The sequence below is a fragment of the Dromiciops gliroides genome, chromosome 2 (assembly GCF_019393635.1).
Source record: "Dromiciops gliroides isolate mDroGli1 chromosome 2, mDroGli1.pri, whole genome shotgun sequence".
Classification (NCBI taxonomy): domain Eukaryota; kingdom Metazoa; phylum Chordata; class Mammalia; order Microbiotheria; family Microbiotheriidae; genus Dromiciops; species Dromiciops gliroides.
In genome coordinates, this window is record NC_057862.1 from 179,650,885 (window position 1) to 179,722,973 (window position 72,089).

Sequence of the window (72,089 nt, forward strand, 5' to 3'; positions counted from 1 at the left end):
ATCTATAATACCATGGAGGGGCTTCAGGTAAGTCAAGTCTGAAAATGACCAAAAAGTTACAAAGATTATGCAACTGCTGTTAACTCTCAAAACACTAAAGAGTTCACACAGGTCATCACAACCACAGTTAACTCTAAGAAGTAAAATAAAATAAATAAAAAGTCTAAGAATTAAATAATAGAATAAAAAATAAAAATTTTTAAATAGGGTCAACAGTGGTCATAATCAAAAAGCCTTCCTTCTTCCATTGGTAGAGGGAAACGACACATAAACTGGGGCCTCCGGTAGAAGAAGACCCATGTTAGTATGGACAAATCTCAATACACATACCAATGGTTTTGCAGCAAGCTGTAGCCCTGACAATGAGGAGAACAACAACAATGAGACAAGTTTGATTCAAAGCAGGACATCATGACCAGAATATGGTTTCTACAGGTACTTCTTCCAGCTTAGGGATGACCTGGTGCTGGTGTGAAGTAATTCTGGGATTTTGCTGTGGCTAAATTCATCCAGAGGGTTTATACAAAGGATTATTGTTATGCCAAGCTCAGGATACAGCTTGCTAGATAGCTGTGCCTAAACTCTGGAAACTAAATAGAGTGTCTTCTGTTCATATATATATATATATATATGCATATATATATATAATATATATGTATATAAATAAAACTGTCTCCTATGGAAAACAGAGAAATTCATAGAACAGATCAGAAAGCAGTTAGGAAAACACAGCATCAATTTATTGTTCCAAGAGTAAGCAGACATGTACATAGGAATACTTCTTCCAAAGAAAGAGCTCAAAATTTTTTTGTGAGTGAAAGTATTTAAACCTTTGCTCACTGGTTACAGATCTTGGTCCTTCAAGTTTAGGTCTCTATTGGTAAACCAATTATATCCAGATTGATTAATTTTTGGTTTTCCTGGCTTATTACTACAGGACATGATCAGTTTCATTAGCATGATGCAAATCAGTTTGACAGTTCAACTTAAAAACAACAAATATGAAAAGAGTATATGAAGTACAAATCAGTTTGACATTTCACACTTGAAAACAAACAAACAAACAATATGGCAAGCAGATATGATTCAAAAGGGGTTGTCACAGATAAGGATATTCAGATGTTTTTACAAGTGTTGGGGGAGGAAGATAGGATGGCTACAGCAGAACAAGGTGTTCATTAGAGAGCTCTAAAATCTACCAATTATCCTGGAGAAAGAAGTCAGTAGATGGGAGCTTATCTGCTACCTATAAACTCCCATATATATATATATATATATATATATATATATATATTTTGCAGGGCAATGGGGCTTAAGTGACTTGCCCAAGGTCACACAGCTAGTAAGGGTCAAGTGTCTGAGGCCGGATTTGAACTCAGGAACTCCTGAATCCAGGGCCAGTGCTTTATCCACTGCGCCACCCAGCCAGCCCTAAACTCCCATCTATTTTGAGAGTTCAGCAGCCTGTGCACTAAGATGGGAGAATGGAGAAGCTGTCCAGATAGTATCATAATCAATAACTACAGCAGCACCTGTATAGCAGATTCCCTCATGTATAAAAGAGGATCCATCAGTATAGAAAATAAAATCAGGGTTCTCTAAGGGTGTGTCAAAAAGATCATCATGAGGTTTCTCAGCTATGTCAACTGGGGAGGTGCAGTCATGCAAAGGCTCTCCTGAGAGTGGCAGGTCAGGAAGTAGTGTTTCTGGGTTAAGGACTGTACAACACTTTGAAGTGATTCTCTCATTTCCTAGCAGGGTTACTTCACTTACTAGTGAGCCTTTGATTGGAAAAAAGCTTGTGTCCTATGATGCAGTAAGAGAGTCTCAACTTCATAAGGGCACTGTATGATTAGAGGGTTACCTAAGACCAGATCAGAGGCTTTTTCTACCAAAAGAGCAGTAGCAGCCACTGCCCGAAGGCAAGGTGGCACTACAGAGTCAAGTTGAGTAGAATAATAAGCTACTGGGCACTGGCCAAGTCTTTTTTTTTTTAATTTTTATTTTTTTTGCAGGCAATGGGGGTTAAGTGACTTGCCCAGGGTCACACAGCTAGTAAGTGTCAAGTGTCTGAGGCTGGGTTTGAACTCAGGAACTCCTGAATTCAGGGCCGGTGCTTTATCCTCTGCACCACCTAGCTGCCCCGCACTGGCCAAGTCTTAACTTTTGAATCAGGACCCCAAAAACTACTCCTCTCTGTTCATGTACAAAGAGTAAAAGACTTACTGTAATCTGGGAGTCCTAGTGCAGGTGCTGATAACAAGGCCCATTTAAATTCTGATATAGCTGAAAGATGCTGAGAATCCAGCTGTAAAGGTTCTGGGACAGAATTTTTGGTTAGAGATATAAGAGGCTTAGTAATTTCACCAAAATAGGGTATCCATTGTCTGCAATACCCAGCTGCTCCCAGAATAGCCTTTAGCTGCTTCTTAGTAGAGGGAGCAGAAAGTTGTTGAATAGTCTGGACACACTTGGGAGAGATGGATCGTGTGCCAGTGGCCAAAACAAAATCCAAGTATTCCACCTGAGGTGTAAAGACCAATGGTATGCAACACCCCAAATAACCATAGGGTTTGCTTAACACTCACTTGTATATTGTCTGGGTTCAGTGGGAGTTCAGTTGGAGGGTATTTTGATCTTTTTAATCCAAAGTTTCATAAGATTCTTTTGGATAATAAGGCAGCTCCATCAAATCCATATGGTATACTCATTAACCATCTCGTTTCTGTCTAGATTATTAAATTCTTCATAACCCTCCTAATAGGAAAAAGAGAGAGGTGGTCTTGGCATGGAGAACCTGACAAGTACTGAAATCCTCATTTCTATACCTTGCCTTCCCCTTTGGGACTTTTCTGCACCTTCAAAGATTTTTCAGTTTGTGAAGAATTTACTTATAACTTTGTTTTAAAACATTTGATGTTCTATTTGAATGAGTTTTAAAATGTTTTGTTCTAATAAAAAGGCTATGGGCTCTATAAAAGCAGCTAATCCTTATAAAAAACAAAATTGTCTAACATGGCAGCAGCTGCTAAAGTACGTGTTTCATTAGTCAAATATGGTATTGGATAAACATTGGAATCACCTGCTCATGAACTTCAAAAGAGAGCAAAAAATTCAGAGAAAGAGAAGCTTTCAGAGGAGGCAAAGATGACTCTCTTTTGGAGAATGACCAATCAAAGAATTGTTATGCTGCAAATTTGAGGATATATATTTGTGTTTCAAACTGAGGAACAATAAACATTTCACAATGTAGGAACCCTGAGTGTTCAAAGAGTAAGTCATAATGCGGGAAAAGGACACCTAAGTGTTTCCTGAGATGGACAAAAAGCAATAATAGATCAGATTTCCCCCCTAAAACAGTAGATGATGTAGTAGAAAAGGGTTGTCGAGGATTGAATTGCTGGAAAATATCCAGAGTTTCAGAAAAGCCTTGGGTAAAATCTGAATCCAAAAAGGCAGGTTAGATGGCTCTCATATACATAGGTCTGACCATAAAAAAACATTAGACTAAAATAAGATGAAGCATTGAACCTTAGTGGGTAAGGTACCTAACTGATCTCGAATATTTGTACTATTTCTTTAAATCTTGTTTTGAATAGAATTATCATGTTAATATAATGTTATGTTAATATTCATCCACTTTAACATACATCTGTGAAATACCTAATAGATGGAAATTATGGTGCTAGGTTTTAATGAGGTAATAGAGGGATAGGTTATATAACTGGGTTTGTCATTCTAAGACCACCTAAAATGGCAACACACACACAGGAGACACTTGGAACTTGTTCCTGGGAGACAAAAGAACTAACATGTTCATGAACAGTCTGTGCTAAACTATTATGTATTTGGGAACAGCTTTGTTCTACTGGCTGCATAGCCAGAACAGGATGCATCTATAAAAACCAGCTGCCTGGACACAGTCATTCTTTTTTCTTAGGGTTGTTATAAAGTTGAAATGAGATAATGAATCTGAAAGTACTTTCTGACTATAAAACACTCTCTCTTGCTCTCTCCCTCTCCCATATACATATATATGTGTACATGTGTACACACACATATATTTGTGTGTATGTATATATATTAACCATTATTATTATATAGTGCTGAAATTATCTTTTAATACTTTTTTTTTCTGCCAGTACTGCTGCTTGGGGCATGGGGAGGGTAGTGGTGGTGTCAAGTAGCTTTATAAATTTATTCATCCCTTTGGAAAGTAGTGCTTCCTTTCATTTGTCTTAAATTTGCCTTGCTGATGTTTCAATGAGTGTTCCCTCATCCATCATTTTGGGATATGATAAATAAGTTCCTACTCACCTTTTTCACATTATTAATAAATTTTATAGGTTTCCATTATATCACTTCCAAACCTTTACCATTCAATACCAGAGAGTCCTAATCTTTTTAGTTTGTTCTCATATGATAAATCTCCCTTATCTCCAGTCTCTCTGATGACTTTAATTACATTTCTATGAATGTTATTTAGTTTTAGTATATCTTTCTTGAGATGTGGTAACCAAAATAAATGCATTATCAACAAGCATTTATTAAGCACCTACAATGTTCCAGGCACTATGCTAGGGGACGTGAAAGCTAAAAAAGCAAACAGTTCACATTCAAATGGAGAAAACAACACACACACAGAGCAGCACATAGTATTCCCATATGTGTTCCCCCATTACATATGCACATGAATACTTTAAATGTTTTCTATGTTGTTTTCAAGATATTGTGCCTAGAGTCTGGTTAGACTTTTAGGCTACAGTAATACATTAGGTTGATATTTTCAGCAACCAGCCTCCATTGTCTCTTTCCTAGATGGTGGTATATAGCACATAAAACTTCTTTTTATATATAAAACACTCTTCTGTCCAGAGATACATATTCCTTCCTTTAGTTCCTCCTCATTTGCTTGGTTTGTGTTACTCAGTGCAGTTTCAAGTCACCTGAAAACTTGCATTTTACATCACATACTCTACCCTCATCCCTTGACATCCATAAAGATGTCAAATAAGATTAGTTTTAACTCTGGACCCGTAGGAGTACCACTCAGAGAAATTGTTACTGTCAATGATAAAACAGTTTTTCAAATTTTCATGGTGACACTTACAAAAAGAATCCAAATGGAATTTGTTACTAAATGATCTAGGATAAATGACATACTGGTAATTATCTACATTTATTTTTCTAATTTGGCTTATAAAGAAGGTCTCCAGCATTTTTATGAGGAGCTACTTTTTTATTTCATTTCAATAAAGACTTGAGATCATCAAAGAAATGGGTGACAATGACTGGGGTAGGTGTCAGCAGTAAACATCCTGAGCAGAATAGAGGAGGGAACACCAATGATAGCAAACTAAGAAGGAAGACCATACCAAAATCTAAGTAGTCAACAAGTATATAACCTTAGGTTTTGACATCTAGTGTTTGATTTTGACAACAACCTTAGGACATCCAGAATATTGATGACTATTTCATCTAGTGTCTCTAACATGTCCCATTAAGGAAGTAATTTGTCTGTGGGAATCTCAACGAAACATTCATTCATCAAACTTATGCGTGCTAATATATGGGGTGAAGGGAAGCAAATGAGGGAAGGGGTAGGACTGATCAGTCTTTAAAGCATAAGCAAATTCAACCTTCCTGGGGGATTTTACCAAGCATATACAATATTCTATTCCTATTTCCAATCCAACAAGTAGATCTTTGGGGGATCAGGCTTTAGCCATGAATGAATGAAGAGCTAGTATTACCTGATGATGAAAGAGCTGGTTGGCTGAGGATCTAGAAGGACTGGTGACTCAAGAGAGGCTGAGCCACAATGGAGTGTGCATATAAAAATCTCAAATACCAATCCTTCTCCCCTCCTTAGTGGGGCAGGAGAGGGATAAGCTGCCCCAACTCTGACCTGGCCACCATGTGTCCATGAATGGCTCAGTTTATTTTGTCACTTTTATGTTTATTCTTTACTGTTCATAGGTGAATGAGTATACATATCTAGAGAAGGAATTGACCACATTATAATATTATGAGCTTTGAAAGGTCAGAAGAGCCATTAGAGGTCCCCTAAGTATCCAGAATCAGTAGCACAAATTGCCAAAGCCAGTAGCAACAGTAGCTGAGTCTGATATGGAACCAGCCTTCAGGAGTGATCTGCTTGATCCAGCCAAGGAGTAGCTCATACTTCAGTTAAAATACTGGGTCCTACAAGGAATGAGCCTGGCTGAGCAAGGGAGCATTTCATCTATTGGTGATATCATTCCCTGAAGTCAACCTGGTGAGGACTTCTCTCAAGGGGAGATGACTCAGTGTTAGGAGTTGTGAGGTAAGAACACATGTGAGCCCCATGTGTTCTCTATATGTATGCCTCCCTCTTTGCACTTTAAGTTTGATACTTCTTTCCCCAGGGCCTGTGTATGTGTGCAGAGAGGAGAGTATGTCCCCTACCCCAGTTTGGTATGTCCTTGCTATAATTTCTCAATAAATATTCTCTTATAAAAGCTAATTGATGTCAACTAGTAGATCAATATAAGGGGAGCACAATGAGTAGAGGCTTTTGACTAATTGTACTAGAAGACTAGCATCTTAGGTATACCTAACCAGAACCCTTAGGGAGACAGTAGTCAATTGCCTTCAGGGGACCTGGCCTGTCAAGGTGAATAGGAGTTGGAGAAATAGCTGAGAGGGAATGCTATGCTCATCTTGAAACTCCACATCTGTGATAAATATCCCAGATCTCAAAGTGGGAAGAGTGATGGATGGTTAGGGTTGAAATGGGCTTAACAGATCATCTGGTCCAAGACTATCATCTTATAAATGAGGAAACGGGTGCCTAGCTTAGTGGCTTAGTAATGGCTTAGTGACTCAGCAAAAGTCAAGCAGCTAGTAATTGACAGAGATGGGTCCTGAACCTGCGTTCTGACCACAATCCAATCTTTCTGAGGCAGCCTATGCACATTCACATTTGTTTGATCAGTGCAGTGGCCACTTAATGTGACAAATAGTAACTATACAACTCAGCATAGCAGTAGGAGAAAACATTCTCAGAGGAATTCCTTTCCCATGCCATACCTCCAGAGAATTAACAGAACCACATGTGAATTTCCTTAAAATACTCTTATAGGATTATTGAAGCATTAAAAAAAATTAATAGTATTTTCCCAGTTATATGTAAAGGCAAATTTTGGCATTCATTTTTTTTTTTTTTGGTGAGGCAATTGGGGTTAAGTGACTTGCCCAGGGTCAAACAGCTAGTAAGTGTCAAGTGTCTGAGGCCAGATTTGAACTCAGGGCCTCCTGAATCCAGGGCTGGTATTCTATCCACTGTACCACCTAGCTGCCCCTTGGCATTCATTTTTGTTTTTTGTTTATTTGTGTTTTGTTTTAGTTTTTGCAGGGCAATGAGGGTTAAGTGACTTGCCCAGGGTCACACAGCTAGTAAGTGTCAAGTGTCTGAGGCCAGATTTGAACTCAGGTCCTCCTGACTCCAGGGTCGGTGCTCTATCCACTGCACCACCTAGCTGCCCCCCTTGGCATTCATTTTTACAAGATTTTGAGTTCCAAATTGTTCTTCCTCCCTCCCTAACCTCCCCTCTTCCTAAAATGGTAAGCAAATTGATATATGTACAATCACATAAAATATATTTCTATACTAGTAAGAGTTGTGAAAGAAGCAGACCAAAAATAATAAACCCTGAAAAAAATTAAGTGAAAAAAGTATACTTCAATCTGCATTCAGAGACTATTGGTTCTTTATCTGGATGTGGATATCATTTTCCATAATGAGTCCTTTGTAATTATCTTGGATCATTGTGTTGCTGAGAAGCACTAAGTCATTCATAGTTGATCATCACACAATGCTGCTGTTATTGTTCACAATGTTTTCCTGGTTCTGCTCATTTCATTTTACATCAGTTCATACAAGTTTTTCCAGGTTTTTCTGAAATCTACCTGTTCATCATTTTGTTTTTTTGGGGGGGCAGAGCAATGAAGGTTAAGTGACTTGCCCAGGGTCACACAGCTAGTTAAGTGTCAAGTGTCTGAGGTTGGATTTTAACTCAGGTCCTCCTAAATCCAAGGCCAGTGCTTTATCTACTGCGCCACTGAGTTGCCCCGAAGTTGTTGTTTTTTTTTTTTTTTAAATGCAAAGACAAGTGAAGGATGTTAGAAAGGAAACAGACAAGCAAGACATCTTAAAAATAGCATAGCAAATTTATTTTATACTTCAAAAACACAACTTTATAATAGAGATTCATGGTTCCTCTGTTCCCTGTGCACACATTATACTTTCTTTTTTTCCTACATTATACTTTCAATCCACATATTTTTCAAAATGAACAGCTTTATTGTTCATATTGCAACCAAGCACCACATATGCTTTCTTTTCATCATGGTCATATTTGCATGATGATCTTGATCTTCTTTTCTTACATATAGTTAAGTTAAATTTAACATGACTTGTGAAACAACAGCTATAATTATAATCTTCAGTGCAATTTTTAAAAATCCCATTTCTACATACTTTATTGACTTCATATTTATTACTGTGAATAAAAGTATTGATTGGTTTACAATTGTCCTTCTTATTAACCACAGCCATCTTCTTAGTACAGTTTATAAAATTTTGACCAACAATGTGATTTTTTTCAAATTGTTTTTCTGCCTTTTTATCCCAAGAACTTTCCAGACCCACAGGCTGCTCTTCAGTAGATTCTATAAATACAATTGTTCCAGTTACAAATTGTATCATCAGAAGATACATCAGAGGGAAAGCTGTTATGAGAGCCATATATGCCATCTCTCCTGAGGATCCTGAGAAAAGGAAAAGAATCAGAAAAAAAGGAGACAATAGTGGAGGTTTGATCTTTTCCCTGAGAAGTTGGTGTCCCAATTGACTACCACCTTCAATCACTTCAGAAATAACTATAGCAAGCCACTCAATGAAATCCTCTTATGAGTACTCATAAAAAAATTCAGATGGAGAATGCTTTTACAGTTAGACCTTTTTATATTAATCAATCCACAAACATTTTTAAAATTACCTATATGATCCAGAAACCGCTAAGTTTAATAATACAAATAAAAAGTAAAATTAGCTCATGCCCTCCAGGAGGATACATTCTAATGGGTAAGACAGACAGACAGATAGACATACAGACACATATGTACATATACATATGTATGTCCACACACACATATATATCTGTATCTATAGAGCTATATCTATATCTTTATATATCTCAGAACATGTGAGATTAGAAGACAGGTAACCTGAGATGTTGGAACTACACTATTACAGCCATATTAGTAAGTCAGTGGGGTACACAGAAGAGTGACCTCTGTGCCTGGAGTCACAAACAACTCAGTTCAAATCTAGGCTCAGCTACTTATTAGCTTTGTGATCCCTGGGAAAGACACTTAACTTTTGTTTGCCTCAGTCTCCTCATCTGTAGAATGAGGTTAATGATAGCACCTTCCTCCCAGAGTTGTTGTGAGAAGCTATGAGATGGTAATTGTAAAGGGCTTAGCATAGCGCCTGATATATAGTAAGCACTATATAAATGTTGGATAATATTATTATTGTAATTGAAAAGGTTTGATTCAGTGGTCTCAACTCTCTGGTCTTTGAGTAAACTGGGAATCTGAGGAGAAGAGCTTATTATAAATGAAATTGTGAAGTTTGTCTTTAGTGCTCTAAATTCAGGGCTTAACCCAGAGCCTCGTTATCTGGAACAGGAATTTTTCTATCAAATGTTATAACTCCAAAGAGAGAAATGGCCACATGCAAATGAAAAGTGGCTTTATTTAATTTTTAAAAATTAAGATAATATAAAGTGGTCAACTCAATTGTTAAATTGAGTCCCCAAATCTTCCATAACTGAAACAAATATTTGAAAATGTATTTCATGTTAAAAATTTACATTCATTAAGGAGGGAGAACGCTAGGGAAGGCCAGGCAGAAGAAATGGGGAAAGAGAGAAATGAAAGAAAGAAACTGACAGAGAACAGAGATGGAGGGAAATAATATGAAAGAGGAAGAAAAGACTAAAAGACAGAAGACAAAGACCTGGAGAAAGAGCTACACATATAGAAGAAGAAAGAGAAGCAGAAAATCAAGAGGAAAAGACAGGCAGATTGAGAAATAGAGAGATGGAAGACATAAAGAGACTCAAATTTTAAGGCAAATTTTAGTCAAGGTAAAGCATTCTTGTTATAGGAATAAAAACACGAAACCCCCTTTCTCTCATTTTGAGGGCATCATAAAAGGTTATTTTGTCATTGTTCAGTCATGTCTGACTCTTTGTGACTGCATTTAGGGTTTTCCTGGCAAAGATACTAGAATAATTTGCCATTTTCTTCTCCAGATCGTGTTACAGATGAGAAAACAGAGGCATTCAGGGTTAAGCGACTTGCTGAGTGTCACACAACTAATAAGTGTCTGAGGTCAGAATTGAACTTAAAAGACGGAATCTTCCAGTCCTCAGGCCCAACATTCTATCCACTGTACCACCCACCTTCTGGTTGCCATCGCTTTTCAAAATATTAATCATCTGGTTAAACCTCTGATCATTGCTTTTTGGCTACTTGAATGCTTATACCTTGAGAGACTTTGCTCTAGTTGGAGAAGCACAACTCCATGAACAAAGTTGTTCTATGCTATGTAACTGCAGTGCCTAGAATGATATATTTGCAAGGCTTAGATTAAGAAAAGAGGCAAGTTAGGAGTTCTACATGCTGACCTCAGACCTGCTCTTTTTGGTCTGATGCCTTCCAATACCCTCCTCCTGTCAGTGTTGCCGGGATCTCTGCTACCCTACCTAGCATGGTCCTTTCCAAGTTGGATCCCTAACTGCCTTTCAGTCATACCAAAAGCTTTTTGGGTTTTTCTCCTGTCCTCCCCTAAATCTCTTCCCTCTCCTACATGTGCACACTTGAACATAAATATTAATATTTCATCATTGACATTGACCAGTCCTGAAAATGAAACATGTTATTCAACTCCTACCACAGAGGTGATGGACTTGAAATAGAAAGAGATATACTTTTTTTGGACATGGCCAATGGGAACATTTGCTTTTCTGGATTATGCATATATTTATGAGGGTCTTATTTTCTTAAAAAAAAAAACCTAACAATTCAATGGAGGTACATGGGGAAGGAGGGATAAGCAATGTTTATAAAAAATATTTTTAAGAAAAGAAACTTACCAGTAGTAGATCTCTCCTTGTTTCCTCACCTCAGAACCAGATACCCTGTAATTTCCAAGGCAACAATTAGTTTATCTGACAAACCAATCTCTGATTATGGGAGGTTAGGTGACTTACCCAGGGGTTTGTGATACCCTTCCAGGGAATGAAAATTTTAGTGGTGGCCTTCTGGAGACAATGCTATTTAATTTGCTGTTCAAATCAAAGAATTATCTCTAATGGTAGGAATTTCAGGCCAGGTAGGAAAGCATAGGAGCCTCAGGGAAAGGCAATGGGAAAGATAATTACACGCTGGGTGGTTTGGATTGGCCATGGGAGAGATTAAGTATAAGTAGGTAGTAGAAATAGAAGCATATAGCTGAGCACTAGCACATAAACAGAAATCTAGTGTGTTCCAAACCCAGTAGCTCATACTTCTATAGTACTTTAAACATTTTCCATATAACAACCTTGTAAATGAGAGAGTACCAGGATTATGTACTTAAAGTTACAGATGATAGACTGGTTTGGGAAAGAAAGGTCAAGTCCCTTGATCAAAGTCACCCAACTATGTTGTTGTCTGACTAGTGATTTGAACCTAGCCCTGTTAACTGAGCACAGTTACTTCTCCTCACCCATTAAACCCCTGTCCATATTCAGCCCATTTGCTATCCACCATGACCCCATTCATTTCCACATACTTTGTATAGCCGCTAGAGACTGTATTACATCATCTTTTTTTCATTCCTGATTGGATATGAAAAGTATGGCTTTAACAACTAGAGGAAAGAAGCCCCGACCTCCTATCATCTCTTTTAAAAAACGTTCATAGTTCAGATCACACTGAGTGGAGTCAAAAGATAATTAAGTTTGATGCCATGACAACTGGCTTCAAGTAGAGATTCCATCTGTGACTTGCTGCATTACCTCAAGCAAGTCACCTAAATTCAAGAGTCAGGAAAGTATGGGTTTAAATATTGCTCTCAATATCAGTCGTGTGATCCTGGGCTAGTGAATTAACCTCTCCATGCCATGGTTCCCTCAATTGTAAAAGGGGGAGGGTTTGGACTAGATGCTGTCTAACACTTCTTCCAGCTCTAAAGCTGTGATCTTAGGATTCTCTGGTCTTGTTTCCTTCACTGTAAAATAATGCGGTTCAACCTGATATAAGATCTTGAAGGTACCTTCTAGCTGGAGACCTTTAATAATCCTCTACTCACCTCAAGAATGGGTCCTGGGGCAGCTAGGTGGCTCAGTGGATAGAGCACTGGCCCTGGATTCAGGAGGACCTGAGTTCAAATCCGGCCTCAGACCCTTAACAATTACTAGTTGTGTGACCCTGGGCAAGTCACTTAACATCAATTGCCTCACCAAAAAAAAAGAAAAAAGAAAAAAAAAAAAAAGAATGGGTCCTGTAGAGAGCAGATCCAGCTGGTCAAGTGCCTGTGAGATTCTCTGAGGCTTTCTGCTAACAGGAAACATTTATAGGTTTTAATTAGATGGAGGTTTGATATGTTCTAGTCTGGTTGAAAGAGGTTAGTTAGGGGAAATGCCCCCAAACCACAAGGCTTAAACTGCCAGGAGTGGAAATATTAACTTATTTCTGACTGTCCTGCCTATTCTTCTCATAACATCAAGGCCTTTCTCAGGATTTAATGTCTTCGGGATAAGCCTGAGGATTTAAGTGAGAAATGAGGGAAAGAGACAAATTAAATTGGATCCAGAGAAGAATATGGAGGCAGAGGATTGGTGTTTTAAGCTGTGACTTCCTCCCACATGGTTCCCCAAGAATAAGTATTAATTTGACTCCAGGCTAGGCAAAAACCAAACTAGTGAAAACAACCCCATAAACTGACATGGTTTGAAAATATTCTGTTTGAAGCAGTAAATATTTAATCCCTAGCAAAATACACGGCAGAGAAATCAATCTTTCTACCAAAGGAAGAGACAAGAATAAATAGCCTGAGATTTTATCTTAGAAGCACAACTGAGTTTGTAGGTGAAAAGGGTAGAAGGCAGTAACCACAGGATTTTTGTTGTTGTTGTTGTTGTTTCTTTTCTTTCAGGGCAATGAGGATTAAGTGACTTGCCCAGGGTCACACAGCTAGTGTCAAATGTCTGAGGCCAGATTTGAACTCAGGTCCATCCTAAATTCAGGTCCAGTGCTTTATCCACTGCACCACCTAGCTGCTCCTAACCACAGGATTTTTAAAGGGAAGAACAAATTCCGTTTGAGATTGAGAATCACACACTGCCAAAGATATAATTGAGTTTTTCTCTTTATTTTATTTTTAATTTATGAAATAAAACAAGCATTTCTATAACATAGTACAATAAAAAGATGATTACATATGAAACTGCAAATCTACTATGCATAACTTGTGATTCCTTTCAAATATACCACAAAATTATCCGGTAAATTTCTCTTTTTTCCTTTCTTTCCCTCTCCCTCACCCTAGAGATGACTGCTACTGGCACAAATATAAAAATATATATACATAAAATTATTCTATATATACTTTATCAATTCTTTCTCTAGCTACAGATAGTGTCTTACTTCTTATGTCCTTTATAGTTAAGTGGGTATTTATAATAGAGGAAATAGCATATCCACTCAAAGTCATTCTTAAAACAATACTACTAGGGCAGCTAGGTGGCGCTGGCCCTGGATTCAGGAGGACCTAAGTTCAAATCTGGCCTCAGATACTTGACACTAGCTGTGTGACCCTGGGCAAGTCACTTACCCTCATTGCCCTGAAAAAATAAAACAATACTGCTGCTACTGTATACAATGTTTTCTTGGTTTTGCTAATTCCATTCTTCATTATTTTATGTGTCTTTCCATGTTTTTCCAAAATAATTGAGCTTATCATTTCTTATAGCACAGTAATATTCTATCACATAATCATATACCACAACTTGTTCAGCCCAATTGAAGGGCATTCCTGCACTTTCTAGTTCTTTGCCACCACAAAGATAGCTCCTATAAACATTTTAAAGCATATAGGCTCTTTTCCTTTTTCCCTAATCATCTTTGGAAATAGATCAAGTAGTGGTATTGCTGGGTCAATGGGTATAGATAGTTTAATAATTCTTTGGGTATAATTTCAAAAAAATTGGGGGTAATTTTTATATACAGTTTATCAGATAAAGGTCTCATATCTAAAATATATGGAGATCTTTGTCAAATCTATAAAAATATGAGTCATTCCCCAATTGGTATATGGTCAAAGGATATGAACAGGCAGTTTTCCAATGAAGAAATCAACCAAGTTATAGTCATATGAAAAAATGCTCTAAATCATTATTCATTAGATAAATGCAGATTAAGACAACCTTGAGATATCATTTTATGCCTGCCAGATTGTCTAAAATTATAGAAGGGAAAAGTGACAAATGTTGGAGAGGATGTGGAAAAATTGAGACACTAATTCATGGTTGTTGGAATTGTGAATTTATCCAAAGGTACCATATTTGTGAAACATATGGCCCAGAAATGAAGCTCTGAGTTTACATAAACTAGTTTCATTATTGGGATAGGGAGATTTCCTGTAAAAAATATATTTTGTGCTTATTCCCCTATTGAGAACTTCTCCAAGGAACATCAGAATTTGGCTTATACCTTAGTCTCTATAACAAAAAAGGAAAAAAGATCAAATATGCTGGGCAAGTATTCAGACTAAAATAACACTGAATAAAGGACAGGCCATATTTAACCCAATAGAAAATGCAAAGGACTCATATATGAGCCCATAAACAGTTCCTTCTTATTCCTTCTTGGGTTGTCCTTCATCTTTCCCAGGGATAGTTGTCTAGACTTATAGTACTACCATGGAATTGAGGTTTCACTACACGATTGGGAATTTTCCCAATTCTATCACAAAGTTCTAGCACCTCAAAATTTACTCCTACATAGTGGCTCAGGTTTCCTATGTTGACTAATTCAGAACTTTTGAGAAACACTTAATTGATGAGGTAAATGAGGTAAAGGATTCTGGAGAAGTATATATAAGCTTTGGTGGAAAGAAGTGGAGAGGATATTCCTCATGTAAGGAATGAAACGTGTAAAATCCTGGGAAATAGAGTCAAGCCAGCAATATGATAAGGAGAGTAGGCAGGCTAATTTGGGTGAAACTGGGGAAGGAAGAGAGGAAAACAATTAGGGAATAATGAGAGAAGGGGAGATTAGATAAATGGTGGATGATCAAAGAGTATAGAGAAATAAGGCCCACTGCAGGTACATTTAGGACAACAAGATCATCAAAATGCCTCCAAGATTACTATCTCTTAAATGCTAAATTAAATTGTCTTTTTTCAATCTTCATTCTTCACCTCTCTATAGTCTTTGATATTACCAATCACCCTCTTTTACTTGATATTCTGCCATCTTTAGGTTTTGGGGTTTTTTCTCTCTGTTCTTCTATCTATGACAACTCCTTGTCAGTCTACTTTGCTGGGTCTTCCTCCAGGTCACCATGGGTGTCCCATATGGCTGTTCTGGGCTCTCTTCTGTTTCTCTTGGTGATGACAACAGTTCCTATGGATTCATTTATCATCTACAGGCAGATTTTTATAAAAATATTCTTTTCAAAAAATAATAAACATTTTAATTTAAAGTGTTGAGTTCCAAATTTTTTCCCTCCTTCCCCTTATTGCTCCCCAAGGCGATAAGCAATTAGATATAGGTTATATCTGTGCAATTATGTAAAACATTACCATATTAGTCATTTTGTACAAGAAAATTTGGAGAAAAGGAGAAAAAATGAAAGTGTAAAAATAGCATGCTTCAGTCTGTGTTCAATCAATATCAGTTCTTTCTTTGGAGGTAGATAATATGCTTCATCATTAGTCCTTTGGGATTGTCTTGGATCATTGTATTGCTGAGAATAGCTAAGTCATTCACAGTTCTTCATCAAACAATATTACTGTCACTGTGCACAATGTTCTCCTGGTTCTGCTCACTTCACTATACATCAGTTCATACAAATCTTTCCAGGCCTTTCTGAAATCATCCTCAGGCAGATAATTCTGCCGTGTATTTATCCAACCCTAATTTATCTCCTGACCTCTAATCTCCATGTCCAACTGACAATTGACCATCTCAAACTGGATGTTTTGTAGACATCTCAAATTTAGCATTTCTGAAACTGAACTCACTATTTTTCTCAAAAAAACCCTTTCACCTCCCCCTAACATCTCTATTACTGTTAATGGTATTATTATGCTGCCACTTAGGCTCACAACCTAGTTGTTATCCTCAACTCTTCATTCTCATACCTCATATTCAATCTATTGCAAAGGTTCTTTTAACATTTCTCAAATAAACCCCCTTCTGTCCTCAGATATTGCCACCACCCTGGTGCAGGATTTCATAACCTCATGTTTGAAGTATTGTCATAGTCTGCTAATTGGTTTTCTTGCCACAAGTCTCTCTTTGCTCTAGTTCATCCTCCTTTGAGTCATCACAGTGATTTTCCTTATGCACAGCTTCAACCATGTCATCTCCCTACTCAACAAACTCCAGTGACTCTAACAAGATCAAAACCAAAATCTTCTGTTTAGCATTCAAAGCACTTCATAACCTGCTCCTCTGCACCCTCCTTATCTTCTTACACGCTGCACCCTATAATACATGTATTTTACAATCCAATGATACTGGCCTCCTTGATGTTCCTGAAACAAAACACTCAATTTACCAACTCCCAGCATTTTCTCTGGGTGTCCCTTATGCCTGGAATGCTCTCCCTCTTTGTCTCTACCTTCCTTGGCTTCCTTGGTTTTCTTCAAGTTCCACCTAAAATGCTACCTTTTACAGGAAGTTTTTCCTGAGCCTCCTTAATTCTGGTGCCTTCCCTCTATTGATTATTTCTAATTTGTGCTTTATATAGCTCCTTTGTACACAGTTGTTTGCATGTTCTTTCCCCTATTCACTTGTGAGCTTTTTAAGGGTAGGAATTGTCTTTTGCCTTTCTTTGTATCCCTAGCACTTAGCACATTGCCTGGCACATAGTAGGCACTTAGTATACTTAGTAAATGTTTGTTTACTAACTGATTGATGCTGTGTGTGTATGTAAACAGGAATGGAGTGAAAAAGGAAACATAATCTGACAGCCTAACCTTTTCCCAGACAACAAAATGGAATTTTGACTCTTTTTTTTTCCAGCCTGGATCAAAGGGGGAAAAAATAAACAGGTCAAGTTGAGTTATCCCTTTTGGGAAGTTTATCTAAATTATTAATAGTTAACATTATAAGATCCTCTCTTGATTTAGCTAAGCCCACAGGAAAGAGAAAGCCTGGCATTTTTAGATCAGGTCTTGACTCCTGGTCCTTTCTGGATCTATAGATGCCAATACTAAACACTGTTCCTCTTTCGTCTCCCACCATTCATGAATAAGAAACACACACCCAGTTCAGAAGCAATTATGACCAATCATTTCTAATAAAATTGGCTTGCCTTGGTACTAATTAAAACGGTCATTAAACAATTCAAAGAACAGAAAACTGGATTTAAGCATCTCTCTAATGGAAAGGGAGAGGGAAAAGGGGAAAAATTCCACTAGTTTGAAATTTTCTGCCAGGAGAAAGTTTATGACAAGAGGACAATCTCCCTACTTTGGTCACAGGTCTCTCATCTTCTCAGGGGACAAAAGAGCCAGCTCTCCTGGTGAAACCTGGACTTTCTCACCACCGATCTCTTCCATGATCAACGTAACTTTTCTGAATCTTTCTCCTCTATTGCACATTCTATTTCATTGATGTTGCTGTCTTTGCAGCTGTCACTGTTACTGCTATTCCAACCACTTCCAGCTGAATATTTAGTTCAAAATCTCTGACCTGTTCCCAAGTACCAGTTTTGTGAGTCCCAGAGTCTCTCAGGGTAAGAAGAAGACAACACAGTTTCCTTCAAACTACATTTTCTATGAACCTATACAGCCAGTCTCTGAATGCTTTTCCAAGAACACAGAGGACTGTCTTAAAGAGAGCTATAGAATTATATAATATTCAAGTTTTAAAAGACCCTTGAAGTAATTTAATCCAATGCCCTCTTTTTGCAGATGATAGATCTCATGTCTGGAGAGGTTAATTGGTATGCACAGATGATACAATTAATGACACAGCTGGAATTAGTACCACAGGATTAGAGCTGGAAGGTGCCCTAGAAAGCATATAGTCCAACTTCCTCATTTTACATATGATGAAACTGAGGCCCAGAAGGGTTAAGTGAGTTGCCCAGAAAAACATAGGTAGTCAATAGCAGAGAGGGGCTTCAAGTTCACATGCTTACCCCTAGACCAATATTCTTTCCATTATCACTTCCATTCTCTTTTTTTCCACAACAGAATATTGATCTACCTTTCCAATGCTGTGTCTTTTATGAAACCTTCTCATCATCTCAGCTGAGTATTTTATTAGAACATTTAGCACTTATTACATTCTATTTGGCACCCCACTTATTTAATCATGTTATATATTTTGCCCTAATGGGTTATAAACTTTTAAAAAAATCATAAAAGTATTTTATTATTTTTCTAGTTACATGTAAAGGTAGTTTTCAACATTTGTTTTGATAAGATTTCAAATTCTGGGACAGCAAGGTGGCACAGTGGATAAAGCACCGGCCCTGGATTCAGGAGGACCTGAGTTCAAATCTGGCCTCAAACACTTGACACTTACTAGCTGTCTGACCCTGGGCAAGTCACTCAAACCTCAATACCCTAAAATAAAAATTTCAAGTTTCAAAGTTTTCTCCTTCCTTCCCTTCCCTTCCCCCTCCCCAAGACAGAAAGCAATCTGATATAGGTTATATATGTACAATCACATGAAACATATTTCTGCATTAGTCATGTTGTGAAAGAAGAATCAGAACAAAAGGAAAAAAAAACCTCAAAAAAGAAAAAAACAACAACAAAAAAGTTGAAACAGTATGGTTCAATCTGCATTCAAATTCCACGGTTCTTTTTTCTGGATGTGGAGAGCATTTTCCATCCTGAATCCTTTGGATTCTTGGATCATTGTTTTTCTGAGAAGAGTTAATTCTATCACAGTTGATCATTGCACAATGTTTCTGTTACTGTGTACAATATTCTGGTTCTGCTCACTTCACTCAGCATCAGTTCACTTAAGTCTCTCTAGGTTTTTCTGAAATCTGCCGGCTCATCATTTTTTATAGCACAATAGTATTCCATTACATTCATATACCATAACTTGTTCAGTCATCCCCCCCCAATTGATTAGGATTCCCAATTCTTTGCCACTATAAAGAGAGCTGCTATAAATATTTTTGTACATGTGTGTCCTTTTCCTTTTTTTATGATCTCTTTGGGATACAGACCTAGTAGTGGTATTACTGGATTATAAACTTGTTCAGGTGAGGGATTGAATGACTTTTTTTATCTCTATAGTCTATTCAGCTCACACATAGTAGGTGCTTAGTGTCTCTTACATTGAACTGAATTTTCTCTCTTCCTTGTTTCCTTTAATTTTTTTTTTTTTGGTGAGGCAATTGGGGTTAAATGACTTGCCCAGGGTCACACAGCTAGTAAGTGTCAAGGGTCTGAGGTCAGATTTGAACCCAGGTCCACCTGAATCCAGGGCCGGTACTCTATCCACTGTGCCACCTAGCTGCCCCTCCTTTAATTTTAAAAAAAGTTTTCAGGAATCATAGTTCTTTTCCCTTACATTCCTTCCCCTTTTCCTTCCTTTATTACTTCCTTCCTTCCTTCCACCAATACTAAATTGCCCACTATGTACAAGTTATTAAGCTGACTACTATCCAGTTGCTTCCCTTGGAGGGCTCAGGGACCATGAAAAATTAGTATAATTCTCTTTATCCACTCCACTCATATATGTATATAGATAAAATCCAATTAAAATGTCAACATGCCAAAAGAAAAAAAAATGTCAAAATGAAAGGAAGATACCTAGTGCCTGAGAAAAATAATCTCAGAAACATACCCCTATTTTGTTTTGTAGGGAAAAGGTGCCATAAAAAGACAGCAAGGGTTAATGATCTGACTTTGGCATCCTGGAAAATGGTTTTTGCTCCTGAAATCTTTGCCCATGAAAGCAAAATTGTGACCCAGGAATAGGATTAGTTAAAATTAAGCATGGCAGGGGCAGCTAGGTGGTGCAGTGGATAGAGCACCGGCCCTGGATTCAGGACTACCTGAGTTCAAATCCGGCCTCAGACACTTAACACTTACTAACTGTGTGACCCTGGGCAAGTCACTTAACCCCAATTGCCTCACTAAAAAAACCAAAAAAACCCCCCAAAAAACAAAACAAAACAAAAAAAGATTAAGCATGGCAGTCAGAAGGGCCCTTTCTCCTTGCTAAGGACATCAATGTAGCATCTAACTTAGTACGCCAGAAGTCCTGGGAAGCAGAGATAAGCACATTTCAACCACAGAAGGGGTTCTTTGCTTAGATAGGTAGATAGATGGATGGATGGATAAATAGTACATTCCATGTCAGATGACTTCTTCATTCATTCAACAAATATTTACTAAGTACCTATCTATGATACATTGCAAGGCAGATATTATTCCCTGTAGACAAAGGGATGTTTAGTTAAAGGAAAATGGTGAAAAATCCTTTTGAAACATGAGTAGTCATCTTCTAATTGATTTGTTGTATAATTTTATCATGTAGGTTTTTTCTTTAGGTAAAAACATAGTCTTGTTCTCTGTCCTTGTTAGTGCATAACCTCTCAAGAGATTTAACCTCTTTATTCAGCAGAGGGCAGAAGAGTACAGGTATGTGCTGGGAAGCCCTTGCTGGTGCATTTCTTTTTGGTTTTTGTTTTTTGGGTTTTTTTTTTTTAGTGAGGCAATTGGGGTTAAGTGGCTTGCCCAGGGTCACACAGCTAGTAAGTGTTAAGTGTCTGAGGCCGGATTTGAACTCAGGTACTCCTGACTCCAGGTCCCGTGCTCTATCCACTGCGCCATCTAGCTGCCCCTGCTGGTGCATTTTTAACAGCGATGACTGCAGAGCAATTTAAGATTGTATTGAAGATTAGGTCCATTCTTACTCTCCCCATCCCCAAATAAAGAAAAGTAATCTCATTGATGAGCATTCTCATCTCCTGAAAACTAAGGCTTCAATCCAGCTCCTCACAAGTCTCACCAAATGGTTTTCTGGGTGTCTGCTCATGTCCAATGCTCTCTGTAGCTTGATCTATCTCATAGCTTTACTGCTTCTGTCCTGACCTTGGTACCATCTGCTTCATCTAGGGCTGGACACTGGGCAGGAAGGAGTGTTTTTCTATTCCTCTTACCTTTTTTTACCCCTGGGTATTTTAAGAGCCCATTTCTCTGATAACTTTTGTGAATCGCTGGAGTATTAAAGAAGTTATCATGGGTTTGTTTTTTTCCCTGAGTAGGATCCTTGTAATTTGATGTTGACACTTAGTGCTGATGTTTAACTTTTGTCACCTTGGGCTCAATATTTTTACAACATTGGCAAACCTCATTACAATGTTGCTAGTTATTAATACAGGCTTAGATAGTGGGGGTAAATCATATTCTTCAGAACATTCCATAAAATTCCAAGAAGAAGAAGTTAATGCAACTTCAGAGAATTGACAAGTATTTGTTCATGGACAAATTACTCAATATGTCAGACCCTCCATTTCATTATTTGTAAAATGGGAATGATAATATCTATACTACCTGTCTCCTAGGATTGTTGTGAGGAATGCTCTTTGTAAACTTTGCTATATAAATGTATTATTAATAATCTACATATGACATCTAGTCCTGTCATTCAATATCAATGTTTAAAAGGGGTTCTATTGAATTTTCCATGGCAGCCATTCACTCAGATGTCTCTTTAACCTTCCCTCATTACATAACCCAGGTATCTAAACTTGCTATGACTTTTCTCCTTCTCTGTTTAATAATGACCAAGTCATTACATACCTAGCTCCACCTTTCCTCTGACTGTAACTCTCCCTTCCCCTCCAATGATATCCTAACACATGCCTCATCCAGGTCCCTCCCTTTCTCTCTGTCCTTCCAAACCCAACAGGGCTCTCTGTCATCCATTCCTTGGAGAACTAAGAACCACAGGGAGCTTCTCAGACCCATGACCAGATGGACCTGCTGTCTCCTAGAACCACAGCAAGTAAAATAAGTGAGGAGAAATTACCCTGGTCTAAGGCATGACAGGACTCAGACAGAGGGGGAATGGCAGGGAGAGTGGGGGGGGGAGAGAAAGGAAGAGGGAGAGAGATAGGAAAAGGGGGGGGGGAGAGAGAGAGAGAGAGAGGCTTTGCAAAATAAGAGGGATGTATAATCTGTACAGGGAAGCAATTAATGATCAGAATAAATGGGATGGTAAAATAGTGCCCAAAAAAGATTTTTGTGGTTCAGAGGAAAGAGCAATTGAAAGTCTGGAGCCCTGGGTAATGGTCCTGACTCTGACTTTAACTTGCTGTGTGATTCTGAGCAAAGTGTTTGCCTTCTCTCTGCTTCACTTCTCTCATCTGCAAATATGAAGGAGATGTAGTTGACCTCTCACATTTTTCCAGCTTTATCATTCTGTGGGAAATTATGCCCAGAAAAAATGCTAGGTGCTGTGAGAAAGTATAAGAGCCAATTCCTGAAGTCAATCAAGGGTATTTCAGTCTAACTGAGCAGACAATACTGACCCACATGAGAGAATCATTGTTGTTGTCGTTCAGTCATTTTCAGTTGTGTCCAACTCTTCATGACCCCATATGGGGTTTTCTTGGCAAAGATACTGGAGTGGTTTGCCATTTCTTTCTCCAGCTCATTTTACAGATGAAGGACTGAGGCAAACAGGGTTAAGTGACTTGCCCAGGGTCACACAGCTAAGTGTCTGAGGCTGGATTTGAACTCAGACCTTCCTGACTCCAGGCCTGGTGCTTATGAGTCTGAGAACAGAAGGATTATAAAAAAGAAAAAGGCCAACATGGTCAGGAAAGATTCATGTATACTATGAAGATTGACCTAGACCTTGAAGGATGGAAAGAATTTAGATTAGAATTCAGGAGGGAAGGAAATGTTCTAGGTATTTAGAAGATCATGAGAAAGAGATGGAGTCAGAAAGTTTTTAGTTTTCCTCTGTCTTCTTCCACCTCTCCTTTTCCCACAGGAGAGAAAGCGAGAAGTGTGAATGGGATCTTCCCCCTGCTGCTGTTATTGGTGCTTGCTTTCCTTCTGATGCTGGGTCTGAGTAGAGGTCTGGATGATGACCCCCCAAATGAAAAGACTTTTGAGGAGGAGCATATAGACTATCCTAAGACTAACCGCTTGTTCAGGTACTGTAACTCCATGATGCTATTGAAAAGAATCCGGGGTCCCAATGACACCTGTAGACAGAGGCACATATTCATCCATGAGAAGCCAGACACCCTTGTGAGCATCTGCACAAATTTTTCTACTGTTGCTACATGCAAGTACCCCTCCAGGATGGACTGCCACCAGAGCCATATGAAGCTCCAGCTGACAGAATGTGTACTCAGTGAAGGCATAAAGTTTCCAGCATGCAAGTACCACACTCAGCCCACATTCAAGTCTATCCTCTTCTTTTGTGATGATTTAGGGCCTGTATACTTCTATAATACTGTGGATGATTCTTAGACCAGCTCCTTTACTTGGGACCTCCTATCTTCCATCTCTATCTGTGAATCATCCTCACTGATCCCTAGAATGAGTAAGGTGGGACCGAAAGGAGGAAGGGGCATGAAGGTAACCTCTTGAATGAAATGATTGTGGGCCAGTGGTGATAATATTGAATTCAAGAATGAAAAAGCATACACAACATAAATGTTAGTTGTATCAAGATAAGATGTGATTTTTCTGAAATGATTAACACAGGATCCAGGGGTTCCTGAATTCTCTCTTGGTTGGCCCTTTTCTCCCTATAGTAATATTGTTCCTTGTCTTTTTAATTTTTGGCCCTTGCCTTTCTAATTTTTGGTAAAGTTTGTTCTATCCAGGCTCAACCTTATGGTAGCAGCAACCCCTGCTTCCTCAATGTACTTGTTAAGTTTGTTTCATCCAGGATCAAAGCTTTCACTGAAGCCACAGTGATGCCCCTGCAACTCTTGGACTGCATCCACAAGACTTTTCATTCCCTCTCTCTCCTTAATCGATAGGGACATCTCTACACCCATTTTTCAGCCTTGAAGAAGTTATAGAAGATGGACCACTGCCCCTTTCTCCCCAGAAATAAGAGAGGGGGGAATGTGGTGGGACACAGACCCTAAGAAACTTAGACCTTAAAATTTAGCAGAAGTGAAAAACAATTCTTAAACTTTAGACACTGAAACCAAAGATTTCAGAAATAAAAACAATCTGTGTTTCACACCTCAGGAATGTAATGTTGCCAATACTAGGGTTTCATGCAGACCCTGGGATATTTAGAGACATTTCTATCTATGATATAAACACTGATAAGCATATCAAAGTCTGCAAGAATGATATGCAAGTTCCATACGTTTGAGATTTGGATTTTTTGTACACCAACAAGATGTGTGACAGCTCATCAGTCAACCCCAAAACATCCCCACCCCAATTATTTTGCAATCCCCTTATTTGGCACAGAGCCTTCTTTGTCTGAAGTGTGTACAAGGTCAACTTTCCTTCCATTCAGGGGGACAGTCTCTATCTTACTGTCTCCTGGCCATGTATTTCTTTCTCCTAATAAATCTCTCTATTTTACAAGATTTGCGGCGAGCCTGCCAATTCTCTGGATGAGTTAGCCCCTTGATCTAGGTCTCAAGCTCCACCCACAACAGTGGGACTGAAGGGAGGGAGGAGCATAAAGGTGATCTCTTGAGTGAAATGGTTGGGGCCAGTGGTGATCCTTACAGAGCAAAAAGCTCTGCAGTACTGCTCAGCTACACTCTTCTCTTTGGTTTTTTCCCTTCAATAAAATAACTGCATGATGACCTGTGGGTGTTTTAGGGATGCTGGAGGCAAGCGGGCTTTATCTATAGGTATACAAAGTATTCTTATATTATGCGTTGAGTGGGTTTAATGGATGATTACCTGTGTGTTATCAGGGATACCTGAGAAGGGCTCCAGCACTCTGCAGTATGCTATTTGAAATTCTACTATTAGGACTTTCTTCTTTTGGCTTTTCTTGTTAAATGAAAATACTAGTGGACAAAAGAAGCCTTAATTAAACCTTACTAATCAATTATTATAAGAGTATTTATCAGATCTAACTTTAGATTGAGATTGGGTTGTATCAAGTAAGTGGGAGTAGAATAGAGACAATGTGAGGATGCTGGGCACCAAGGCAGAAAGTTGGAGGTAGGGAGTACATTTAGGGGGATGAAAGAATGAAGAAAGGCTTCTTTTCCCTCCCAGCCTTGTTCCTGACTTTCTCGACTTCAAAAACTTGCCTTCTCTATTGCTGGCTCATCCTGGAACTTCCCTAAACATCTGGAATAGGCTACCACTGCCCACCCACTCACCTGAAAGATCCCACTGAAAGACATACTCCCCCTCCCTTCTCACACTGGTGAGTTTCTCCAGGAACCTACCTCCATTTTATGTGGGCCTGCTTTCATTCTGCTCCTGACTTTGTTTGCACTTCAAAACCATGCCCCACTTCACTTCCCCCTCTCCCCTATTCCTGGTACTTTCATTCCTCCCTTTTGTATCTCTTCTTCCATTAGAATGTAAGCTCCTTGAGCTCAGGGTCTTTCTTTTTTTCTTTTCTATGTATACCCAGTACTTAGCACAGTGCTTGGCATGTGGTAAACACTAAATAAATGCTTATTTCCTTCCTTCTTTAATATTATTCACCTTCATTGGCTTTCTTACAGTTTCACTACTTTTTTTCGTGAGGCAATTTGGGGTTAAGTGACTTGCCTAGGGTCACACAGCTAGTAAGTGTTAAGTGTCTGAGGCTGGATTTGAGCTCAGGTCCTCCTGACTTCAGTGCTCTATGCACTGCGCCACCTAGCTGCCCCAGTTTCACTACTTTTTGACATGATATCGTACGTGATGTTATATCTTTACCACCTCAACTTTATACAAGTAGCCTTCAATATTTAAAATGAACCCCTTCCTCACCTCTGCCTTGTAGACTCCCTAGCTTCCTTTAAAGCACAATTCATATGCCACTTCCTATATGAGGCCTTTCCTTATGCCCTTCTTCCCCCACACTCCCAGTTATTAGCACTATTCCTCTTGAAATCACTTTGTATATATTTTGCATTTACTTACTTGTGCATACATTGCCTCCCCACCTCCCCTTCTCCGTCCCCCACCAATGTACGCAAGCTTTTTGAGACTGTTAGGTGGCACAGTGCACAATTAACTCTTTTGTCTCATGTAGTTTCATTTATGATTGCTTGAAATTGAACTCTGGAAAACCAGGCTTTGATAAAACTCATCAGGATTCAAATGGAGCTCTTGACCCTGCCTTAAACCCAAATACCTCTGGCTCTCACTGATTGGCCAATAACAGGTCCCAGCCCAAGTATGAGTTGGTTATTGTTTAGGTTTTGATGCCTCAGAGTAAGTGTAAATTGCAACTGTTTCAGTTCTGGCCAGAAACTCTTAGGGTCTTCCCCTCCCAGTTTGAATTTTTTTGTTGTTGTTGTTGCTGTTCTTTGAGCAGACAAACTAGGCCATCTTTTGGCTCAGTTCTTACCTAGTCTTAAATCACTGAACAGTAGTACTAGTAGTATGTCCTTCATTCTTAAGGAGGACTATGACATTGAGGTGATGTCATGACCTGTAGTGAATTGGATTTAAGTTAGGAAAGGCTGTGCAAAGTCACCGACCTCACTCCTCTAGAGCTATCTGGGCACAGTGGCAAGATATGTCAGGACAACTAGAGATAGCCCCAGATGTTTAAAGCAATTGGGGTTAAGTGACTTGCCCAGGGTCACACAGCTAGTAAGTGTCTGAGGTGAGATTTGAACTCAGATCCTCCCAACTTCAGGGCCAGTGTACCACCTAGCTGGCCCAATGACCCTGGAGGAGAGTGAGGTTGATGTCTTTGGACAACTCTGCCTCAACTCAAATTCATTTGCAGGTCAAGACTTCACCCGCCTGATGTCATTGTCCTCTTTGAGAAGGAAGGACAAACAAGAACAGCACAGTGTGCTAGAGAGTTAGGAAAACCTGAGTTTAAATCCTGCCATGGAAACTTTATAGATATGTGACCTTGGGCAAGTCATTTAACTTTTCTCAGCTTCAGTTTCCTCATAGGTAGAAATCAAATCATTAAGTCTTTTTTAAGCATCTACTATGTGGAGATAAATGCTGAAGATACTAAGAAGAGCAAAGACAGATCCCCATGCTCAAGGACATCATAATCTAATGAGTAACAAAACATGCAAACAATTATTTATAAACAAGATATACCCAGAATAAACTGGAAATAATCACGAAGACAAAAGTTTAAAAAGGTGAAAACAGATTCTGCCTTCAAGGAGCTTAAAATATCATTGAGGAGACAACATGCACACAATTTATAAATATGACATACACAGGATAAACTGGAGATAATCATAGAGGGAAGGTATTGGTATTAAGTAGGATCAGGAAAGGTTTCTTGCAGAAAGTGGGATTTCAGTTGAAACTTGAAGAAAGAGTCAGCTAGGTGGTGCAGTAGATAAAGCACTGGCCCTGGATTCAGGAGGATCTGAGTTCAAATCTGGCCTCAGACACTTGACACTTACTAGCTGTGTGAACCTGGACAAGTCACTTAACTCCAATTACCTCAAAAAAAAAAAAAGAAAGAAAAGAAAAAAAAAACTTGAAGGAAGTCAGGAAAGCCAGGAGGAAGAAGGAGAGAGAGAATATCAGGCATGGGGGACAGCCAGTAGAAATGAACTGAAGCTGCAGATGGAGTATATTGTTTGAGTAACAGCAAGGATACCAGTGTCATTAGATCCCAGAATATGTGGGGGGAGGTAGTAAGGTATAAGAAATGTGATCAATGATTAATTGAACCCATATTTTATTCCAATCATTATTGAGTTTGATATGATGCCATAGGAGTAGTGATGATAAGTTTTGTATGTTAGGCCCCAGAGCAGTGAACTGTAGATTGTAAATTCACTTGCTTAACCATAGGAAGGTAACTAGAGGACCTTCACCCTTGTTTTCCTTTGTTAGGGTGACCAAGCCCAGCATAGCAGAGGTGATTCAATGACATGGAAAGTCCACTAGCTATTTTTGTTGCTCCTCTGTCCCTTGTCATCCCTCTATTTCCCAACATGGGGAGATAGCCATGAGCATTTGACCAATGAATAACCCTGGTTGCCAGCCTGTGGCCTGCCTTTTTTTTACTGGCCCATCAGCTTATTTAGATGTTTTGACATCTGTTTATCAGCCTAGACCATGGATCTGCTCATCAGCTCGGTAGGACCTTCTGAGAGGTCAAGATAGGTCTGTCAAGTTCTACTCATCAACTCCTTTGTCAACCAGTGGGAATCTGTATTTTGTGTAGACCCTCCTGGAGGGTCAAGGGCAAAGTCTATCTATCAGTCAAAATGAGATCTGGCTTTTAGTTTGCTTCATCTGTATTGTCTGGGTATCAAGCACTATAAAAGTAAGGCCCTGGAGGAAGGGGTCATCTCAAATCATGAAGAATATCTGATGTCCACTTCATTAGAGGGGACCACGGACCCTTTTATAAAGTGCCATTGGCTCAGAGCTTTGCTTCAGTTTATTTTATTGTAGGTTGGACAATTTTGGACCCCACAGAAAACTAGAAAAATTAAAAGAGGCCAGGTTATGAAGGACTTTAAAAATCAAAACAGGATTTGATATTTGATCCTGGAGGTGATAGGGAGATACTAGAGTCTTTGGAGAGAAGGGGATGTATATGAGAAATGCAAAGATAGAATTGACAGGGCTTGGCAACAAATCGAATATAGGGAATGAGAGAGCAAGGAGTAGAGGATGGCAGGTAGGTTTTCAAACCTGGGTGACTGGGAGATCATTAAAGCCCTCAATAGTAATAAGGGAAATAAGAAGAGAGGAGCGATTGAGGTGATATAATGAATTCAGTTTCAGATGGGTTGAGTTTAAGATGTCTACAAGAGATTTAGTTTGAGATGTTCAATAAGCAGTTGGACATGCAGGATAAGAAATTCAGAGAGAAGTTAAGACTGTTCAAGTAAATCAGAGAATCATATGCCTAAAGATGATCATTGAATCCATGAAGCCTGATAAGATCACCAGGCAAAATAATATAGAGGGAAAAGAGAAGAGGACCCAAGACAGAACCTCAGAGGACCCTCCCTCATGATTAGCAACGTGTCTTGGATTAAAATTAAGCAAAGGAGACTGAGATGCAGCAGTCAGGTAGGTCGAAGAGAATACCAAGGAAAAAAGGGTGACAATGTCAAAGGATGAAGAAAGGTCAAGAAGGAGGAGAATAAAATGAAGATAATGACAGCACATGTTTCACAAGGTTGTTGTGAGGATCAAAGAGGATTCCATATGTAAAGTAACTTGCAAATCCTAGAGAGTGTGAGAAACTGGTGCTAAAGCTTCTAATTTATAAGTAACAATATATTAGAAACCCTAGCTAATTTTCCCCAAACTTGGGACAGAAATAAGGTGACCATATATAGTTTTATATGCTACAAAAGCTATATAAAATTCAGCTACCCTGTGATGGAAAGAGGGAGGAGAGAGAAAGAAAAAAGAGAAAAATAGCCAAATAAGAACTAATAATAATAAAGATGGTGATGATTATCTCATCATCTCCCATGGATTTAATTATCATCTCTGTGCTGATGATTCTCAGATTTACCTTTCTTGCCCCAACCTCTCGGCTGACCTCTAATCATGCATCTTCAACTGCCTTTCAGCTATCTCAAACTGGACATTCAGTAGATACTTTACTATAAACATCCAAAATAGAATTCATTGTCTTTCCCCCTAACAATCCTCTTCCTATTTTCCCTATTACTGTTGTCAAGTCCTGAAATAAATCAGTCATGAGTTGAGAAATAAAGCATCTTTACTTGAGATGATGGTAACAAACCTGCCACCTTGGGGAATGTCTCATGAATGCAGAGCACAATGGATTTCCCAACCAAGAGAACCATGTAAAGGTTCTTATACTTTTAGGAGGGATAGAAGAGGAGGTAGTATGAGATAGTAAGGCCTAGTCATGAGATGCCAGCCACCCATGACAATCTAAGCAAGGAAAACCACTCCTTTCATGCCATGAATCCTAACTGAAGGGATAAGGACATCAGTCTGGCTCAAGGTTTTATGGTGGAGACTTAAGGTGCGGCTCAATTCAAACTAATCAACACTATCTTAAGGGCAGAAATGCAAGGACATTCCTGGAATTCCGACATTTTTAGGATGATTAAGAGACTGTGGTGGTATTCACAATTTTCTGTGATTGTAGAGGGCAGCATTATCCTCCCAGTCCCTCAGGCTCACAACCTAGACATTATCCTCAATGCCTCACTATCTCTCACCCCCTATATCTAAGCCATTGCCAAAGCCTGTCAATTTCACCTCTTCAATATCCCTCATATATGCCTCCATCTCTCTTCTGACAATACCACTATTTTAGTGCAGGCCCTTGTTACCCCATGCCTGGACTATTGCGATAGCCTGTTGGTGGATCTGCCTGCCTTAGTTCTTTTCTCACTCCAATTCATATTTCTATCTAGCCACCAAAGTGATTTTCCTAAAACACAGATCAGACTATGTCCTTCCCCTATTCAATACACTCCAGTGGCTCCCTATCACCTTTAGGATCAAATACAAAATGCTGTTGGGCATTCAAAGTCTTTCATAACCTAGCGCCACCCCCCCCCCCCTTTTCAGTCTTCTTACACCTTGCTCTCTTCCAAGTACTCTGATCCAGTGACGTTGGCTTCCTGGCTGTTCCCCAAAAATACACTCCATTTCTCCAGGCCATCTTTGACTGTCCCTCATGCCCAGAATGCTCTCTCTCCTCAATTCTGCCTACCAATTTCCCTGGCTTCCTTTAAGATCCAACTAAAATCCCACCTTTTCTAGGAAACCTTTCCTAACCCCTCTTAATTCTAGTGCCTTCCTTCTGTTAATTATTTTCTATTTATCCTGTATGTAGCTCGCTTTGTGTATATATGTTTGCATGTTGTCTCCCACATTGTGATATTATCTCCTTGAGGTCAGGGTAACTAAATTAGAACTGTTAAAGGTAGTTTCTGTGTCTTGCACTTTGTTCATATCTTCCAGGATGCCTAGCACAATTCCTTGAACATAGTAGATGCTCAACACATTCAATATCATTGGCATATTTTTTCCTTGTTACTATTTTGTCACCACTTTAAGCTGCCTAATGAAAGACAAATGAACAACTTTCTTAATGTACTGAGGAAATTTAAGATGCCACTCAAGCGAAGACCTAATTCTTTGTTACACTAACAAGACCACCCAAACTTCTCTCTCTTCCCCAAAATGAATGAGTTATAATACTAATTTCTGGGACCAGTACTAATGTTCATACTGGAAATCTCATTCAAGGCTCCCTCATATTAGTAGACTTTAAATGAAAAGCCTAGGACTTCAGATTTTATCATAAAAGCAATAGGGAACTTGTAAAGTTTTTTGAATAGGAAAATGGCATGGCCAGACCTATGCTTGAGGATTATCAATTTGGCAGCTACACAGTAGATTGAATAGAGAGAGGAGAGAATGAAAGCCAAGAGTCCAATCAGGAAGCCCTTGCAATATTATTGTTTAGGTGAGAAGGAAGCAGATCCTGAAAAAAGAGAGGTGATCGAGTTAGGGATTATAAAATTCCAATAAAATAAATGTCAACTATTATTACAATATGTGAAAATTGTCCCTTTCCTCCGGTTCACTTAAAAGTGGATCCTAGCACTAGCTGACCAGCACCTCATCAGACCCAAAAGACATGATAAATCTTAAGTAAAGCGAGAATTGTATATATGAACATTTATAAGTATGTGTGCATGTGTATTAATATGTGCATGCCTATGTATATGTATATTCAAGCTGTTTATTGTGTCTGGGTATTATTTGCCAAAGTGAAAAAAAAAATCCTTGGTAGCTGTTGAAATAACTTTCAGTACTGTGGGGATAAAACTATTCATTAGATAGTCAAGACCTCCAGAGGGAGGATATTTTGATACCCTGATGGATTTGTGATTTCATTTCCGTGTGTACTCCTTTCTCTTATACAAATTCATCTCCTCCCATGTCTTCTCATCTTTTGCCTTTCTTGTCCATGCCTTTGCATAAATCCTCCATAGAGATAGATTTCCTAAGCCCTGGAGTTTCATAAGATCCTAAAAAGACAGATGAAACTTCGGAAATCATCTAGTTCAATTCCCTCATTTTATAGTGGACAAAACTGAGGCCCATGGAGGGTAAGTGATTTGTCTAAGACTGTACAGTTTAGGGGTGGAATTTGAACCCAAGTCCAGAGTCCACGTTCCTTCTAGGCTTTCTTTTGTTGTTGTTCATTTTGTTTTTGTTTTTTAAAGATTTAAAAGAATCCCTGACTGTTCATCTCCTCTCATTCTTACCACATGAATGGACTGTTTTTCTAGTAATTACTGTAATAGTCATATGTAATATTGAAGTACCTTTATATTTTATATTTTGTTCATTCCCTCTTCACATTACTCATCTCTTACATGTTCTTTTTTTCCAGCTCTTTTGTTGTAAATCAAAGAAGATTGAACATAGAGTCAGAAATAGTCTCAAACTCTCTCTAGCTCAGAGATTAAATTTGATAGAAATGGATATAAAGCCCCACACTTAAATTGGGGGCGGGCGGGGCAGAGAGGAACTCTGCATACTTGAAGGATGGAAGAGATCTACACAGAGACCTAGATCTATGTGGAAACTTTATTGTTGTTGTTCAGTCATGTGTGACTCTTCCTGACCCCATTTGGGTTTTTCTTAGTAAAGATACTGGACTGGTTTGCCATTTTCTTTTCCAGCTCATTTTATAGATGGGGAAACTGAGGCAAACAGGATTAAGTGACTTGTCCAGTATCACATAGCTAAGAAGTATCAGAGGCCAGATTCGAACTTGTCTTCATGACTCCAAGCCTAGCATTTTATCCACTGGGTCACTCAGGTGCTTGCAGAAACTACAAACCCTATATAAGTTACTAGCATTAAAATACCTACACAACCTGACTCCCACCTGTCTTTCCCAACTCATTGGTCATTATTCTCTTTCCCTATTTTGTGATCCTGCCAAACTGGCTTTCTCTTTGTTTTTCATTTATGACTCTCCATCTCCCATCTAATGCCTTTACATTGGCCATCCCCTATGCCTAGAATATACTCAATTTTTACCTCCTCCTCATGGAATTCCTCACTTCCTTTAACATACAGCTCAATCACCATCTTCTTCATGAGGCCTTTTCTGATTGTTCCAACTGCTAGTGGCCTCCCTCACAAACCACCTTGAGATATATCTATATATATGTATAGATATACATACACATATATACATACATACACACACACACACACACATATATATATATATATATATACATATTATATTATCTTTGCTGTCACTTGTTCTTTATGTCCAAAGTATGTATTTTCCCCCATGATATTTGGTTGGAGTTACTACCCCCTTTCTTTTTAAAAATTTTTTAAAATTTATTTTTAGTTTATGGAATAAAACAAGCATTTCTATAACATAGTATAATAAAAAGATGATTGCATATCAAAGTGCAAATCTGTTCTGTATAACTTGCTATTCCTTTTAAATATATAATAAAGTTATCCATGTAAATTTCACTTTTTCTTCCCTGCCCCCCCACCCTAGAGATGGCTACCAATAGACACAAATGTGTGTGTGTACATATATGCGCATATGTGTATGTGTAAACTCATTCTACACATACTTCTATTTATCAGTTCTTTCTCTGAATGCAGTTATCATTTTCCTTCATATGTCCCTTGTATTAACTTGGGTATTTATAATGGTCAAAATGACATATTTACTCAAAGTTGTTCTTAAAACAATATTGCTATTACTGTATATAACATTCTCTTGGTTCAGTTCATATTGCTCTTCGTTATTTCATGCAAATCTATGCATGCTTTTCTAATATCATCAAGTTCATCATTGCTTATAGCAAAGTAGTATTCCATGACAATAATGTACCACAATTTGTTCAGCCATTCCATAATTGGGAGGCATCCTCACAATTTCCAGTTCTTTGCCACCATAAAGAGAGCTGCTATAAATCTTTCAGAACTTATAGATACCTTTCATTTTTCCTTAATAATCTTGGGAAACAGATCTAATAATGGTATTGCTTGGTCAAAGGGATAGGCAGTTTAATAACTGGGCATAATTCCAGATTCCTTTCTAAAATGGTTGGATCAGTTCCACCAACAATGAATTAGTGTCCTAATTTTTCCACATCCCTTCCAACATTTCTCTCCTTCCCTTTAAATCATTTTAGCAAATCTGATAGGTGTAAAGTGGTATCTCAAAGTTGTTTTAATTTTTGTTTCTCTAATCAACAATGATTTAGAGCATTTTTTCACATGACTATAACTTGGTTTGATTTCTTCATTGGAAAATTGCCTTTTCATATCCTTTGACCATTTATAAATTGAGGAATGACTCATATTCTTATAGACATGACAAAGTTCTTTATATATTTAATATATGAAACCTTTATCTAAGAAACTGTCTATAAAAATTCCCCCCAATTTTCTGCTTTCCTTCTGATTTTTCTACATGTTTATTTGTATAAAACCTTTAAAATTTAGTGTCATAGAAATTATCCATTTTAAACCTCACTCTGCTATCTAATTCTTGTTTATTCATAAATTGTTTACCTATCCACGGTATAATAAGAACATGCTCCATATTCTTCAAGTTTTCTTGTAATGTCTCTCTTTATATCTAGGTCATATATCCATTTTGACCTTATTTTGGCAAATGGTGTAAAATATTGGTCTATGCCCAATTTCTGGTGAACTGTTTTCCCAACAATTTCTATCAAATATTGAATATTTATCCCCAAGTCTTAAATCTTTATACTTGTCAAATGCAAGGTTACTATATTTATTTGCTGCTGTAATTTGTATGTCTACTATGTTCTACCTTTCTAATTCTTAGCCAGTACCAGATAGTTTTGATAATTACTGCCTTATAATATAGTTTAAGATCAGGTACTGCTAAACATTACATTTTTCTCTTTGTTTCCTTTGATATTCTTTACTTTTTGTTCTTCCAAGTGAAATTTGTTATTATCGTTTCATTATTCCCTTTCATATTTTATCTATGACAACCAGGTTCCAGAAACCATAAGGAAAAATAACCAGTATAAATGTATCTACAGAAAAAAAATAATCAGTAGCAAAAAGAGTTTTGGAGTAAGTGTTGGAGGCCTAGTATCTAGACCTCAGTATGCTACTAAGTGGATATATGACTTTAAATAATTTACACAAATGTTTGGGCCTCATTTTTTCCTGCTGTCATGTGGAAGTGCAATCCTTATACCACCTGCCTCTCAGTGCTATCTTAAAGATCAGCAAGATCATGTGTCTAAATTTTTGAAAAGTACAACTTGTTATATTAATGAAAAGGATTAAAGAATATGAGCCCAGATCTCTTGGTTAAATCACTGGGACTCAGATTCCCATGATCTGAGTTCTCTGATGAATGCAGTTTATCTGATAAGTTTTGCATGTATATGATGCTCCCCTGCCTTCTGAAATGTTACCATGTTAATGGCCCTTTTGCTGTTGGTCCACTATGGTCCCTAGGCATATTTTGCAATCAGATATAAGAGGTCAAAAGGAAGAATTGTAAGATTAGGAGAATGCGGGGGATCTAGGGACATTCTGAGGTTTTGGCTAATAATTATTCATGTCCCAAAAAGCTCAAGATGTACCAGCAGGTCATTAATTTGGAACATATGCTAATCTTTTTCCCCCACTCATCCTAGACATTTGGGCCCCAGAGCTCCATGCATTTCAGATTATTTGATTAGAAGTATGGGATTTAGTAAGTTAAATTTGTTTTTTCCTGAGAATGGATGGTAAAACATACCTAACTTCACCCTAACCCCTCTTAGCCTCTCTTGCATACCTTTTCTTTTTTTTTTTTTTTTACCAATTACTCTTTGCTCTTTCTATCCCTGAATATTCCATCCTTTGTCCTTTCCCTGTATTTTTTTTTTGCAGGCAACAGGGGTAAAGTGACTTGCCCAGGGTCACACAGCTAGTAAGTGTCAAGTGTCTGAGGCCAGATTTGAACTCAGGTACTCCTGAATCCAGGGCCGGTGCTTAACCACTGCACCATCTAGCTGCCCCCCTTTCCCTGTATTTTTGTCTCCTTAAATCATCCTTTTTCAGATGCCCCTAACAGCTATATAGGTGTGGGCAATGTTTATTTCTCAGAATCCCCTTTGCAAGTGCTATGAATCCATGACTGGATTCCTGTAGGGTCAGATGAACCAAAAAATTTGAGTTGAAAGGTTCCTCATAAGTTATATAATCCAGTGTTCTTTTTTTCCAGGGCAATAAGGGTTAAGTGACTTGCCCAGGGTCTCACAGCTAGTAAGTGTCAAGTGTCTGAGGCCGGATTTGAACTCAGGTCCTCCTGAATCCAGGGCAAGTGCTTTATCTATTATGCCATCTAGCTGCCCCTATAATCCAATGTTCTACCCAATTCAGAATCTTTTCCAAAACATCCCTGACCATCATTCACCCTCTATGTGAATACCTTCAGTAATGAGACATTTGCTTTTGAATTCCTTGTTGGGAAGGTATTAAACCAAAAATTAAAATCACAGGGTTACAGAGAGATCTCAGAGGTCATTAAGCATCACTCTTACCCCAGTGCAAAAATCCTGGCCACAATAATATCCTACAAGTGATTATCCAGCCTCTACTTGAAGACCTCCAGTAACAAGAAACTCAGTGCTTCCTGAAACAACTCATTCCATTTTTGGACATCTTCAAGTCATGTCCTGGGAGTACAACAAAGAAACAGTCACTCCTCTCAATGAGATTACATGCTAAATAGGAAGAGACAAAAATATAAACATACATGCATATATATATATATATATATACAAATGTGTACATTATTAATATAAAATTTAGTTATATATACAAAGTAGTTATAATAAATACCTTTCAGACATCTGGAACTAGATATCCAACAGACACTCAATGTGTCCAAAACTAAACCCATTATCTTTCCCCCTAAACCTTTCCCCCTTCCAAACTTGGAAGGAAAGTAAGAAGGAAATAAGCATTTATTAAGCACCTATTGTGTGTCAGGCACTGTGCTAAGATCATCTCGTTTGATCCTCACAAAAACCTGGGTGGGGGTAGTTGCTATTATTATTTCCAGTTTACAGTTGAGAAAACTAAAGCAAACCCAGGATTATAAAGTTAGTAAATACCTTAAACTGGACTTGAATTCAGGCTTTCCTGACACCAAGCCTAATGCTCTATATATACTATGCCACCTAGATAGCTCATTTTTCCTTATTACTGTCAAGGGTACCACCATCCTCACAAATCCCTCAGGCTCACAGCCTGAATGTTATCCTTAGTAGCTCACTATCTTCAAATCCCCATATCCAGTCTGTTGCTAAGACTTGTCAATTTTTTTTTTATGGTGAGGCAATTGGAATTAAGTGACTTGCCCAGGGTCACACAGCTAGTAAGTGTCAAGGGTCTGGGGCTGGATTTGAACTCAGGTCCTCCTGAATCCAGGGTCGGTGCTCTATCCAGTATGCCACCTAGCTGCCCCTACTTTTTCTTACTGTTTTACTCCCAACCCTAGATAGAGATTCTTCTCACTACATGGCTGATTCACCTTACTGTTTCCCCCCAGGTAGAAAAAATATATTGTAGTTATAGCCCTAGCTAGAAGGACACTTAGAGATTGGGTCTAGTCACTTCATTTTACAAATAAAGAAGCCGCCTCTTTATCTTTCCCCTTGCTTGTTCCTCATCTAGAATGCCCTCCTCTCTACTTAGCCAAACACTAACCATACTTCATCACTTTAGTTCTTAGCAACTCCATGAAGTTCTCCCTGACTATTCTGTCTCACATGGATTTTTCTCTATTCTGAAGTCCTATAGAACTTTATTGTCTATACATAAAGGCATCTAGGTAGGATGGTGCCGTAAAGTTTGAACTCTGACTCAGACACTTACTGGCTCTATGTCTTTGGGCAAATCCCTTAACCTCTCTCAGCATCAGTTTCCTCTTCTGTAATATGAAGGATGATAATAACATCTATCTTATAGGGTTATTGTAGGAATCAAATGGTATAACATATGTGAAATACTTCACAAACCATAAAACATTACATAAATGCTTGCTGTTATTTTTATTATAATAATTATTAAATTCATTTGGGACTCTCTGTGTGGTATATTTGGTACCAATGTTTTGTATTATTTTGTTCTTGCATTGTTACACAATTTTTTATGTGTGTACAACAGCAACTCACAGAAGCTGGAAAAGACCTTACATATTATCTAGTCCAATGGTTCTTTTTACAAAAGAAGAAATTCAGAACTATAGAAGTAGGACCCTGGTCTTGCTTCCCTAAGTATATTGTAAGGTCAATTAATCATTCTATGATGTAATGAAAAGATTGCTATAAGTGTCTACTGAGTTCTGGGGATACAAATCCAAAAGTGAAATAGTCCCTCACCTCAAGAAGCTTATATTCTATGGGGGCAGAGCAGTGCATGCACATTCTATGTACTCTATGAACACACAATTACTTTATGTACTCTATGAGCAAATAATTACATGCTAAATAAATAGAAAGTAATGGGCATGGGAAGATTTAGAAAAAGCCTCATGCAGAAAGTGGACCTTTGAATGAAACTAGAGATTTTTAAAAGTGAATGTAAAGAATGAGTATGTTGCAGGTACGGAAATTAACTCATGTAAAGACAAGAAGAAAGGAGAAGATGAAATGTCATGCAAGAGGAAGAACAAGAAATCCAGTTTGGCTGAATGACAGGGGGGTGGGGTTGAAGTGCAGTAATATATAATGCTGGGAATGTATATTTAAGGCAGGTTGTGGAAGGTTTTAAATGCCAAACATTTAGTATTTGTATTTGATTCTAGAAGCAATCAGGGGGCCACTGGAATTTATTGAGCATAAGAGTGAAAAAGGCAGACATGTGCTTAAAGAATCTTATTTTGACAGCCATTTGGATAATGAATTAAAGAGGGAATAAACTTGAGCCCAATAGACCAATTATGAAGTATAATATTAAGTTTTAGAGAATGTTTCAATTTTTGTTTTTATTATATGTTTCATGCGTGATAACTGGACAATAATTATAAAATCTCTGCAAGATTCTGAATTTCCTTAGACATGTTTTTGAGAACTCTCATTATTTGATTTGATTATTGGCAAAGCTATTTAAAGTTATGTTAAGCTCAATTTTGTAGGAAACTTTCCAAGCTGATTACCAGTATCTGAAACACCTGAAGGACTTTACAACCACATCCAAAACTCTACAGATGAGACTTGTTAGTTGATCTTCAGCATCCACACCTGAAAGACTTTCACTCCACAACTACACCCAGAGGACATCCCAAGAATCATCTGAGAAAAGACTTCCAAAGACTTAAATGGACAGTTTCCTGTTTTCCTTTTCCCGTTGTATACACTGTTTATAATGTCCACTTACTAAAGGATTGCCCCCTTTAGTTTTTTTGTTTGTAATGTCCTCTTGCTAAAAGGGGAGTGCCCCCTTTAGCCTTTGTTAATGTGCTCAATTTCTTTTCTCTCTTTTCATTCCCTTTACATTGTTAGTCATAAGTATCTAATGTTATTGCTTCATTAAGGAGACAATTGGTTTTTTTTTGTTTGTTTTTTAGTGAGGCAATTGGGGTTAAGTGACTTGCCCAGGGTCACACAGCTAGTAAGTGTTAAGTGTCTGAGGTTGGATTTGAACTCAGGTACTCCTAACTCCAGGGCCAGTGCTCTATCCATTGTACCATCTAGCTGCCCCGAGACAATTGTTTCTTAACGAAGCACAGGGGGAATGTGATAAAATAATGGGATTTGGCAGATGCCCAGGGGTCCCACCTGATTGATTTAGTATTGTTTGAATTGGGTGAGAATGAGAAACTGACTAAATACCTACTTAAGGGTGATTGGAAGGAGATCACACCTGGCTGGCCCTGAGTGACCTTGTTCTCAGAGGTGGTGTACTACTGACATCAGCAAGAGACCATTCTCAACCAATCAGCTTGAAGGACCTACCCTTTGGGGGAGGTAGAGAGGAACTAGAAAGTAGACGTTTGCTCATGGAAGTGCTCTCTTTTTGTGAGGAATAGGTGCATGGCAGCAGATGGGAGAACAGGAGGGCCCCTCTTGGTCATTCAGACATCGGCTTGGTGGCAGAATTTCATGTGGGCTGCTAGGAAAGGAAAGGTTTCTTTCTCTCTGCCTATACTGAATACATCCAAGCTAGGATTTCCATGCTATAACGAATCTGTTCTCAATCTCTCTCTCTCTCTCTCTCTCTCCTAACTTATAATATATATTTTAATAAATCCTTAAAAGCCTAAACTCTTACTGAATTTATCAGTGATTTTAGCCAGCTTCCCCCCCAAAACTGGGGGGGCCAGATTAGAACCCACATTTAGATTTTAAACAACACAGAAGTTAATATAAGCATCCAGGTGAGAGGTGATAAGGACCTAAAATAGAATGGTAGATGTGGGGAGAAAGAAGGGGGAATATGTGAGAGATATTGTAGATGGAGAATCAGCAAGGATTAACAGATTTAATACATGGGGAAAGAAAGAACAGGGAGTTGAGGGTGACTCTAAGTTTGTAAACCTACTTGACTGGAAGGACAATGGTATCCTTGATAGAGATAGAAAAGTTCAGAAGAAGAGCAGGTTTTGGTGGATTGATAATTAGTTTGATTTTGGGCATGGTGAGTTCAAGAAGCTTCTGGGAGGGGCAGCTAGATGGCGCAGTGGATAGAGCACTGGCCCTGGAGTCAGGAATACCTGAGTTCAAATCCGGCATCAGACACTTAACACTAGCTGTGTGACCCTGGGCAAGTCACTTAACCCCAATTGCCTCACTAAAAAAAAAAAAAAAGCTTCTGGGACGTCCAGTTAAAAATATCATGGCTGGAGCAAAGTAGACTTAAGTTGGATATGTAGAATTGAGTCATCTGCATAGAAATAATAATAAAACTCATGGAATCTTAAGAGGTCACTGAGTGAGAGAAGGTAGAGAAAGAGCAGAACATGACTCAGGACAGGGTCTTGGGCAACACCCACAGATGTGACATGGATGATAAATAACAAAGGCTACTAAAAAGTGATCAATGAAGAAGAGAACCAAGAGAGAGCCTTGTCATAACAACTCAGAAAGGAAAAAGTACCCAGGAGGGAGATTAGTCTCAATAGTATCAAATGCTGCAGAAATGTTGAAAAGTAGCAAGATTGCAAAAAGACAAACAGATCAATCACCTTATACAACAAAGGTCCGTAAAAATTTATGAATGTTTTTGATACCTCTATGCAAATTATACATAATCTTTAAGCTGTATGGAACAAAAAGCTTTAAAAATATAAAGACCTATCAAAAAATCAAAATCATGTGGGAATAGGATGAGATACATATTATCCCCATCATCCTATCTGCTTCTAGAGTTATTCTGAGTATGTTTTCAGGGATTCTACACAAGATGAATTTACATCCTAAAACTTTTGCTCAACTACCAAAAGCAAGATTTTTTTTTATCCATTTCTACCATCCCAAATGGTCTATTTGGGCTTGACCTGTGGTAGAGCATTCTGACTATAACTTGACTCTAACATAGTGATGTCATTTTAGTTCTTTTCAAGAATAAAAAACAACAATCAACCAACTAATATAGAAACAGTGTATATAAAAATGATATCTTCAAATATCTTCATTTGACCAAAAGAGCAAAGGAGAAGCTTATGAAAGACCAGCATATCCTAACAGGGGGATACAAGATGCACACTATGTGTGTACAATATATGTACAGGGTAAACTATAGGTAATCTTGGGGGATGGAGGCACTAGCATATAGGCAATATAGGGGAAAACTAATTGCAAGGGGTAAGATGTGAACTGAAACTAGGAGGAGGCCAGAGAAGCCAGAAGGTGGAGATGATAAAGGAGAGCATTCTAGGCATGGGGGACAGTGGGAGAGGGGGTGCTATTTTTGAGGGACAACAAGAAATACATGGAACTAGGCAATGGCACTAGGAGTACTGTTTTTGAGGGGCAGCAAGAAATATATGGAACAAGTAAAGTACAGGAAGACTGGAAAGATAGGAAGGGGCCAGGTTGTTAAGGTTTGGTTTTTTGGTTTTTTGGTTTTGGTGAGGCAATTGGGGTTAAGTGACTTGCCCAGGGTCACACAGCTAGTAAGTGTTAAGTGTCTGAGGCCAAATTTGAACTCAGGTACTCCTGACTCCAGGGTTGGTGCTATATCTACTGCACCACCTAGCTGCCCCTGTTAAGGGTTTTTAAAAGCTAAAGAGAGGATTTTATATTTGATCCTAAAAGTAATATGGAGTCACAGCAGGGGAATAATGTAGTTAGGCTTGTACTTTAGAGAAATCACTTTGGTAGCTGAGTGACCTTCATCTTTGTCCTTCACTGTACAAATAACTTCCTGAAGGTCCTTCTGAAGAAAGCGAAGCTAGGACTTGGCCTCATCACACTGTTGGTAGTAATCTTCTCCAAAAAGATAGATTGCTATATTAATAGTTGAAACATTTATTGAGGTATTACTATGTACCACACACTGTGCTAAGTGCTAGAGGGAGAAATAAAAACAAGCAAGACAGGCCCTGTCTTCAGGGACTTTGTGTTCTAATGAAGGAAGGCAACATATAAAGGGAAGTAAGAAAACAAGGAAGAAGGTATTTGTAGCATCATGCTTTGAAGCTAATGTCTGGGAAGTGAGATGGAGGGCTAATTTCAAGCCAGTGAAGAGAAAGGTCACCTATCAGGGTACAAAGACAAACCAAATCACTTTCATCCTTCTGGGCCCAAATCATGATCCATTTGAGTGTCTAAGACTCTCCCAACCTTCCACCTCACACACATGTACATAGATATGCATATATACACAAATGTATGTGTGTATGTGTATGTGTTCATGTGTGTATATGATTTTCCCTTTTATGGCAAGGTCTTCAATCCTATGGGAGTCTCTAGTGGGAAACAGAGGCCCACCAAGGAGGGTAAGAGAGTTTTCTTAACTATGGTCTCAGTAGTTAGGTCTTGGTGTTTTGAATTTGTAGTCAGGATAAATAAATCCTGTCCACTATTCAAAATAATGTTAGTCTGAGTGCTTGCATGGGAGCTGAGGGCCTTTTTAACCTACTCTGTAGAGAGAAATAGATTATCTACATTATGATATCCTCAAGGGAAATCACACATGGAGAGAAAATTCCATAAATTCAGTTGTCCCCAGGAAAAAGCCTAGGTTCAGGCACAAGGTGAAGAAAATTATTTTTGTTATGTTCCCAAGATGGAATTTGGTCTGTGGAAACTCAGAGCTAGTTTTGAGCTATAGTTCTGGGTCATGTATTATGCTTTTGAAAGTTGATGTGTACTTTATTGTTTTAAATTGGGTAAATAATGAGAATCAACAGTTTTGTATATAATAGTTTCTTTTCTTTGTGTTTGTCAATAGATGTTTAGAATATAGTTTTTTTAAGGAGGAAATAATTGTCTTCCTTCATCCTCCCTCTATTTGAGCTCATTTCTTTTATCTCTCTTCTTAATCCTTAGCTCCTCCCCCTTCTACTGAGTTAATGTCAGCAGGCCCTACTGCTTTTCCCTGACACAGGGCAGGATACTGTCATTTTTCTACAGGCATCACGGCACCCGGACTGTTAAGGTGAGATGGCACTGGGGCAGAGCCACAGATGGCATTTATTCTTCAGTAACTTGGCATCCATTTAGCTCTTTCTAGAAAGAAAATATCATGGAAAATTAAAGGGAGAAACTGAGATTAAAAATAAGGTAGTGGTAAAAAGGCATACTGGGAAAAATAGCAGGGAAAGGAAATGGAAGGACAAAATCTACAAAGCAATGGAGCACATCTGATTTCAGGTCATTAAATATAGATTCTGGGGTCACAGATAACTGGTGCCCAGTTTCATATGACAAAAACCTAAAATACACAATGTCGCCCTTAAACTACAGGACAGTGTGCCCTATGGAGGGTTCTCACATTGCCTACATTGTGTGAGTTATATCTGAGCAAACCTCTGTTACTAAGGCAAGCTCATTTGGGACTTACCTTCCAAAAGCATCCCTAGGTTTCTATCAAAGTCACCATGCAGCCATGTCACAAAGGCAGGTGAGTTAATGAAGATGGTATCGGACAAATGTCAGCTAAGGCAGCTTAGTGTTATTAGCTATATGTTAATATGTATCCCTCAACTTGATTCTAAGCTTTTGTAAGAAAGCACATTAAAATGCCCCTGATTGTATGTATGTGTCTATAAATTCCTTCAAATACTAGTAAATGTTAATTGTGGGTTTGCATTGACTATCCATGCTGGTCTGCAGGGTAGAGGATAGGACAAGGTTTACACTGGAAAAAAAAAAAGGTAAAAGTTCTAAAGACCATGAACGGGAGGGGATAGACTTTGGAAGGGAAATCTCTCTTTTTTAGGTTGTTCAGGTTGTAGCGTATTTTAAGTTGTTCAGGTGGTAAATATTAATTGCAGGCTTGGGCAGGTGTGGTCCCTAAGTGACCTTGAGGCAGCTGGGTCACCTATTGGATAGAACATTGGCCTGAGAGTCAGGAAGGCCTGAATTTGAATCCTGCTCCCAGACACTTACCAGGTGTCTGGTTCTAGGTAAATCACTTAATCTTCCTCATCCACAATTTCTTCATCTGTCAAATGGGGATAATAATGGTACCTATCTTCGAGGGTTGTTGTAAGGACTAAATGAGATCATATGTGTAAAGCACTTTGCAAACCTTAAATAAGTATATACATATTAGCTGTTGTTAGGAGTGGGTTAGCTAACTTCAGGAATAAAATCCTTTGGTGGGATCATTTATATGCAGACATGGTCCTGTATGTCTTTTCTCCCATCCAGCAGGAGAGATGATCCTACCACTTCTGGGAATCCATCTCCTGCTGCTGCTATTGTTCCACCATGGGCTAGCAGGAAATCCCCTCTCGGTGACCAAGGAGCTCCTAGCAGAGCAGCTGGAACAGCATGTCAACAGAGGGCCAAGGTCTGCCAATTGGGCCTATAAGAAAAGGAGGTTCTTAGAGAAGTTTGTTGATGAACTAGAGATCTCTCTGCCTCCAGATGTGTACTGTAATATCTTTATTAGGAGCAGAAAAATCATGGTTTCTTCAAGCCCATGCAAGAAAGAACACTATTTTGTCCATACCTCCTGGGATAATCTACAACAGTTGTGTAAAAATAAAAAAATCCCATGTAAGAATTCCAAGAATAGCTGTTACCAAAGTACAAAGTATATGGATGTAACAGTTTGTCAGCTACTTGAGGGTGAACTGTTTCCTTATTGTGAATACACATCTGTTAAAAAAAGGAAAAAGGTGGTCATCTCCTGCAAAAAGCTGAGAGATGCCACTTCCCTTTTCCCTGATTCTGTGGAAGCAGTTGTTGACTAAGCCAAGGGGATGAATTGTCCAGTTCAGTAGGCAAGAAAGCACCCTGCCCTACTTTCATCTCATCCAATCCCATAGGCTATCCTCAGAAATGGGAAGGATGGATAGAATATCAGAGACATCAATCCTAGCCATGATGATGTTTGGTGAAAGAAACTGAAATTACAAGTTCCACTCCATCTACTTCCATCATTCTGTGAGCAGCAGGAGCTGGTCCTAGGTTGGGATGAGTTTCCCATCCTGGGAGCCAATTGGATAGAGTATCTGATTATATGGAGATGATGGCCAACAATGAAAAGAGGGGATTTTTTCCTTAATTTGCATCCCACTGCTTTGCTGAACTGAATAATTTAGCTAAAACAATAAAGTGCATTACTCTGGACAAATGACTTTTTGTGTTGTTTTTTTAAATAAAAACTGTCATTTATAAAGCCCCTTCTATGTACCAGGCACTTTATAAATATCATTTCATTAGATCTTTACTGTAACATGAAAGGTAGTTGCCATTTTTTCAAATGAGGAAACTGAGGCAAACAGAAGCTAAATGACTTGCCCCAAGGTCGCATAGCTGGTAAACTTCTGAGGCTTCATTTTAACTCAGATCTTCCTAACTCCAGTCCTAGGTCTCTACCTACTGCACTACCTGGCTTCCTTTCTATGGGACCCTAGGTTTGGGGTATGAAGGTTGAATTTGAATTATTTGATTCTCTTTCTTACTGTCTTTTTCTCTGTGTATGACAAAATCAGGCACTACCCTGACAAAATGACCCCTAAGAAAGCATTGTGTTAAGAATTAAAAGAGGAAATGCTGCATTTATTTCAACCTAAAAAGGCATCTTTCATGGCATCACACAAATCAGCTGAAACATGTTTTGATCACTGTAACCTAGGACCTTTCTCCTCCAGTTTCCCTGATAAAATGCTCTTTTCACTATACCATGTTATGATAGACAGTACCGATAAGTGTCCCACCGAGGTTTGAGCTCATCATCATTGATGATGAATCTCTGTAGGCATTATGAGGAAGAAGACACAGCAAGCCACTAAAAAACTAGAGTAATGTGGTTCCCAAATTCTCTGTGGTATTGGGAATATTAAATAGTAGACACATCATGCTCTGACCATCCATTGGGACTACCAGTAAATTATCTTCCAATTGGGCTATTTTCAATAGAATTTCTACAAGGAGAGGGATGACTAAGGAGATGAACAGAGTTATGTATATATAACCTAGGACTTCTCTACTTATTGAGATGGTACAATGAACTACTAGAACTTCCAGAATATCTTTAGTGTTATGAAAGCAACCATGACAGGGAGTGTGGGTGATGAGTGCATATGATGATGCTGTCAAAGGTATATGCACCGACTCCCGGCTCATTCTCCTGCTTTTTTGTGATGAGCAGCAGCCTGACTCAATATTACTGAATTAAGTAATCAACCACCAAGGGGAATAGTATATAATTTTGGTCACTAGGTGGTGCTATTTTTCTGGTCACCAGCTGAGGGGAGGGCTATGTCAGTTTATAGCCAATGCACAGTTTGCATGCCTGGACTTTCCCTATTACTTAGTCTCCCTCACTGTTTACCCTGACTATACTATGGTCTACTCTCCACTCCTTACAGCTTGCTTTCTCTAGAGCTGCCCACGATCTATACAGATCTAAGGGTATGACTTGAAATTTGTTCAAAATTATCAATAAAGAATATCCCTCTCATCTGTACTCTGAACCCCATTTCCCAATTTTGGAAAACTTCCCTTGATCACCAACACTCCCTTATTTGTATAATTCACCAATTTACTTTTTTCTTCTAAATAGTCATATAATTTGTTGAAGCAGTAAGGTAACAAAAGAATGTGTGTGTGTGAGAGAGAGAGAGAGAGAGAACAAAACAAAAATGTAAAGAACTTTGGAATAGCAAGTATAGGTATGCTGCATCAGTATTGAGCCCCTTTCTCATTCTTCCTCTAGGAGGTAGAATCCAGAAACCAATAAAGAGAAATTTGCCAAGTTTTGGTACCTGCCAAAATAACTGGAGTGGGTATTCCTGAATCCCACCACAACTGTGATTCACAAAGTGCTCCTCTAACTAATCTTAACTTTACCCTGGGAGGTGAAGAGGGTGATAAAAAGGAGTGAAAATATGCACTGGGGTCAAATCAAGAGCTATCATTGAGGGGAAGGGAACCTCTGTGGTCTCAGAAGGAGAGGAGCCTATAAGAGAGTGATTGAGGAGGTGGAGGGAAAGATTGAAAAGGAGAGAAAAGGGAAAAGGCTTTACTTAGGAAGTAGGAGGGGCTTCCACCGATGATATTCCTATGAATGAAGGGAAATGAAGACCTTACACTGGATGAGGCCTGGTGAGTTTGGTGCCTGAAAAGTCTACTTGTCAAGGGGTGGTGGGGAGTTGGAATCTCTGGGAGCAACTGGCAGCTGGAGGAGTGGGAGAACATAAATACAGGCAGGAGATTTCCAAGCAAATACATAGAGAGAGAAGGGAAAAAAGAGAGAAAATAATATAGATCTCTGTGTATGTATGTATATGTATGTGTGTGTAGAAAGAGAAGGGCGGGGAAGAAGGAAAAGAATAATCCATGGGGTGAACCCTATAAGGCAGTGGAAGAAAGTGCAGAGCCTAGAATGTATACCTTGGAAGCTTAGGATATATGAAGAATACAGAGAAGAGAGAGACAAGATGTGGATAGGAGTCATGAATGAGAGTCTAGAGTAAACAGAAAGAGAAGATGGATAATGAAGGGAGCAAAAGAAACCCTTTTGGGAAGGGATGCAATAAAACAAAATTTTTAAAACTTAATGAAGAGAACTTGCTGAAAGGAAAGAAAGGAAGGAGGAATCTATCTGAAAAGGAAGGGAGGGAAAAGGAGGAGAGGGAAAAAGAGGACAAAGAAACATGTAACCAAATAAAAGCAGGAGAGAGGAATTAATAAACAAAACTCTAAATGGAAAGGGGTAACAAATGAGAAGAGGAGAGGGGGGAGGGGAAGACAGCCAATGAGAATAGGACCACCATTAAAAGGAATACAATACTGTATTTACAGTGGAAGAGAAGGGAATATCATAAACTGGAAAAATCCAGTTTTTAAAATAGAGGAAGGGGCAGCTAGATGGCGCAGTGGATAGAGCACCAGCCCTGGATTTAGGAGGACCTGAGTTCAAATCCAGCCTCAGACACTTAACACTTACTAGCTGTGTGACCTTGGGCAAGTCACTTAACCCCAATTGCCTCACCAAAAAAAAAAAAAATAGAGGAAAAGAGAAATTGGAAATTGAGGGGTTACCCATCAGTTGGGGAATGGCTGAACAAGTTGTGGTAGTATATGAATGTAATGGAATTATATTGTGCTGTAAGAAACGATGAGCAGGAGGAGTTCACAGAAACCTGGAAGGACTTGCATGAACTGATGAGTGAGATGAGCAGAACCAGAAGAACATTATACACAGTATCATCAACATTATGTGTTGATCAGCTGTGATAGACTGGATTCTTCTCACCAATACAATGGTATAAGAAAGTTCCAGGGGCCTCATGATGGAAAAGGCTCTCCAAATCCAGAAAAAAAAATTGTGGAATATAGATGCTGATTGAACCATACTATTTCTTTTGTTTTTGGTGGTGGTGTTGTTCTATTTTGAGGTTTTTCCTTATTGCTCTGATTCTTCTCTTATAGTATGACTGATGCACAAATACGTTTAATGTTGTTATGTATATATATGTGTGTGTGTGTGTGTGTGTGTGTGTGTGTGTGTGTGTGTGTGTGTGTGTATAACCTATATCGAATTGCCTGCTGTCTAGGGGAGGGAGGGAGAAAAATTGGAAATTGGAAATCTTATATAAACAAATGCTGAAAACTAAAAAAAAAAAAAAAGAATGACAAAAAAAAAATAGAGGAAAAGGGCACAAGTGTGAGGCTCCCTCTTCCTCGTCCCTGGGTTGGGGCTACCGCCGGTCCCTCCTGGATCCCTCACCCTCCGCTGATGTCCAGGATGTACCACAACAGCAGCCAGAAGGAACACTGGACCTTCTCCAGCAAGGAGCAGCTAGGGCGCTTCCGGGCCAACTGCAAGTTCATGTGCAAAGTGGTGGCAAATGGGAAGGTTCTGGCAAATGATCCAGTCTTTCTTGAACCTCATGAAGAATTGGTAATCTGCAAATATTATGAGAAAAGACTGTTGGACTTCTGCTCCATATTTAAGTCTACAATGCCAAGGTCTGTTGTGGGTACGGCCTGTATGTGCTTCAAGCGTTTTTACCTCAATGACTCAGTGATGGAATATCACACTTGGATAATAATGCTTACTTGTGCATTTTGGGCTTGCAAAGTAGATGAATTTAATGTGTCCAGTGCACAATTTGTTGGAAATCTTTGGGAGAGCCCTCTTGGACAGGAAAAGGCACTTGAACAGATTTTGGAATATGAACTCTTACTTATTCAGCAACTTAATTTTCACCTTATTGTCCACAATCCTTACCGACCATTTGAGGGTTTTCTCATTGACTTGAAGACTCATTATCCACTACTAGAGAACCCAGAAATTTAAAGGAAAACAGCTGATGACTTTCTTAATAGAATTGCTTTGACAGATGCTTACCTTTTATATACACCTTCACAGATTTCTCTGACTACCATTTTATCCAGTGTCTCCAGGGCAGGAATTAACATGGAAAGTTACTTATCAGAAAGTCTTATGCTAAAAGAAAATTGAACCTGTTTGTCACAGTTATTAGATACAATGAAATGCATGAAAACCTTAGTAAAGAAGTACGAACCACCAAGGGCTGAGGAAGTTGCTGCCCTAAAACAGAAACTAGAGAAGTGTCACAGTGCTGAACTTGGATTTAATATAAATGTAAAGAAGAGGAAAGGTTATGAAGATGATGAGTATGTCTCAAAGAAATCTAAGCTGGAGGAGGAAGAATGGACTGATGATGATCTACTAGATTCCCTATAACATGATGGGTGTTATCAAAAGTGTTACTTGGAACATTTTAAGTTAATTACTGAGTTGAGTTGTTAAGTGTACCCCCCTTCTGCTAAGAGATAGGACTTCTTTATCTTGATTCAAAAGTATATAGTGAAAATAACTCCTTTTTGTTAAACTTTTTCTATTTATAAAAAAAAAATACAGGAAAATATAAGCCTAACTCATAACTTAAAATGCAAATGAACTAAACAATCCAATAAAATGAAAAAGAGTAACAGATTAAGAAACAAAACCCTACCATCCGTTGCTTATAGGAAATACACTTAAAAAAAAAAACAAAGACAAAATAAAACGGAAGGAATGGGAGAAATTTCTACTATGCATCAGTTGAATAAAAAAAAAAAACCCAAGTGTTGCCATCATTACATTGGATAAAACAACAACAACAACAACAAAATTCAGAAAATAAAAAGAGATAAACAAGGAAATTATATTGCACTGAAAAAAACTATAGAAAACAAACCAATATAGTAATAAACATATATGATCCAAATTCCTTACCATCCAAATTCATAAAGGAAATATTATCTGAGCTTCAAGATGTAGACAGTAACACAATAGTGACAGGAGACTTCAACATTCCTCTATTTGTTTTGATAAGCTAAACAGAAAGTTAAGCAAAAGGGAGACTATGGAACTAAACAAATTCCTGGAAAAACTAAAGTTAAAAGACTTATGGTATCTTCTAAATTTGATAGCAAAAAAATATAACATAATATAATATATATATATATATATATCTTATGTGTGTGTGTATATATATGTATGTATAAATTCCTGCACCTGGAACTTTTTTTTTCTGTTTAGAATTTTATTTTCAAAATTACATGTAAAAACAAATTTTGACATCAATCTTTTAAAACTTTGTGCTCCAACTTCTCTTCCTCCCTCCCTTCTCACCTCCCCCACCCCCAAGAACTCAAGCAATTCAATATAAGTTATACATGAGGAGTCATGCAAAACATCTCCACATTGGCTAGTTTGTAAAAGAAAACAGACAAAAATAAAACTTCAGATTAAAGAACTATCAAAAAAATTTATGCTTCAATCTGTTTTCAGATACCTTCAATTGTTTCTCTGTAGATGGACTGCAATTTTCATAAGTGCTTCAGAGTTATACTGGATCATTGCATTGCTGAAAATAACCACATCCTTCACAGCAGATCATCTTATACTATTGCTGTTATTTTATATACAGTACAATTCACTCTGCTTCAGTTCATGTAGGTCTTTCCTGGTTTTTCTGATAGCATCCTGTTCATCATAACTTTTATATAGTACTTTAAACTTGACAAAGAATTTTCTTCACAACAGACCAGCAAAGTAAGTACCATACATTTTGTCATTATAATCAATCATCGTAACTGTTTCCCTCCAACCTATTCCCTTCCCATGATATTTACTCTATTTTCTATCTTCTTTTACCCTATTCCTCCTCAACAGTGTTTGCTTCTGAGTGCCCTCTCCCCCTATGCCCTCCCTTCCTTCACCTTTCCCTCCTTATCCCCTTCCCCTCCTACTTTCCTGCAGGGTTAGATAGATTACTCCACCCAATTGGGTGTGTATTCTTCCCTCCTTGAGCCAACTCTGATGAGATTAAGGTTTTTGAGCTGATTCTGATGTATGTAATGATCCTTCACTTCCCCATACCTCCCCCATCTCTCCCCCCACTCCATAAATCCTTTCTTGCTTCTTTCATGTGAGATTTCACCCCATTCTGCCACTCCCCTATCCCCTCTCCCAGTGTATTCCTTTTTCCCCCTCAATTTTACCCCACAGATGTCATCATGGGGTAAGTAGGTGACACAGTGGACAAAGCACCCACCCTGGACCCAGGAGGACCCAAACCCAAATCCAGCTTCAGACACAAGACACTCATCAACCCTGACCACCCCCTCCCTAGCCGCCCCCCCCCAAAAAAAAAGAGAAACAAAAAAAATGTTTTACAGGTATCATCCCTTCATAATCAATTCCCACCTATGCCCTCTGTCTAAATTTATTCCTATCATCTGCCCTAATACTCAGAAGGTTCTTGTGATTTAGACATATCATCCATCTTCCCATGTAGGAATGTAAACAGTTTAACCTGTTAACATCTCTCATGATTTCTTTTTCCTGTTTACCTTTTTATCCTTCTCTAGGGTCTTGCATTTGAAAGTCAAATTTTCCATTCAATTCAGGTCTTTTCATCACAAATACCTGAAAGTCCTCTTTTTCATTGAAGTCCCATTTTCCCCCCTGAAAGATTATAATCAGTTTTGCTGGGTAGGTGATTTTTGTTTGTAAACCCAATTCCTTTGCCCTCTGGAATATCATATTCCATGCCCTCTGGTCCTTTAATGTAGAAGCTGCTAGATCCTGTGCTATCATTATCATGGATCCACAGTATTCGAATTGCTTCTTTCTGGTTGCTTGCAATATTTTCTCCTTGACCTGGGACCTCTGGAATTTGGCTATAATATTCCTGGAAGTTTTCCTTTTGGGATTTCTTTCAGGAGGTGATCAGTGGATTCTTTCAATTTCTATTTTATGTTCTGCTTCTAGAATACCAGGGCAATTTTCCCTGACAATTTCTTGGAAGATGATATGTAAGCTCTTTACTTGATCATGGTTTTCAGGTAGTCCAATAATCTCTCCTGGATCTATTTTCCAGGTCAGCAGTTTTTCCAAGAAGATATTTTACATTGCCTTCTCTCTCTCTCTCTGTATATATATATATATATATGTATATATATGTGTGTGTGTGTGTGTGTGTATTCCTACACCTGGAACTTTATACAAAAAAATTAACAATGTATGAGAGCACAATGATATTGCAAACAAATGTTAAAAAGCAGAAATAGTCAATACATTTTTTTTTGGTGAGGCAATTTGGGTTAAGTGACATGCCCAGGGTCACACAACTAGTAAGTGTCAAGTGTCTGAGGCCAGATTCGAACTCAGGTTCCCCTGACTCCAGGGCCAGTGCTCTATCAACTGCACCACCTAGCTGCCCCAATATATTATTTATTTAAAGTTTTGAGTTCCAAATTTTATCCCTCTCTCATTCCCTCCTTCCCTACCCTCCCCCCTCCCTAAGGTGATAAGCAATCAGATATAGGTTATACATGTGCAATTATGTAAAACATTACCTTATTGGTCATTTTATATAAAAGGATTTGAGTAAAAATAAAAAAGAAGAAAATGCAAAGTAGCATGCTTCAGTCTGTGTTTATTCAATATAAGTTCTTTCTCTGGAGGTAGATATTTTGCTTTATCATTAGTACTTTGGGATTGTCTTGGATCATTGTATTGCTGAGAGTAGTTAAGTCATTCACAATGGTTCATAGATCACTAACACTGTCACTGTGCACAATGTTCTCCTGGTTCTGCTCACTTCACTATACATCAGTTCATATAAGTCTTTCTGGGTTTCTCCAAAAACATCCTGCTTGTCATTTCCCACAGCACAATAATATTCCACCACAATCACACATCACAGCTTTTTCTTCATTCCCCAACTGATGGGCATTCCCTCAATCTACAATTCTTAGTCACCACGAAGAGTTGCCATAAATATTTTTTGTACAATGAAGGTAGTAAGTAACCAAGAAACCCATTTATCTAAGTCTACAGCAAAAACAGAAACTGGAGATAATATACAGCAAACAATAGAAAGTGAAGAGGCTCTCCCATTGGGAGCATGGTAACAGCTCAAACAAGAAAGTCTTAGGGGGAAGTTCCATAAGTCTTTAGGGTATCAAGCTAGGGGACAGAGACATGTAGACTTCCAGCTTCTCTCATGCCAGCTTCTTCCCAGAGTCTTAGTATCCGTTCAGCAACCTAAAGTGAGATTGGCATAATCCATCATCTCTCACAAAGTTGGAAGCTGAAAGCATCAAAACCAAACGCAAAATCCAAAGAAATTCAAAGAAACTGAATAGACAAAAGAAGCTAGGCACTTTCCTCTCCCCATTCTCACCAATTCCATTCTACTTCTTGGATACTAACAGGGTATTGATCTCCACTAGCATGTAGTGAGTGCCATACCAATGGTCTTTGGGACTCAGATTATGGTTTACATTGAGGGCTTGAGATCCAGTTGAGTTATACTTATTTCCAAAATATTGCACACTGAACTTGGTAATCCATGGAAATTAAAGAATTGAATAGAAGGAATAATGACTCTAAATTTTAGTCAGCCCTCCTGAACAATTCTTGGCACTTGGCCTGAAGCAAGAGAAGGACAGGGTAAAGATTAAGACTGTCAGATAGTGGAAGATGTGGGGAAGTTGAGAACCTTTTGAACTGTGGTATTCTGCATTGGAACTGCCTTCATTGTCCTCATGAGTTCAGGAGGTGCTAGAGACTCCATATTTATTATTATTATTATTATTATTATTATTATTATTATTATTTGGGGGGGGTAAGGCAATTGTGACTTGCCCAGAGTCACACAGCTAGTAAGTGTCAAGTGTCTGAGGCCAGATTTGAACTCAGGTCCTCCTGAATCCAGGGCTGGTGCTCTATCCACTGTGCCACCTAGCTGCCCCCTCCCTATTTATTATTATGGGGAACATGAGCTAATTCCTCTCACCTATCAATATGAACCCCTTTTATTGTGACCACCAATCTGCATGCCAAATCTTTTCATTCACCTTCAAATCCTTAAAGGAGTTTTTTGGGTTATTTTTAAAGATATATTCACATGGCTAAAAAAAAAATGACCATTTTATCATATTATTTTTCCTGACTTTTATGACCATTTTCTCATTTCCCTGTTATCCCAGTCTTTTCCTTCCTTTTGTAAGGGCCAAATTTTAATTGGGGAGTGTTAGTTAGGCAGTTTGCCATAATATTGGGGTAAGGAAGGAGATTAACAGCCTCTTTCAAAAACGAAATGAAACAGGGTTTATTAACAAGAATGAATTTAAAACACAAGTAAGATTAGTAGAACTAGGGATAAGGGAAAAGGGAAAAGGGGAAGGAAAAATAATACAACCTAAAAAAACCCACACCAACTAGATGCAGCTGTTCCCAAAGAGAAAAATGGCTGTACCCCATCTCTCTCTCCAGCTTACACACCAGAATGGGAAATCTCCTCCCTTCTCCTTCCCAGCTAACCCCAAGCCATCCACACACAGCCCCAAGCTAATTGACTGGCAGCCCTGATTGACAGTCACATGACTGCCCTCACTAGACTTCCAGTCATTTTAATTTTGCCAGGCCTATGTAGGCATTTGCGTGTGGTGACGATATGAGCTGCCAGCACCATGGCAACGGCTACAGCCAGTGGGTGGAGCGCCGTGCAGTGAAGAGCGCACACTGTGGTTAATCACAATTAATTCTTTACACTTTACTCAACTTTTCTAATAATCTAGAGCAGGAATTAAGGAGAGAATAGTTACATCCCTTCTTAGAAGTACCCAAACCTTTCCCAATTATTTTGGTTGTTAATGGTTTTTCTTTCCCTAAATTATTATGTATTTACTTATCCTTGTACAAGATGTAGCTCACCAATTGTATATCAGCTTCTTGAAGAGAGTCTTTTTTGTTCTTGTTTTTGTATCCCCAATGTTTATCACACTGTTGTACATAGAGAAGATACAATAAATGTTAGTTTGTTTTGTTTGAGGCTCAACATGGTAGGAAGTAATGATGAAGACATCTTGTAATATTGCTTTTTAAAATTGCATATAGTTTTTATGGTAGATTAATCATTTCATCATTGTGGACATGCCCTTCTTTAAAGAAGAACTTAACTATTTCATATCTTCTCTCTGTGTGTGATTCTTTTCCATGATTTCCCATAATTCCTCCATAGAATTTAGGGTAGAAGATTTACCTATATTTTTGCATGTCATCTGTCTTATTTTTCCACTATCTCAGGGACACCATGGCTCATTCAGTTATTTATAATTTTAATTCTTATATGAGATTATGCTATTCCATTATTAACAGCCACTCAGTATTATTCACAGAATATTGGTGCTAAAAAGATAGGTTTTTGCAGTGACAGACCTTTAAAGCCCTTAGTAGTTCCTCAAATTTGATCCAATTTGATCTCCTCCTACACAATTCCAGACCAAGTTCATTATCCAATTAGAGTGCTTGATCAAGTTATGCATATATACATGCACAAACATATATATTTATGTGTATATATACACACATATGATAGTGGCATAAGTGTATTTATAACTTATTTGTATGTGTATATTTACATATGTGTATATATACTCTTTCAATAAGCTGCATGTGTGTAATATGGAGTTTTCATCAATTCCATTTTCTATTATAGATAGACCAATACTTTTCACATTGTTATATATTTCTCTAAGAGGTTTTTATGATTTTTCTAGAAGTAAACACTATTGGTAGTCTGTCATCTTAAAATAAGAGTATTTGGAAAACATTGTCACCAATAGGGGATCTTTCTTTTGTCCAGAACTGATTCGAGATCCATGAAGGATACTTTTTTTTTTTTTTTGGTGAGGCAATTGGGGTTAAATGACTTGCCCAGGGTCACACAGTAAGTGTCAAGTGTATGAGGCCGGATTTGAACTCAGGTCCTCCTGACTCCAGGGACAGTGCTGATTAGTTTTGCTGAACTTTTTCTTTTAATTTTTTTAAACTTGGGATGGCTCTCTGGGCAGGGGAATATTTGGGGGAATAGGTGATATTAAAAAAAAAGATATCAGGGGTCATCTAGGTGGTGCAGTGGATAAAGCACTGGCCCTGGATTCAGGAGGACCTGAGTTAAAATCTGACCTCACACTTGACACTTACTAGCTGTGTGACCCTGGGCAAGTCACTTAACCCTCATTGCCCCACCAAAAAAATATATAATTAAAAAAATGATTCTAAAAACAAGATGTCAATACAGATTTTTTAAAATTGGAGTTTGGCAAACAAGGTATATTATGGACTACATGAAAAAACAATCTATCAGTATGGCAGTTTTCATTGTGTAAATAATAATAACCAGAGGCCAGAGTAGAGCAGCACAGAATTTCCCCTAGTCAAGAGATAATATTCTTTACAGCTGATGGAGGGAGCTACTTAACTAGATTATCTGATTAAATGGGGTAGCTAGGTGGCACAGTGGATGGAGTACTGGACTGAGAATCAGGAAGACTCATCCTCCTGTAGTTCAAATCCAACCTCAGATTCTTACTAGCTGTGTGACCCTAGGCAAGTCACTCAGTTCCTCACCTGTTAAATAAGCTGGAGAAGGAAATAACAAACCAATCTAGTATCTTTGCCAAGAAAATCTCAAGTGGAGTCACAATCAGATACAATTGAACAACCATAACAACCGATTAAATGGTGGAAAATTCCCTTTGACTCAGTGGAAACCATTTGATGTACACTATATTCATCATTATAATAAGACACCTAGAAATTCATTCCTTTATGTTTACACTTTACTGAAAGAGAAATAGCTCTTATGGGATACCATTGCTAGGAAAAGCAAGCATCAAGGGGAGAAAAGATTTTAGAAAAACTATAGAATCACAAGATTTTAGCATGTGAAAAGACATTGATTGTTGGGGTCATGGGTTCAAGCCCATGACGGGGGTTGAGGATTGGAGGTGATTAATAATTGACACATCAGCACCACCTTGTGTGAATAACAGTGTGCGATTTATTATTCGGGATGGCTCAGTATTTAAAGCAAAAAACCACAAAGAAATTAAAGTCTCTGCAAGAATAATTCTAAGAGAATAGGAGTAAATTTTCAACCTTTCAGCCTTGACATATCAGAACTTGTTCTAGGCCTTAACAGAGCAAGGTTAGCACAGCTGAGTCCTTGGACCCTGGCAGACCAGCCAAGCATTGTCTCTGGAAACTCTTGCTGCTTCAGTGACCATGGCCCAAGTATAAGGAGGGGGAATTCAGTCAGAGGGGCAACAGAAAGCCCTCCGGGTTCGCCACAATTGACGATCATCTGGTCAAGTAGGTTAAAAGCACCAAAGATGAATTCTTCCTGAGGAAAAAGCTATATGATATTTAGACTGGCAAATTAGAAATATGGGTTGTAATTCCAATGCTGACAATGAGCAGGTAAATTAACAGCTCCATTGTAATAAGGGCCCTACCATCTAAAATTCTATTTCTCAATTTGGGCAGAGGCCAGTCATATTATAGGTCTGTCAATTGCCATGTTGTATGTGTTGTTGGGCTTTTTTTGGGTAGTGGAGCAGGGAGCAGTGAATGATTATTCATATTACTACATTCTTTTCATAGGGTAATCTACAAGAAAAGCCATTAAATCACTTATCTTCATTTTTTTCAGTCCTATTTATCTCTTTTACCAATGCTCAGCTTCTCCTCCTCCACTTGGAGTCTATATCAGCAGAACCCAGAACTTCCCCCAGGCACTGGGCTAGATTTTGGGATAAAAATTCATTATTTGATAAAAATCATTGGGAAAACTGGAAAGCAGCATGGCAGAAACTGGGCATAGACCATTACCTTACACCATTTACTAAGATATAATGTTATACTTAGAAATGATATAATGTTATACTTAGAAAATCCTAGAGAATCAACTAAAAAGCTACTTGAAATTATTAACAACTTTAGCAAAGTTACAGGATACAAAATAAACCCACATAAATTATCTGTATTTCTATATATTACCAACAAAGTCCAGCAAGAACAGATAGAAAAAGAAATTCCATTTAAAATAACTGTGGACAATATGAAATACTTGGGACTCTACCTGTCAAGACAAACCCATGAACTATATGACCAGAACAGTGAAACACTTTTCACACAAAGTCAGATTTAAGCGATTAGAAAAATATTAATTGCTCATGGGTCAGCCAAGCCAATATGATAAAAATGACAATCCTACCTAACTTACTTTATTTAATGCTATACCAAAATATCAAAATATTTTATAGATATAGAAATAATAGTAACAAAATTCATTTGGAAAAATAAAAACTTGAGGATATCACAGGAATCAATGAAAAAATACAAAAGAAGGTAGTTTAGCCATACCAGATTTCAAATTGTATTATAAAGCAGTAATTATCAAAAAGATCTGGTACTGGCTAAGAAATAGAGAGATGGATCAGTGGAATAGAATGGGTAAAAATTACACTACAGTAATTGAATATAGTAATCTAGTATATGATAAACCCAAAGATGCAAGCTTTTGAAACAAAAACTCATTATTTGACAAAAACTGCTGGGAAAACTGGGAAAAAGTATGGCAGAAACCAGGTATAGACCAACATCTCATACCACATACTAAAATAAGGTCAAAATGGATACATGATTTATACATAAAGAATGATACCAAAATCAAATGGAGAGAGTATGGAATCACTTATATGTCAGATTTATGGACATGGGAAGGATTAAGGACCAAAGAAAATATAGAGAGCAAAAGAAAATATAAAATAGATCATTGTGATTATATAAAAATAAAAAGTTTAAACAAAACTAATGTAACCAAGATTACAAGGGAAGCAGAAAACTGAAAAAGACTTTTTGAACAAGTATCTCTGATAAAGACCTCATTTCTCAATTATATAGAGAATTGAGTCAAATTTATAAAAAATATAAGTCATTCTCCAATTGATAAATGGTCAAAGGATACAAAAAGGCAATTTTCAGAGAAAGAAATCAAAGCTATCCGTAATCATATGAAAAAATGCTCTAGATCACTATTGATTAGAGAAATGCAAATTAAAACAACCCTAAGGTATCAGCTCACACCTATCAGAGTGGCAAATATAACAAAAAAGGAAAATATTGGATGTTGGAGGGGATGTGGGAAACTGGATCGCTAATACACTGTTGGTGTTGTGAAAAGATTCAACAATTCTGGGTAGCAATTTGGAACTTTGCCCAAAGGGTTATCAAACTGTGCATATCCTTTGATCCAGCAATACCACTGCTAGGTTTATATCCCAAAGACACCCCCCAAAAGAGAAAAAGACCTATTTGTACAAAAATATTTATATTTTTATTAAATATTTATATCTGTAGCAGCTCTTTTAGTGGTGGCAAAGAATTGGAAATCAAAGGAACGCCCATCAATTGGGAAACAATTAAACAAGTTGTGGTATATGACGGTGATGGAATATTATTGTGCTATAAGAGATGATAAGCAGCAGGGCAGCTAGGTAGTGCAGTAGATAAGGCATGAGCCCTGGATTCAGGAGGTCCTGAGTTCAAACTGGGCTTCAGACACTTGACACTTACTAGCTGTGTGGCCCTGGGCAAGTCACTTAACTCCAATTGCCCCACAGAAAAACAAAAAGAGAGATGATAAGCAGAATGATTTCAGAAATGCCTGGAAAGACTTATATGAACTGATGTATAGTGAAGTGAGCAGAGCCAGGAGAATGTTGTGCACAGTGACGGCAATATTATTTGATGAAGAACTGTGAATGACTTAACTATTCTCAGCAATACAATGATCCAAGACAATCCCAAAGGACTAATGATGAAACATAATATCCACCTACAAAGAAAGTACTGATATTTATTGAACACAGACTGAAGCATGCTATTTTTCACTTTCTTTCATTTTTTTCTTTTATTCAAGTTGTACAAAATTATTTAATATGGTAATGTTTTACATAATTGTACATGTATATCTCATATCTGATTGTTTACTGCCTGGTCACCTAGAAAATCTCTCTGCTAATGACACCTCCTGCTCCCACTGCTGAGTTCTTTCTGGAACCACCATTTTGAGGAAGTGCCCAGACCAGACATCATTCCCTTTTTTCTCAGTGCCCCCCTTGGCACTCTGGACTTCTCTACTATTCCCATGGTTTTCATTTCCCTTTTATGGGTTGTCTTCCTTTATTAGAATGTTTTCCTAATGTTAAACCATCTTAACATCCCTGATATAAGTCCAGCCTAGTCAAAATTAATAATTTCTTAGATAAATCACTGTTTAACAGGATTTATTTAAAATTCTTGGATGTTCATTAATGATATAGGTATACAGTTTTCTGTTTATGTTTTATCCTTTCTAGTTAGAATTTTAGGGCTAAATTTGTCTCATAAAAGTACTCTGATAGGGTGTTATCTTTCTCAATTTCTGATAATAATTTGTGTACTATGACAATTAAATGGGCTTTAAAAGTTTGATAGATGCCAAGATGGAAGAAAAGTCAGGAACTCAGATGAACTCTTCCAAATTACCCTCCAAAAAATTTAAATAATGACTCAAAATGAATTCTGAAGTGCCAGAACCCCCCCAAAATACAGCGTGTATACAATTTCCTAGCTTAAGACAACTTAAGAGGCTAACAAGAAAGGTTTGCCGCACTGGGGCTAAAGTGTAGTGCAGGCTAGTGCCAACCAAGCTCTGGCAAGTCAGCAACAGACCTTGGGGCAACTGAATAGGCAGCAGAAGGTTTTGGAGTTCTCAGCTCACAGACAGTAAGGGATTAGGACAAATGGTCAGAAAGAAATTGCAGGGGTCCCTTTGTTGGCACTAGGTGCAGAACTCTGTTGCATTGCCAATGCATGAATTTGGGTCACAGATACAGGGTGAGGAGGAGTACTAGCACACCAGAGCTTGTGGAAACAGGAAAGCAAGAAGCCTGGTCACAATTACAGGGTGGAAAAGAATGCTTGTGGTTGCTCATAGGCCAAAGAACAGGGCAGAAAAGTAGTAAATACACCCTCTCGTTAGAATAGACCACCTTGGAGGAACTGAAAACTTACAGACCTCCAGAATTAGCTCTGAAAACAGCTACACAAAAAACCTGAAGCTTAGGACAATGCCCTCCACCTCCATGGACCTTTCCTTAAAATGATAATAATATCTATCTAAAACCATCAATAAGCATTATCTGCAAAGGTTATAAGCTAAAAGCCTTCCCAGCAAGATCACAGGTAAAGCAAAGATGCTCATTATCACCAATATTATTCAATATTGTATGAGATATGCTAGTTATAAAGAATTGGAAATTGAGGGAATGCCCATCAATTGGAGAATGGCTGAACATGTTGTGGTACATGAATGTAAAGGAATACTATTATGCTGTAATAAATGTTGAGCAAGCAGTCAGATTTCAGAAAAACTTAGAAAGACTTAAGTGGACTGATGCTGAGTGAAGTGAGCAGAACCAGGAGAAAATTGTACAGTAACAGCAACATTGTGTGATGATCAACTGTGATAGGCTTGGTTCTTCTCAGCACTGCAATGATCTAAGACAATTCAAAAGGACTCATGATGGAAAATGCTTTCTACATCCAGAAAAAAGGTGTGGATTCTGAATGTAGATTTAACCATAATGTTTCTACTTTTTTGTTGTCTTTTTTTCTTTTTTGAGGTTTTACCCTTTTGTTCTGATTCTTCTTTCACAACATGACTAATGCAGAAATATGTTTAATGTGACTGTACATATACAACCGATATCAGATTGCTTTCTGTCTTGGGGAGGGAGGAAGAAAGGGAGGAGGGAGAAAAATTTGGCACTAAAAATCTTATGAAAACAATTGTTGAAAACTATTTTTACATGTAACTGGAAAATAATAAAATACTTTTATGATTAAAAAAAGAAATGCTAGCTATAGCAAGAAGACAAGAAAAATTGAAGGAATTAGAATAGGCAATATTCTAACGATATTCAAACAAAAATAACATTCTTTGATGATGGCAGAGGAAAGGCAGTGAGTGCTCAAACTCATGATGCTCCTAAAAAACATTTAAATAATGCCATAGGACAATGCCTGGAGCAGCAAAACCCACAGAAGAATGTACTGAAATCATCTTCTAACCAAGAACAGCTTGGAAGGTCAGAAGGAGGGAGATGCTGTGCTGAGACAGGAATGGAGCCCAACACCACAGTCACCCTGACACAGATCCAGTCCCAGGAAGGCCTCACCAGAGAAGGAGACTCCCAGAGCCTCTGAATCAGCTGAAGTGCCAGTGTCATCTGAAACTAAGCTCACAGTCTGGTGAGAGGGCTGAGCCCTGGGCAGGGGGGAGACTACAGGGGTCTATGCTGGTGCTGAGGCAGAACTTGGGTTTTTCACCCCTGCTGGGAGCCAGGAGGTAGGCTTGAGTATCAGTGGCCCAGGTGGGAGAGGGGCACAGGCTCGTTGTAGCTGACAACCACAACACACAAAGCTGGTTGATTAGCAAGTTAGTCTGGGGTCATCTATGGACCAAGTAACAGGCCAGGTAAGTGAAGAACCTGATCTTCCTTAAAAATATCATTCTTCACAGATGATATGATGGTATACTTAGAGAATCCTAGAGAATCAACTAAAAGAATGAGCCAAAACAATGATCAACTTTAGCAAATTTGCGGGATATAAAATAAATCCACATAAAAGATCAACATTTTGACACACTACCAACAAAATCCAACAGCAAGAAATAGAAAGAGAAATTCCATTTAAAGTAATTGTAGGGGCAGCTAAGTGGTGCAGTGGATAGAGTACTGGCCCTGGATTCAGGAGGACCTGAGTTCAAATCCAGCCTCAGACACTTGACACTTACTGGCTATGTGACCCTGGGCAGGTCACTTAACCCCAATCGCCTCACCAAAAAAAAAAAAGTAATTGTAGACAATATAAAATACCTAGTAGTCTATATGCCAAGACAAACCTGGGAACAAACACAATTACAAAACACTTTTCACATGAATAAAGTCAGATCTAAACAATTGGAAAAAAATATTAAATGGTCATGGGTAAACCAATCCAACATAATAAAAATAACAAGTCTGCCTAAATGAATTTACTTATTCAATGCCATATCAATCAAACTACCAAAAATTATTTTATGGAACTTGAATAAATAATAACAAAATTCATTTGTAAGAACAAAATATAAAGAATATCAAGGGAATCCAATTTTTTAAATGTGAAGGAAAGTTGCCGGTTAGTTGTTGTTATTGTTGAGTCATTTTTCAGTTATGTCTGACTCTTTGTGACCACATTTGGGGTTTTCTTGGCAAAGATACTATAGTGGGTTTGCCATTTCTTTCTCCAGCTCATTTGACAGATGAGGAAATGGAGGTAAACAAGGTTAAGTGACTTGCCCAGTGTCTGAGGACAGATTTGAACCCAGGAATATGAGTCTTCCTGTCTTTAAGCCCAGCACTCTACCCACTGTGCTGCCTAGCTGCCCAGCAGTACCAGATCTCACTCTATATTACAAAGTAGTAATCATCAAAACAATTTAGTACTGGCTAAGAAATAGAGTAGTAGATCAGTGGCATAGATCAGGTACCCAATACAGAGTAATAAATAACCATAGTTGTCTAATGTCTGATAAATACAAAGATCCAAGCTTTGAGGAAAAGAACTATTTGACAAAAATTGCCTGAAATACCAGAAAGCAGGTTGGCAGAAACTAGGTATAGATCAAGATTTCATATCACATGCCAACATAAGGTCAAAATGTGTTAATTATTAAGGTCAAAATGGGTACATGATTTTAGACATAAAGGCTGATACCATAGGTAAATTAGGAGAGGAGGGAATAGTTTATCTCTGGGATCTATGGAGAAGAGAAGAATTTATGACCAAACAAGAGATAGAGAATATTATGACATGCAAAATGGATGATTTTGATTACATTAAATTAAAAAAAAGGTTTTGTACAAACAGAAGCAATGCAGTCAGAAGTAGAAGGGAGGCATAAAGCTGGGAAACAATTTTTACAACCAGTGTTTCTGATAAAGGCCTCATTTCTAAAATAGTAGGGAACTCAATCAAATGAATAAGATTGCAAGTCATTTCCCAATGGAGAAATGGTCAAAAGACATGAACAGGCAGTTTTCAGATGAAGAAATCAAAGCTACCTATTGCCATATTTTTAAAAATGCTCTAAATCACTATTTTTTTTTTTTGCGTGAGGCAATTGGGGTTAAGTGACTTGCCCAGGGTCACGCAGCTAGTAAGTGTCAAGTGTCTGAGGCCGTATTTGAACTCAGGTCTTCCTGGATTCAGGGCCGATGGTTTATCCACTGTGCCACCTAGCTGCCCCCTCTAAATCACTATTGATTAGAGAAATGCAAATTAAAACAATTCAGAGGTACCATCTCATACCTATTAGATTGGCTAATATGACAAAAAAAGGAAAATAATAAATGTTGGAGAAGCTATGGAAAAATAGAAACACTAATGCATTTTTAGTGGATTTGTGAACTGATCTAGTCATTCTGGAAGGCAATTTGGAACTATGCCCAAAGGGCTATGGGACTGTGCACACCCTTTGACCAAGTAATACCACGACTACATCTGTATCCCAAAGAGATCATAGAAAAGGTAAAAGGACACACATGTACAAAAATATTTTTAGCATCTCTCTTTGTGGTGGTAAAGAATTGAAAATTGAGGGAATGCCCATCAACTGGGGAATGGCTGAACAAGTTGTGGTATATGAATGTAATGGAATACTATTGTGCTATAAAAAATGATGAGTAGGAAGATTTCAGAGAAACCTGGAAAGACTTCATTGAACTGATGCCGAGTGAAGTGAGAAGAACCAGGAGAACATTGTACACAGTAACAGATATCATGTGATGATCAACTGTGATAGACTTAACTCTTCTCAACAATACAATGATCTAAGACAATTCCAAAGGACTCATGATGGAAAATGTCTCTGCATCCAGAAAAAAGAACTGTGCAATCTGAATGCAGATTGAACCATACTGTTTCTACTTTTTTTTTTGAGATTTTCCCCTTTTGTTCTGATTCACAACATGACTAATGCAGAAATATGTTTAATGTGATTATACATTATACATGTTATACATATATATAACCTATATCAGATTGCTTTCTGTTTGGGGGAGGAGGAGTGAAGGGAGGAAAATTTGCAACTAAAATGTTATGAAAACAAATGTTGAAAACTATCTTTACATGTAACTTGAAAATAATAAAATACTTTTATGATTTTTAAAAATGTGTTAATTATCTAGAAAGAAAAGGTCATATCATAAGCAAATTCATGGAGAAGGGATTATTTTACCTGTCAGATCTTTAGATAAGGGAAGAATTTATGACCAAACAAGAGATAGGGAGCATTACAGGCTATAAAATGGATAATTTTGATTACATTACTTTTTTAAAAAGTTTTTACACAAACAAAATTAATGCAGCCAAGATTAGAAGGAAAACAAAACTGGAGGATTTTTTACAAAAAGTTTCTTTTATGAATGCCTTATCTCTCAAATACATAGAGAATTTAGTCAAATTAAAAGAATATGATAAATGGTCAAAGGATATAAACAGGTAAGTTTCAGAAGAACTCAAAGCTACTTTTAGTCATTTGAAAAAAATGCTCTAAATCACTATTGATCATAGGAATGCACATTAAATCAACTCATACCTATCAAATTGACCAATATGACAGAAAAAGAAAATGACAAACATTGGAGAGGATGTGGGAAAATTGGGATATTAATATGCTGTTGGTGGAATTCAACCACTCTGGAGAGCAATTTGGAACTATGCTCAAATGACTGTGAAATTGTGCATACCCTTTGACTCAGCAATACCACTACTAGGTCTGTATCCTAAATAGATTAAAAAAAAAAAAGGAAGCTGACCTCTATGTACAAAAATAATTATACCAGCTCTTTTTGTAGTGGAATTGGAAATTGAGGGGATGCCCATCAATTGAGAAATAGCTGAACAAGTTTTGCTATATAAATGTGATTAAATACAATTGTGCTTGGGGCAGCTAGGTGGCACAGTGAATAGAGCACTGGCCCTGGATTCAGAAGGAGCTGAGTTCAAATCCGGCCTCAGACACTTGACACTTACTAGCTGTGTGACCTTGGGCAAGTCACTTAACCCCAATTGCCTCACCAAAAAAAAAATACTATTGTGATTTAAGAAATGATGATCTGGGGGGCAGCTAGGTGGCGCAGTGGATAAAGCACCAGCCCTGGATTCAGGAGGACTTGAGTTCAAATCCAGCCTCAGACACTTGACACTTACTGGCTGTGTGACTCTGGGCAAGTTACTTAACCCCCATTGCCCTGCAAAAAACCCCAAAAATCAAAAAAAGAAATGATGATCTGGATGCTTTCAGAAAAAAAACTTAGGAAGATTTACATCAACTGATACAAAGTAAAGTGAACAGAACCAAGAAATCATTGTACACAGAAACAGCAATGATTAACCTTGAATGACTTAACTATTCTCAGCAATAAAATCATCCGAGACAATTCTGAAAAACATGATGAAAAATGCTATATACCTCTAGAGAAAGAACTGATGGACCCTAAATGCATATCCAGTCATACTTTTTTGGCTTTCTTTATCTTTCTTGGTTTTGGGGAGAAGTCTGCATTTTCTTTTGCAACATGGCTAATATGGAAATATGTTTTGCATGACTGCACATTTATAATCTATATCAAATTGCTTTCCTTGTCAAGGAGGGTGGAAGGGAATGAAGGAAGAAAAGAGAAGTCAAATATTTTTTAAATGAATGTTAGAAAATTGTTTTTCATGTAATTAGAAAAATATCTAAACAATTTAAAGGAATAATTAATTTTAAAAGAATTACACGTGGGGCAGCTAGATGGTGCAGTGGTTAAAGCACTGACCCTGGATTCAGGAGGACCTGAGTTCAAAGCCGGCCTCAGACACTTGACACTTACTAGCTGTGTGACCCTGGACAAGTCACTTAACCCCCATTGCCCCGCAAAAAAAAAAAAAAAAAAAGAATTACATGTAATGAAAATCTTTTAAAATATTGGGACTTAGAGGAAGAAACTGAAGTCATGTGGAAACAAGATGAGACATATTATCCTGTCTGTAATCCCTGCTACTAGGAAGGCTGAGGCTAGTGGATTGCTTGAACTCTGGGGTTCCAAGCTGAGCAGAATTAAAACCAACTGTATATCCACACAGAGTTTGACATCAATATAATAAGCACCTGTAAGTGGGCTCACCTAGAATCATCCAGGCATAACACTAATTTTTAAAAACTTAAGTATATTTTAAATAAATACAACATGAAGTACTTATAGTCTATAAGTTATGTGGAACCAAAAGCTTTCATCCCCATCATCCTGTCTGCCACTTGAATTGTATTCAAGCAGCTAGGCGAAACAGTGAATAGAGGGCTGGCTGGACCTGAAGTTTGGAAGACCTGAGTTCAAATCCAGTCTTGGAAACTTACTACTAGTTATTTGACTAGTAAATTGCTTCACTTCAGTTTCCTCATCTGTGGAATGCTGATAATAACACCTACTTCCCAGGGTTGCTGTGAGGATCAGGTGAGCTAATATTTATAAAGTGCTTTGCAAACCTTCAAGTAGTACATAAATGCCAGATACTATTATTATTCTCTTGAGGACTCTTTCAGTGAGCTTAAATCATAAAACTTCCATTCAACTGCAAAAAAAGCGCAGTTATCTTATCCACCTGAGCGATTGTCCAAAGAACATTAAACACAGAATAGCAACTTGTCCCAGGACCAGTGACTGCACTTCATCAAAAAAGATCAAAATGAATAGCAACAAAAATAATAACCTTTTCTCCCTTTAAGGATAACACTGGAAAGACAAAAAAAAACAAACATCAAAGGTAGAAAATGTTTCAGAAAATTCACAGAATCACTGAATTTTAGAGTTTTAAAAGAGATACTGGGAATTATCCATCTATTTCAGTAAGACACATAAATTTCTCCCATGTGGAAAGCTACATGATTGGCAATCAGGAATCCTGCTAGAGTCTCACTTCTGAGCTCAAGCTGTTAACAATGTTTTCCAGAATCTTCATCTGGAAAATGGAGGGACTTAGATCAAATAGTTTCTATGGTCCCACCAAGAATAAATTCTAATTCATAATTTTGTCAAGGACTAGCCCTTCCACAGGCCAGGCGTATTACAAACCTGTCTATTGCTTTTCTGTATGGTGTTGAGTTGGGGGGGGGCGATTTCTTTTGGGGGAAGGGACAGGGCTGGAAGGCATATGTAGTCATAATATCAATACATTCAGTGCATAGTATGACCTTCCTCCCATCCGTAAGTAAAGCCTTTAAATCATTTACCCTCATTTTATGCAGCTTCTGATCCATCTTTCTACTCAGTGCCCAGCTCCTCCCACTCCCAGGCAGAGGTAATATCAACACAGACCAGGTCCTCCCTCTGATCACAGAAGACAATATCTTGATTCTCTGCAAGACTCACAACACATAGTTTAAGCCAGGTGAGATCACCCAGGTTAGTCATAAGGCTGGAACCTGCTCTTCACTGACCTGATGGCCATTTATAACTTTTCAGTGTAGAAAACTAATTCAAGAAGGAAACTGAGATTAGGGAAAAGAGTAAAGTATAGTGAGGCAGAATAAAGCTACTTTGGACCCAGAGGTAAGAAAAGGGGAAGGGAAACTTTTCCAAAGTAGTTGGGTATATTCCCTGATTCTAAGCCACCTCCATTTCTGCTCCAGACTAAGATCACATCTCAATTGTGAGCCCTTTCACTAAAAGGACTATATCATGTATCTTTATATGAGGTTCCATATATATATACCCCACCCCAAAATCCTAGGATAGTATATTGGATATGAGAAGAATGGACATAGTAGAGAATAGTGGGGGAAAAGCACCAAACTTGGCATCTATCATAGAACCCAAATTTGAGGAGTTTTCCTTCCACTTCTGTGACCTTGGCAAGTCAATTAACCTCTGGGCCTCAGATCCTAAACTTTAAAATGAAAGTGCTGGATCAGAAGTCCTCTCAGGTATCTGTGAACCTGAGACTCAGAGAAAGGAAGGAAAAAATATTTTTTAACATAATTGTTTTTTTGCTTCTCTTCTAGATTATCTTTCACTTCTGTTGTTCTCTCTTTTTTTTCTTTGGTGAAGTTTCAAGGAGATCCAAGTTTTTCTATCCTGCTCATTATTTTTGCTGTGCAAGAGATTAATTCAGCTCTCATAATTCTCATTTAAACCACTCAGGAACAGCATGTTGTGATTCTATATTCTCCTCAAATTCTACAGTATCCTCTGTTTTATCAAGTGTTGGATTATTTTCCTTATTTTGCTATATTTATTCACACATGCCTTAAGTTGTTTATTAGATCTAGAGGCCATATTTCCTTTTGTTGTTTCTGTTTTTCCTGTTGATTTACCTATTTATTCTCAAGGTTTTTGAGTTTTCTTCTTCTTGAAATCTTTGGTACTTTTAATCTTCCCAACCTCCCTGCATCCCCCCCTTTATTTTTCTTATTATTCATTTCCTCACTCCCTGCCCTCTGACAGTGGTTTCTTTGAGGGCTAGATCTCAAAGCATCTCAGCCTCCTTCCACACTGGGCAATTTACATGTGCTTCACCAGCCTAAGTCACTGACCCAACTGACTTTTGAGCGATCAGAACTGACTCCAGCTAGGTGCTGTATTATTTCTCTCAGGCTTGTTGGAGTACTGCACAACACTCCACACATACAATGTCCTGTCCTGGTGACCTATTCCATTCCCTCTGTTCCTCATTTCAGAGCCTGTTTTCCACAGCACCACCAGTTCAGAGATTGGTCGTGCTGTTGTTTCTGGGTTGCTGTCCTCAGCAGGCTTTTATTCCAGAAGGGCTATGACCAAGCTGGATATTGAATCCATTGAAAGCTTCCACATCCTGGAGCCAGGGTCTCCCTAACACTGAAAATATGGAGCAGGGGGCTGAGGTATACTGTGAGTTCTGATGTAAGCCTATAAAGTGGCCTTGAATCTGGAGTGTAATCTTGCTGCCAGTAGCATGAGAAGTGGGGAGGGATGCTAAGTGAGCTCAGCCTAAGTAAGTGTCAATGAGTTGGCTTTTTTTAACCTTCTCTTGGATTTGGATGTCCTAGACCTTGGAAGTGACTGGAGTTGCTTTATCTTTAGCATGTAATTTCTGTTTGGGAGAAATTTGAAGTGTTGTGAGGACTAGAGAAAATGTCTAGTCTACCATCTTGCTGCTCCTGTGACCTGGAAGTCAGAAAAAGAAATTAATGTCTCTCTCACCCTAATATTTGGCCTTTAAAATGCTTTCTACATTCAATTCCTATTCCTGGGCTTCAACAAGGTATGTAGGTGACTGTATTCTTCAAGGTTATACCAGCAGAATCCAAAGTCTGGTAGGTCCTACCAAGATGCAGAGGCCTCAAGTACAGCCAAGAGATAGACTGCATGTCTCTCTTCATAAGAGCAGAAACATAAGATCATAGATTTAGATCTAGAAGGGTCCATGAAGGTCATTTGGTGAAAGTCATTTTATAGCTTTGGAAACTCCTCAGTTGGGGTGGGTCAGGCAGGGAACAATAATTTATTAAGTGCCTGCTAT

The 72,089-nt window shown here is 38.2% G+C and overlaps 2 protein-coding genes and 1 pseudogene across 2 annotated transcripts; all 3 read left to right on the forward strand.

The window, feature by feature from the left end:
• The first annotated feature begins 22,280 nt into the window (after positions 1 to 22,280).
• On the forward strand, positions 22,281 to 23,792 carry LOC122739946 (probable inactive ribonuclease-like protein 12). The gene is made up of 2 exons (XM_043981674.1): positions 22,281 to 22,320; positions 23,305 to 23,792. The coding sequence occupies exons 1-2, from the start codon at positions 22,281 to 22,283 to the stop codon at positions 23,790 to 23,792; spliced, it is 528 nt and encodes a 175-aa protein (XP_043837609.1).
• A 21,496-nt stretch (positions 23,793 to 45,288) lies between these two features.
• Positions 45,289 to 45,828, forward strand: LOC122738497 (ribonuclease pancreatic-like). The gene has a single exon (XM_043980515.1). It carries the CDS (start codon positions 45,289 to 45,291, stop codon positions 45,826 to 45,828), a length of 540 nt encoding a protein of 179 aa, XP_043836450.1.
• A 4,004-nt stretch (positions 45,829 to 49,832) lies between these two features.
• On the forward strand, positions 49,833 to 50,798 carry LOC122743493 (annotated as a pseudogene).
• The last annotated feature ends 21,291 nt before the right edge of the window (positions 50,799 to 72,089 follow it).

Excerpts from the sequence above, each read along its gene's own strand:
- LOC122739946 (XM_043981674.1), top strand. The coding sequence starts at position 22,281 with ATGGACCTGCTGTCTCCTAGAACCACAGCAAGTAAAATAA. Across the intron at positions 22,321-23,304 it reads AACCACAGCAAGTAAAATAA|GAGAGAAAGCGAGAAGTGTG; the intron begins GTGAGGAGAAAT and ends CTTTTCCCACAG.
- LOC122738497 (XM_043980515.1), top strand. The coding sequence starts at position 45,289 with ATGATCCTACCACTTCTGGGAATCCATCTCCTGCTGCTGCTATTGTTC.